General features: G+C 44.0%; 2 protein-coding genes across 2 annotated transcripts; both read left to right on the top strand.

The window, feature by feature from the left end:
• The first annotated feature begins 156 nt into the window (after nucleotides 1-156).
• LOC8037827 (cytochrome P450 4C1) lies at nucleotides 157-20,001 on the top strand. Its single transcript, XM_002405656.5, has 11 exons — nucleotides 157-397; nucleotides 4,307-4,416; nucleotides 4,579-4,667; nucleotides 10,377-10,576; nucleotides 12,647-12,716; nucleotides 13,858-13,984; nucleotides 14,523-14,708; nucleotides 16,324-16,497; nucleotides 16,608-16,674; nucleotides 18,255-18,434; nucleotides 19,820-20,001. Exons 1-11 carry the CDS (start codon nucleotides 157-159, stop codon nucleotides 19,999-20,001), a joined length of 1,626 nt encoding a protein of 541 aa, XP_002405700.3.
• A 17,593-nt stretch (nucleotides 20,002-37,594) lies between these two features.
• On the top strand, nucleotides 37,595-59,080 carry LOC8037829 (cytochrome P450 4V2). The gene is made up of 11 exons (XM_029976591.4): nucleotides 37,595-37,838; nucleotides 40,026-40,135; nucleotides 43,162-43,250; nucleotides 45,369-45,568; nucleotides 45,798-45,867; nucleotides 47,208-47,334; nucleotides 49,768-49,965; nucleotides 54,575-54,748; nucleotides 54,819-54,885; nucleotides 57,089-57,268; nucleotides 58,899-59,080. The coding sequence occupies exons 1-11, from the start codon at nucleotides 37,595-37,597 to the stop codon at nucleotides 59,078-59,080; spliced, it is 1,641 nt and encodes a 546-aa protein (XP_029832451.2).
• The last annotated feature ends 13,009 nt before the right edge of the window (nucleotides 59,081-72,089 follow it).

The following is a 72,089-nucleotide window of genomic DNA, read 5'->3' as shown; positions in this document are numbered from 1 at the left end:
CAGCTTGTTTTGTCTTAATTGCCGGACGCTGCTCCCGCCGTCCATTTAAGACTGCTTACAGTACCTTGAGAGGTTTAATCGTCGGCGGCGGCTGGTCTTGCTTGCACGTCAGGATCATTTGAGGTGTGAAGCCGTACTGCGCGAGTCGGCCAGAGAATGGGTGCACCTTCGCTGTCGGCGTCTTCGTACTTGGTCTCGCTGTTCGTGAGAAACGCGACATGGATTTTAGGAATCCTCTTGTGTGCCGGACTAACCGTTCCGTTCCTTCGGTGGTTTCGAGTCTGGAAGGCGCTGAGGCCCTTACCAGGACCATCGGACATTGTGCCTTTCTGGTTCAGTCTCAGCTGCATTAAGTCATTCCTACAAGAGAGAAGGGAGAACAAGTATGCTACAACACGTAAGTGCGCCCATTAAATGCGCGGAATTTATTTTTACATAAACGTGATTTCTCGCAAACGTGCTTTCGTAGCACGCTATCTTTTTTTTTTTAGGAAGCACGCGGAATTTTTATAATTTGTGTTCTCTAGAAAGAACGCAGAATTCATTCGTTTTTGCAGCATTCAAAATAGGTACCAATATTTTTTCCTGTCAAAGGGAAAAAAGTATATGAATAATGTGCCGATCGTGCATTCTAGACCGCAGGACAATGTTAGTCTAGCGCAGTAAAAAAAAAAAAAAAAAAAAAAAAAAACGAAATAACGAAAATGAGCAAATAATAAGCTGACGTCAGGAAACTTTAACTGCAGGCAAAAATGCTGTGTTCGCGAATATTCTGAATTATGCTAACCTGTACTCCAATTGATTATGCTACTTGGCTCTAACTGGTTATGTCAGTAAAAGTGGGTGTCTCAGAGAGCTTTAGCAGACGGTTCCGACAACTTGGTAACAATATCCGATACTCCGCCGGCGTTCTTCTTTATGCCTCGTATTGTCGTGGAATAATTCTTAACGGAGCTATCGGGATTGTCAACTAGACTCCATATTAAATTATATATTTTGCCCTTCAGACCTCTCCCAGTGCTCTACACCGTATACACCCTCATGTCGCGCTCTTTCGATCGGTCTGGTCGTATTACATTACGAAGAACTATGTTACTTCTCTCAAATGTTTTCACTATAAACTCCAAATGTACGGTTTCACCTAGGTTTGAGCGCAACCCAGTGCTACGAGCCGATGGCGACAATCAAGCTACACCCAAAATGCCACGTCAAAAAAAAAAAAAATTCGTTTGTCTATGTCTTTTGTTATCGCCAACTGATTCAATTGAGCATGAATAATCCTTCGTAATATCGTGCCTCTAGTGTGTGCGTTTGTGTTTGCGTTGCCATTAGCTTCTGGGCGCATTCGGGCGTGAGGTAGCATCGAGTATAGATAATTTTCTGCCACCTGTTCATTCGCGCTAGCCAGAATTTCTCCCCAAAAACCGAATACTCGCTTCTATTGACCGCCTCAAAATACTTAGCTGCTCTATTTTTGCGTCTAATTAAATAATTTTTTTCCGACCATTTTAATCTTCAAAAATAATCCTTTCTTGACCTAAGATACTCTCTTCACCTGTATTTGCGCCCACACAGAATGTGTTCACATGCATTTTAGCCCCCCGTTCCAACTGGGGGATAACAATTTTGTCCACCGATAATTTTCCACAGAATAATAAAAGAAAACAAAATCTTTCGTATTTTAGTACATACACACACAAAAAAAAAGGTACAGCGAGTGCCTGGCCCATCAAAATGTGGAAACCTTTATGAACGGCGTGCGCGAACTATAGGGGGGCACTCCTCTAGCTATCGTCATCATCCTCTTTTGTGACGTCACGGGTAGGGCACACTGCTACAGACCGCGCGAATCTTGGATCCCTCGGCTCGTCAGTCTCCTTCATGTGCTATTCCGGTAACGCGCGGCAAAGCCTGTTTCACGCGTTGTGTTTTGTTTGCGGAAGAGATATTTGTAGAACGGAACATTTTACCAAAGCTTGAATGCGTGGAACGCATAGTCGTGCTAACAAACACGTTCTGCGCTGAGGTGTTAAAGCGCTCAAATGATGGTGTGCTGTTTCCTACTCCAGTGCAAAAAAAAAGCTGTAGAATTAGAATGAAATATCTAGCGCTTTACCCCCCTACAACATCTACCACGGTGAATACGGTGTACTTCTTTTATTATTATGATTCGGACAAAATAAAAATGAGAACGGAAGGTCTCATTAAATTGAAAATACGAAAGTGAAATTCAAGAACCTTTCGCGTGTGTAATAAACAGATCAGTGAAAGCGACTCCGTGCATCCCGTTGGTTCCAATGTGCCCCGTGAGTCTCTTGTTAGTTTCGAGTTGATTCTTTTTTGAATTTCGTAAACCAGTAAGCAAACATCTCCGCAAAATAACTGGCAGGAATAAGCGGTGGCTGGCTCCCGGAGTCGCTTCAACTAAATCCCTGCTTATTCACCGGGTCGACGCGAAACGTTCGTTTGCGGTCTGTTGAATCCAGTTAGTCGGTGACACTTCAGCGTCCCAAAAATGAGCTACAAACATGCAATGAGTTACTACCGTTTGAATGTTTAATTTTACGAACCCAAAGAGTAGACTATGCTTTCGTAAATCCATCACCGTGCGCGTTGCATTCTCGAAACCTCTAGGCTAGGAGCGGAGCCCGTATGGATTTAGCTTCATCCTAATTCCCGCAATGCATAACGTGGCATTACGGCCGCGATGAGGTGCTTTGAGGTGTGGATTCGCGTAATGCATGATGCGCATTTGAAATTTGTAAACAATTTCCACAAAAAAAACTGGATATAACAAATTAATCAATCACTTTAATTTTCCAGGATATGGCCGACAATTTAAAATAAATTATGAAAATTTCTGCTTTCTTTTTTTTTTTTTTTTTGAGCAGAAGTCGCGATGTCACAAACTTCTTTGGCACGTATTCGATGCGGGAGGACCTAAGAGTCAGTTGCTGGTGAGCATTCGTTCGCCAGGAACTGCCTTACCACACTTGGAGAGAACCGTCGGTATCGGCAAGCTCATTGTAGCCAAAACAAGGGTGAGGCGCTCTGCGACACAACTGTGCGCGCGTGCACAGCTAATATGACAGCATGTGATTTACTCTGGTAAATGGAAAACTTTTTTTCTCAAAAGAAACTCTACAGATTTGAAAAAAAAAAGAAAACAAGATTCAGAAAGGCTGTGAGTAGCTCAGGCGCACACCGCGCAACTCGCTGTGAAGCGCTATGCTTGTTTTAAAACATTTTAATTTTTTTTAGTACCAAAAGCAAGTTGAGGTGCCGTTATTTCCTAGAGAGCCCACTCACAACAACATCATAAGCCTTTCTTTGTTTTTTGTTTTTAATAAAGCGTTTTTAATTGGCGTCGATGCGAATTAACATAGCCACTCCGTAGCGCGACGAGTGCCCGTGTCCTTCCCGCTCCGTCACAGGAGGGCGCCCCACCAGGTAGCGCCACAAAAAACATCTCATCGCCGAAATGAGAGCGGCAGGGAGCGCCTGTCGAACGCCTCTTCTCCGACGCGAACTCCATGCCCTCCACTGTACTTCTTTGGTGAGCGCGCGCTCGTGGTGAACGAGACGTCCAAGCGTTGTCGGAGGTAGGAATATCGCACGGGAGGCGGAGACAACACAAGCTGCTCCCGGCCGGCCTCGCCTTGTCAGTGACTATAGACACATTTAACTTTGTGAGAAATTACCTGGAGACTGTAGGCACAAAGAGAATAACACACATAGACGGAACGGCAGTGAGACCTTGTGTGTATGTGTGTGTGTGTGTGTGTGTTGTGCATTTTATGCCTGCAGACTATTTTTGTTTTTAGGGCGCAGCTCTTAGGCGTCCGTTTCCGTGTTTCGCGGAGTTGCCATTGGCGTAACCACCCTGCTAAGTTTGGTGAAAAATTGAATTTGTGTTGAGGTCACGTGACGTCAATTTTCCCGCTAAATCTAGAGGAGAAGCTGAATTTGTTCATGGGGGACGAGACACCAAGTCATGTGACGTCATTTTCCCCGCTACATTTAGCCGGGATATTTCCCTGTTACATTTAGCGGGAACAATTCTCCGTTAAGTTTAGCGGGATAAGGAGGAGGAGGGGTGGGTACGGAGGTGCTTACCCTCCCCTCCTCCTCGAGAGCTGAGCTCTAATTTCGCATTACAGATATTTGTAAACGTCTTTCGTTTTTGTGTTATGCTGTTTGTTGTTGGCTTGCTGGCGCCTACAAGCTTTGTTTACTTAAAAGTTGGTGCGTTGACTTGGTGCATATTCGGATTCATCATAGTTACCTTGCCGCCCATTTTTTTTAGGAATATTCAGCACAATTCGCGATCTGGGCAAGCAGTACACGGGCAAACTCTTCAAGGTGTACGTTGGAATGACTCCCATTGTCGTTCTGCACACCCCTGATGCCGTGGAGGTAATGGAAATAGTTATTTTGTTTTATAATTATTACTATTATTATTATTATTATTATTATTATTATTATTATTATTATTATTATTATTATTATTTGTTGTTGTTTTTGAAATATTAAGAGTGACTTTCAGTTTACCGCAACATCTATTTGATTAATCTACAGGCACTACTCACAAGCAACACCAACCAGAAAAAGCCATTTCTGTATCATTTCATCGCGCCATGGTTGGGAAACTTCAACATTCTGCTGTCGTGAGTACAATATAACAACGGACGTTTCCCAGGAAGGTTGAGCACTTCCACCTTTCAACTCCCAGCTATCGACGAAGACTTTTGCGTGCTTCGGAGGAATGTCAGACAGGGGAAATATCATTTCGGACTTGTTCGAAATTTAAGACACTTTTAAACAAAGTATTCCCAAGGCTGGGACACTTGAGCTCATGATACGCGTCTTCTCCTGCCACTCCGCTCAAGCACTCTAACTTTGACAGCTTAAAAAAAAAAAAAAAAAAAAACGCAGTGTATGGTATGCTATGCTTAGAATTCTTGCTTCGTGATTTTTTTTTTTGTGTGTTCTTATTGGTTAGCGCCACAGCCTTAACGTTTGAGGAGTAATAATAAAATGCGGGTGGCTTGCCAAGCCCTGCGTAGCTGTTAGTGACTGTCCACCTTAGGAACAATGTTCTCGCCATCTTTTTCTTTTTTAAAGAACAAAGCTCTTTCGAGCTGGGGAGTTGTGACCAAAAACTCAAAGGAGGTATTTCAGTCATCGCAATTCCAGTTCGAGCTTCCCACCCCTTGACGTCTAGTGGGCCTCGAGCGTGAGCGCATAACCGAAACACGTTGGAAGTCAACGAATGCCCAGCCGGGGGTGTTCAAAAACCATCTTTCATGCACGCTAGGTTGCGGAGGTCGATGACTTATGCAGTTTCCCTTTGCCACACTTTCCTAGACCACCTCCGTGGTATCGAGGTGCGGCCTCCGGGGTGTGGGGAGTAGGGTTCGAATCCTCGGTGGTCCCTTGCCCAAGGTGGCTTCGAGACGTCGCTCAGTGACCCCGTTGCATGGCAACGGGGACACTGAGCCACGCACTCGCTTGCACTGTAACATAAAGCTACAGTATCGCCTTTTTAACTAAGAAAAAATATTTTGTTTTATCCACCGAATTTTATGAAAAACCCGACACGTTAAGACGTGATGTTCCAGCGGTACATAAAATTTAATACCTTACGCAAAGTGTATAAGCCCATAAGGTTCATTAAGTCCGAGGACACTTAAGCATTTCTTTTAAGGTGTGAATGCGAAAGCATGCTGCCTGCGACGTATTGCTTCCGCCTCGCGTTATCGAAGGGCCTCTTCCTCTTGCGGCCTGAGAAGCTTTGAATCGTGATCCGTTTGCGCTCATGCTTTCGAAAGGCTTAGTTCTGTCTCCTAGCGCGTTGCGCCGCTGCTCGTTCCGCTCGCCGTGTATTCGGAGACTTGGCAACGACGGTGCATTTCGCTGCCTGCCTCCTCGCTTGTTGTGCTGCGTTAGTCCGCTTCCTTACTTCGTCTGCGGTGTACTTGAGTGGACGGGCAGCTTTCGCTACTGCCGAGGTTGCGGGCGCCGACGATGTTCGTCGGCATCGAGAGGAGCACAAGAGGCCGAGCGCGCGCCACCGTGTTATACGGCGCGGGGCCTGCAGAACCATGCGGTGGAGCTCCTTGAAACTATGACGCGCGCCAGCCAATGGGAGCCTATCCACCAAATCGCTGCGACAGAATGCAGGCTTCGTTCCATTGGGACAGGGGAAATTAGGTGCCATTTAGACTTAGACGTCATTCTTGGAACGGAAACGTGGTTAACTACCGATATGAAAAAAAAATGATGAGCTCATTTTAAACAGATCGTACAATATGTTTCGTAAAGATAGACTGCTGGCTAGAGGCGGTGGCGTAATCATCGCTGTCAAAAAACATTTGTCATGCTCGCAAGTCGAATGTTGTTCTGATCTCGAGATTTTGTGGATTCATATTGAACTGGATTTTCGCTGTGTCATAGTAGTGGTTTGTTATCGCCCACCCCATTTTAATCGCTTAGGTTTCAACATTTGATTATACCATGCCCTTGGATCTGTCACCAAAATATTTCCTAGTGATCACTTCTTTCTTAGTGGCAATTTTAACTATACCGAAATAAACTGGTCAAAACTAATGCCACTCCCTGACTATGCAAACTCTCGACAGTGTACGGAGTTCTTTTGTGTAACTGGTGTGTATGGTCTTCAACAAATTATCACCTCGGCAACCCGTCGTGACGCGATATTAGAACTGTTTTTCACTAATAAACCAGAATGTGTGACGTCCGTCACTATCATTGAGCATATAAGTGATCATGCTTTGATTCAAATCGAAACACCATTAGGAGTAACGCGCTCCGAAAATACGCCGAAAAACATATTCGCATTTTCACGAACCAATATTTAAGGACTGACAGTAGCCATAACGAACTTTGAAAGGTATTACATCTCATCAAAGTGTGACTGGCAAGTGAAAACTGGGTACTCATTAAAAATGTTTTCAGAAAACTACTCCAAACATTTGTTCCCAAAACTACAGTTTGATGTGATCGTACATCTCCCTGGTTTAATAACAATTTAAAACGTATTTTAAATAAAAACAAAAGATTATTCGCAAATGCAAAGAAAACAAATAATTTTGATGTTTGGTCATCATAGAATTGTGTAAAAGCGAATTAAAGAAAGCGAAAAAAGATTTCTTTTGGGTGACTTTGCCGCATATCTTATCTACAGACCCCAAGTGATGCTGGAAGATAATAAATCCAAAGAATCTAGAGAAAGCCCAGTGTTCATAAATGACCAAGGTGAAACACTCCGTGATGGCCAGGCTGCCGATTCGTTGAATTAATTCTTCGCCAGCATTTTTACGCACGAAATCTTTCCGCTCCCCTCATTGCCCACCTTATCTTGAAGACTTGATGCCTCCAATTATTTTCTCACTCCTGAAGGAATTCTTAAAACTATCTTACACTTGACCTCCAATAGCGCTCCTGGAAACGATAGGATATCGGCCAAATTTTTTGAACTAATTTATCATCCAGCATCCAACATACTCAGCATATTCTTTCAACAAAGTCTAAATTCTGGTGAGGTACCATACGACTGGCGTTTCTCCCAAGTTAGACCCACCTCTAAATCATGCAGCAAATCAAATATAACTAACTACCGACCCATCTCGTTGATTAGTGTACCCTGGAAGCTCATGAAACATGTACTTTACACCCACATCATTTCGTACCTGGACCATCGCGACTTTTTCCCCAACCAGCATGGTTTTAGGAAACATCACTCATGTATCAGCCAATTATTTGAATTTACCACAGATTTTCAGTTTAATAATCATTCCTCAGGAGAAACCGACGTTATTTTCATTGATTTTGCGAAAGCTTTTGATACCGCTCCGCACAAACGACTACTTCTTAAACTTTCTCTCCTCCACACTTATCCTTCAGTCATCAGTTGGATAGCATCGTTTCTAAGAGAGAGGTCAGTTTCAGACAACAGTCCTTCATCAGCATCAGTCTCAGTAACTTCCGGTGTTCCCCAAGGCAGCGTCCTCGGCACCCTTCTTTTCTTATCTATATTAATTATCGTCCTTCCTCAATTAACTCGACTATCCGGCTATTTGCCGATGACTGGGTTGTATACAGAAAAATTAGTGACCCCACAGATCATTACATTCTTCAAAACGATCTCGACACCATAAGCTCCTGGTAAACCCATTGGCAGATGAATATTAACCCCGGAAAATGCAAACAAATGACCGTTACCACCAACTCGACCAAATCATCTCGCGAATATTCATTACTGTCACGACAATTAGAAAGTGTCTCATCATGCAAATACTTGTTTACATTTCTGAAACATTATCGTGGAATGAACACACCGACTATACATAATCACCAGCTCAACGACATCATTAGCTTTTTTGAGGCTGAACTTTTATTTGGTCCCTGCTGTGAGAAAATAACACAAATATATACAATGATTCGACCAAAACCTGAATACGCAAGCTTTGTGTGAAATCCGCATTAAAATTATCTAATATCAAACCTAGAATCAATTCAAAACAAAGCCACCCGCTCATCCTAAACGATTATTCTCCAGAAAGTTGTGTCTCTGCCTTAAAATCAAGACTTGGTCTCGCTTCATTAGCCACACGACGCGAAATTAGCCGCATGTGTTTCTTCCATCAAGTTTACCATAGTAATTCACAGTTCAGAAATATTTATTGTCAAAGAACCCATTATATTTCTTCTCGAAACGACAACGCATTTAAATTCCTTCAATACCGTTCCAATAATAACTCATTCATGTTTTCTCCCTTAATATTGTGGGTTACAGAATGGAATAACTTGCCAGATCATTTTGTAACCAACTTAGATATTACAGCGTTTCAAGAAATGTGCGTGCTTTTTTTCGATGGGTAGGGAATGTCTGTTTGTGTATAAATATCTTGTTTTCTTTGTGGTTAGACGAGATGTGGTTGTGTTAGTGTTCTTACGTTCTTTTTTTTTTTTGTATTCCCATTTATTTCACCCTCCTCATGTAATGCGTCCTCAAAAGACGCCCTTGAGGTAAATAAATAAAAAAAATGAAATGAAATCTGGCGCGCGGCTTCACAAGATGATAATGCCGGTTCGCGCCTTGGGATCCAGTTAATGCTTTCGCATTAGAAGAACATAAGAAGGACACCCCGACGGGAATCAAACCCGCCACCAGGGAATTGCTAGCCCGATATTCGTACCAACTGACCTAAAAGTCTATTCACACGATGCATCTTGTTGGCGAATTTGTGCCGCGAAATTAGGTTTCGGGAAACAGATTCTCCGTCTGAACGCGACCGAAAAAGTGGCGCGCCCCCGAAAAAAGTGGCGCGTGTTCCTCGCTTCTGGAGCAATTTTTCGTTGGAACCTTACCGAGGCCTGTCAGTCACCCGAAGGAGAAACGCGGACGCTGCTAATGGCCGCTCGACTTCGCTGTGACGTCTGACATTCAAGAAGGAGCTAGCTTTTGGAGGAGTCTGATTTTTGGCCGATTCCGTATCCGAGCTAAAGACAAAAGAAAAAACAAAACAAAAAAAAACATGGCGAGCGACAAGGTGAGGAGCGGTGCGTACGGGCGATGAGATTTGGTACTACTCGGCGGCAGGTGTGTGAACGGCGCCGTACGGCTTGGTAGCGCGGTGCAGATTCAGTGGCGACGAGTGCAAGCACCGCATATAAACATGATGGCTGCGGATAACTTTCTTTATTAGAGGTGCAAAATTGTCCTAAATGCTTCGAGATCATCCGCCTGTTCTTTGACGTTCGCAGTCTATCTCGGGTTCGGCAGGACCACTAAATCCAGTGAGCCGAATTTGACGAAGTTGATTGAGTGGCATTAACAAAATAGACTGTCTCTTCACACTGTGCGTACATCATATCATTTTGATGCGAAACGCGTGGTATGCCCGGTGCAGATATCAAGGTTTGGCAAAATTCTCGTGAGTCAATACGCCGCAGGTTTCGCGCGTCAAACTCCATGTCTGAATAGGCCAATTTCGTGAAATCTCGGTTTCGCTAAACTGTGGCGCGTTGAAAATATGCATCGTGTGAATAAGCGTTAAGGGGCGCCTGTGTTCAGAGAGAAGCTGCGGAAAGTTCAGGTTGCGTGAGGAACGGGTGCTCTCCGAAGTGTGTGGCATCATTTCAACATATCCTGTGCTCCCCCCTCTTTGTCAGCCTGATCAACCTTGCATACATTTTATTTCGTATACTTTCCCTTTTTAATGTTCTCACATTATCAACTCTCTTATCAGAAGCAAAAGACGCGCACGCATAGTTTTGTTCATCGTTGCCTTTCTTTTTTTTTTTTTTGTCTTTCTGCACCGATACGATTCCGGCTTTCCTTCGTTGAGCAGAACCGGCGAGACCTGGCGAAACAGGAGGAAGCTCATGACGCCGGCGTTTCACGTTCGGGTCCTGGACAACTACATGAGCGTTTTCAACGAGAGCGCTGACTTGCTGGTGAAGCATATTTGCACGGTCGCCGACGAGGCGCCTGACGAGCCCATACGCCTCTTCAAGAGCATGCAGAAGTGTGCCATGGACATCATCGGAGGTAGGCGTGGATCTACCTAGAGTCACTGAGGTTGACTTCAGTTCTCCCTACCGCACATAGGAACATGCGCGTGTTTGAAGTAGCGCTGTACGTCTTGAAAACATTCGAAAGAAGGCATAACAAATCATTTTCTTATATAGAACACACCGCCTAAAGGCTGCTTCACGCAGTCGCAATTGCCAGTGACTGAGTGCGCTGTGATCTCTTCTAGCCGCTTAATGAATTGGCACGCTGGCGCCACATATCGGGTAGACATGGAATAGCTCCAACGTGTGTATAGCCAGCTAGACTGAAGGTTTTGCGATATGTTCGAGATCAGACGGGCCTACTCTATCTATGTGAAATATTCGCGTATAACTAGGGTTCCGTGTTTTCAGAGCTTATTTCTCCTGAAATTCGGATGGTGTTTTTCGGAGTTTATTTTTCGTTGAAACTTCCGGGTCTATCGGAGTTTATTTTTGGTATATTCCCGAGCCTCCGGAATTCGGAGCTAATTTACTGCGTTACCAATTTCTAGAAAATAAAAAAAAATATAAACAATAATGCAAACACCTTTTTTCATTGGTTCGGGATTTTAAGTGAAACTGAAGTTGCATCTCCTCAGGACCACTGACCTTGTGCTCTTTTAAGGATTAATTCTAAAACGCTTTTTATTTTTTTTTATTTTTTTGCCGTTTTGACCTCAGAATTTCAAGTTTTGGGGCATGAATTCGAATAGAGGAAAAACTTACCGGCAGATCTGTTTTGTGGATTCTTTTTTTTTTTTCAGATTTAATCAAAAACAGCATGCTTGTAATCGAAACATAAATAGTGGGAAGAACATGAAACACAAAGACGGACAAGATGGTTTTTAGTGTGGAGTACTCTCCCAACTGGAAATCGAGCCCGCAATGAAAGTGCGCTCCCTAAAATATATATATATTTTTTTAAAATATGAATTGGTGGAACAATGTTTATGAAAATCACATTAGAGGGGGCAGCGGCGCTATGGAAACACCCTTTTAGAGAGAGGGTGTACTACAAAAATATTTACGCAGGTCAAAAGTGTTCCGGGGCCACCCGATAGACGGCGCCAGTTTGTTAAGCGGTTACGAGAGATTATCATAATCTTGGTCACCATCAAACGCGAATATGTGAATCAGCCTTAACACAGACCATTCCAAGAATCATCTCTAGCCTTCTGCCATCTTTCACTTCAGGGCTCTGGAAGGCAATTCGAGCACGTGCAGTCGGTCTCTCATGCGAAATATTGGATGTCGCGCATGGGTCCATAGTCGAGTACCAGGACATTCTTCGTCTGGCTGATAAGCACTAGAAAGCTGTAGATATGGTATTCCGCAAACGCCATATTAAAAAAAAAAAAAAAAATGTCTTTCGGCGCGCATGCTCACAACTATGCGGGTAGAAATTTTGGGGACGTCGAATCACCGAGCTTTAGTGGGAATTAGTGGCTAGATCCAAAACTTGCTGTCTTTACCTCTACTCGGTGTTCGAACGCGTGTGAACGCGGACACAAAACGCCGAAGGTCGGCGTTCAAACGCGGTCGATGATTGAGTAAAGGCAAAGCAAACTCGCCTTGCCGCTACCCACTAATCCTTCCAACCAGAACTCGGCGTTCCGACGGAACCCGCGCGTTCTCGTCTTCTCCTCTCCCTGTTTCTTGGCGCACAGACTGTTGGTTGCAGGTTAAGAAGGCTGGACAAGTTTATCCTACAGAGCCCTCCACTCTTTCCAGTTTAGCAGAGCGAAAGCTGGAAAGAAGCTATCATTTGACAAAACTATTAGCCACGGGGTCCCGTGCACGTTTCCTGTATGGCCATGAGGTTACCTGATGATGTACGACGTTGATTGACGACATGAAATGCCACACCTGGCCACGTCAAATAACATCCCGCAGTAGTAACTTATTTGATCCCGTAATCTATAGTGAGTGGGTATTCACGTAACCTAGGGTGACTAGGTAATCGAACAATACACACGTGGTAAATTACTAACACAACGTTAATGCTGTTGTTTCGCTTTTAGCGTAATTAATCTTTCTCTTTTTTTGTTTTTGTTTTTACTTTCAGAAGTTACGATGGAAACCAAGTTTCGGCTGCAAGAAAACAAGAATATCTCCTTCATGAACGCCTTCAATCGGTATGCGTTGCACTCAGTCCTTAGAAACGCGCCGCATTGAAGCATGCCTTCGTTTTCCTAATACATCACGAAACTGCCCCTGTTGTCACTAAACTTAAAGGCCGACAACCAGACTCGAGATTCTGCAAGGCAGAAGATCCTCCTCACCATGGGGGGGAGGAAACAGGCAGCGGGGGACAGGGTAAAACGGGAGGGGAGGAAACGGCCGAAAAGTGGAAAGCGCGAACTGGTCGTCGGTCTTTAAGGAACGCAAGGCTAATATACGCCGAAAATGAACCCCTAAAGCCGGGGTCACAATGCTTATGCTTCAAACAAAGAACAGTCTGCATACAAATTCGAACGCGAGTCACCATGACATACGTGCTTCGAATGTCGCATGGCAATGAGTTCAAGGAGAAATCTTGGCACGAGGCATTCGAACCACGGACATTGCGGTGACTCTTGTTTGCAGACTGTATGATGTGTGAGGAGTGTGACTCCGGCTTTTATCAGTTTTCTTAAAATGAGAAAAGGGGGAGAGAGATCCCGAATTGTGGTGGTCCTTGAATAGTTAAAACCCACGGTGTACTGCAAGACAATCTTTATCTACAGACTTATTTTATGTTAGCCCCGAACAGATCACGCGCTGTATTGTCCGCTAGTCATGATTCTTTCTTAGTAACCACATATATCTAACGTCGTTTCCTTCTCTTAATGGTACCGGGACGTTTTCGAAGTTTTTTAGGTCATTATAATGTTCCCGAGAGGTTCAAAAAAACATTTCCGCGCAGTTTCTTTTTTTTTTTACATACTTTTTGGAAAACGTTGATGTTTTCTTTCACACCAAAGATATATTGTCTCTGGTGTTTGGGGTTCCACACCAAACACCAGAAAACACGGAATTTGTGGGGGAAATAACACCCCGAAAACATTCCTAATTATGACCGCGCGTCTTGATTGATTTTTTTTCATCATGTTTTATTGTTTAATGCCGTAATCGCATTAGCTGTGCAGTGATAATAACAGATTCACAGTGCTCGCTGCCATACCCTGCGTTTATTTTATTCTTTTTAAGCCGTCGGTGACTATACATGAAGCTTCTGCTTAACACGACGTGCATCAAGTGTTTAAAAGTGGCGTTCCTTTTGTTTTCTCTTTTCAGGGTGATGTTTTTGGTCTCTGTGAGAGCTTTCAGACCATGGCTGTGGATTCAGAAGCTCTATGACAACACGCTCGAGGGAAAATCTTATGAGGCGGACGTTCAGGAAATGATAACATTGTCTAACTCGGTGAGAAACCTCCACTTCGTTTTCTACCACAATCAACGTAAAACACGAAATATTCCTTTCTCGTGGCCAACTTTTGGTCTCTAAGTCTGTCTGTAGTCTGCTAGCGCTCGTAGGGGCGTATCGCAATTGATAACGAGAGTACTGAACAAAAGAAATCCTTCTTTTTTTATTGTTTTATTACAGCTCACTTTTTTACAGAAAACAAGCTCAAAAACAATGTGGATTCGTTAACCTTATTTGGATTTTCCCACTATATTTTCCAGGAGCACTTGTATCCTAGTGATAAGCGACGCATCCGCTGCATACTGCATAGCATATAACTTCGATGCATTTTTTCATGCTGGGTACAATCTATATTTTGGCTCTTATTGCTACCTATACGAACAACATGAATGTTGAAAAAATACTAAAATGAAACAAGCAACGTTTGCTGCCTCGCTGCTTAATATAATGCGTACGCACACGTAATACTATTTCATTGGTACAACCTTCATGGGTGTACTTGAGTGAATGCATCATGTTTGTTGTTTTCAAAAAGATTATGTACAAGCAAAAGGAGAAACTGCAATCTACAAAAGTCCTCCCTACAACTGGCTCCGAAGATGATGAACTCAATATTAAAAGAGAGACGATACTCATGAACATTCTCTTAAGAAGACATATGCAAGACAGCAGTTACACGTTGGATGACGTTAGGAACGACAACGACACTATCGTATCGGCGGTAAGTAAACTTTACGAGCTTGACTTCCTCTTCTAAAGCTGCGATCAAGCGTCGTAAGCAGTAAAACAGCTCCATACTTGGGTACATAATTTCCGCATTTAATTAGATTATAATTACATCAGCTTTCCTCCAAGTATATTTACCTACAGTTATAACAAGAAGCGCACAAAAAGTAATTATTACAATTACGTATACATTATTTTCCAGAATTAACTCAGTTACTTAGCAATTACTTACCTTCGATGTCTCCACGAGATCAGCGACGTCTATATGATATCCTTTTTCCGCGCTATGATAAATATGTACATTACTTCTCTGACCAGATTCAATCCCTCTAAGTCTGAAAAGTCTGTTTTCCTGCAAAGAACTTTGGAAAGTCAATCGGTGCTATTTACGGTATAAGCTTGGCGAATGACCCAGGTGATGATAGGTTTAGTCTTTAAAAAGACTGCCCACGCTGTGGAATTGAGCATGGTGAAATGTTATGCTCAGTGCCACAGCGCAAACTTTTCTTTTCTTTTTTAGTTTTAGACATTTTACCAGCACCGTCATTCCCCGAGCTCATTCCATAATTTTGCAGCAATTGGCATTCCTAAGTGTTTTGCATCTGTATTTCTCTATTTATTTGGCTAAGGACAGCCGCGACGCCGCAGGAAGGCCAGCTTCTTATGACGAGGAAGCCCTACGTCGCCGCGTATAGTAGGGTGAGGATGTGGTGAGTACAGACAGATGAGTAAATGGAGATGACGAAGATCCGCGATTGTAGATGAAGGTGTGAACGGGGGGACGATTTGCGAGAGAGCCGACGTTCCATGTTTTTTAGAGTGTTATACGGCGCGTTGAACATTCCTCCCATCTGGCACCCTTCGTTATTTCTTTTTTTATCTACGTCCCCAATGTTTGGTCAAATGAAATGGCATAAGCTAGGAGTTAATCTCGTTGCATTTCAACTACTGCTTTCACCGCGTCACTGCCAACAACATTTCAGAGTTCCACGACTGATGATTTGGACGGCGGGCCATGAAGAAGGTGCTCCGTGTACCTTTTAGTCACAGTATTGAACGGTGCTACAGCGGGACATTATTGCTAGGAAAAAAGCTAAAGCTGTAATTTAAGTATTGCAGTAACGGAATCTAAACAGTATTGAAACTACAATTATTTACACCTGATTCTAACCGGGTACAACGAACGACAAGGAGACAAGGGCATGATGTTGACTGTGTGAACGTGTGCAAACTCGGCGGAGGTCGTGAGAGAGGGTGGCGTATAAAACATCAATGTGTGAATGAAACCTCGTCAGCTGCGTTCTAGACGTGTGTGTTTGTCCGTTGTCCCCTTGTTGTCTTTGCTCAGATCCGCGTTTAACGTTAACCAGCTCGCCTGTTTATTAACCTTGGCTTCTGAACTACTTTGAGTTAAAAGTAATTAATTACAACTGCACATTTTTCAGAAAAGCAATTAGATAACCGCTTTGGCCTGGGCTCTTCATACTTGGTTAGTAATACCTAACCAAGTATGAAGAGCTCAGGCTCCTGCAGCCGTTTTCGGAGATTTTATGAGTCCTGCTGAATGCAAATTACGTTTGGTCGACAAAATGTAACCCTCGTCATTTCAGGGAACCGACACGATCACAACTTGCATGTGTTTTACACTGCACTACCTCGGACTTTACCCCGAAGCCCAGGCCAAAGCGCATCAGGAACTGGATGAAATATTTGGGAACGATACGGACTGCGAGATCACAGCGACCCACATCCGACAAATGAAGTACATTGAGTGTTGTCTAAAGGTATGGGCGGTTTTTTCTTGGTTGCTTGGTCGGGCTCTTGCCCTTTCGTCATACAGGTATTCAGACATTGTATTTTCGCTTCAATGAAAACTGCTATCACAACCTTGCAGGAGTCTCTGCGGTTATATCCGTCATTTCCTGTAATCGGAAGAGTACTTGATGAAGATGTGACGATGGGTAAGAAAAACAAGCACGTACAGATAATGAAACAGCCGAATCATGGTGTCAAGTTTATTCGACCAGTTGTGCTGGTAGATTGTCTAAGCTGAGCAGATATACTTCGTTTCAGCTTCGGTCCGAGCGCGGCCGATGTTATGAGCCGAAGGGCCAATCAAACACCGCAAAAAGCGCAGCGTCATTGCGTGCTCTTTGCGATTGATAGGACAAGCCGGCGGAGGAGCGCACACGGAGAGACGGTAAATACCGGCTGGTTCTACCAACTGCAGAGAGCACGCCATGACGTGCCTCTTTCGCTGTTTGATTGGCCCTTCGGCTCATAACATCGGCCGCGCTCGGAACGAAGCTGAAACGAAGTATAGAACAATGGCCTCATTAAAAAAATAGCATTGTTCAGATGTCACGTCACAACGCATCTGTGAGAGCGCGCATTTAGTTAAGAAATTTACAACATCAAAACTCACTCAGACATTAAACTAAAGAAGACAAAACCATAAAATTACAACAGAATTACACCAGATCTGATATTCCAACACTTCCATGAACACCGGTAAGTAAATATAAATAGACCGAAACACACTCAACAGTGTTCAGTTATCTGGCTCTAAGCATCCCAATCTACACATTCTGAAAAATCCAAAGAAAAATTTAATGTAGAAGATTGTATTTTTATTTAGAACAGATTCGCAAAAAGGGGGGGGGGGGGGGTATCGATACGTAGGTACCGTCTTTCATGGGTGTAAATTGGCAGGATAAACATCCCAAAACCTATAATCATCAACTAATGTTTGTTTATTCACCGCTAATTATTTGATCGGTATGTCATATTGCAAATGCAGTTTAAATTCCGTCATTATCGGAACATAAACCCATGTAAAGAATTTAGAAAAGTGCAATCAGTTTTGTGATATACGTAAAACAGATTTCGAGTTTTCGTCCCTTGATTCTGAGACTAGGCGGAAAGTACCACCGTAAGTCCATCTGATATTGACGCGTCGAAGAATAAAGCTGTTTTTATAGCATCTTGTCATTATCTGAGAAGCGTGTCTTTGGGGGGTGTGCCGATTCCACGCTGGCCAGGTTATGACGAGGTGCCCGAAACGAGTGCGTTCCCCCACGCAGTGTTGTTGACAGGGTTCGCGGCGATTTTTCTGCATCTAGTTTCGGGATCAAACTTCAAAAACTCAAAACCTGATTGATGAGCATCCTAAAGCACGTTGTATATGTTTAATGCCTAAATCAGCTTAGTTCTTATTAGCAAGTGTCAAGAATAGAAGTGCAAGATGAGTCATTCAAACATTAATTAAAAGGGAATCATCAAGTTTAGTCAATTAGCTAAGAGATTGTTACATTTGCCCTTTTACCTAACGTCTGTTGAGCCTGTCGAGCATGTAGTGAGGAGTGTAATGGTCTAACGGTCACTCCTTTTTAAATAATCTGCTTGAACAAAAAACAATCACCTCATATGGGTAAGCATGTAACCTCTAATAGAAGCTGAAATATTAGCCGAAGAGCATGTATTAGGGTTAAAACAATAAATCGTTAAACATACGGCTACTCATTTTTTTTTTTTTTTTCAGAGGGTCACGTTATACCGAAGGGTGTGATGTGCTTCATAAGCATTTATAGCCTGCACAGAAACCCGAAGTATTTCAAAGATCCCGAAGAGTTTATCCCCGAGAGATTCTTGTCTGAGGAGATCAAGACACGACACCCTTTCAGCTACATTCCCTTTTCTGGCGGCTCCAAGAACTGCCTTGGTACGCAAACACTTCTTTAAGTTTGCTCGGTTGAAACAGCCATTGTCAGGACTTGGTTAAATCATTTAATTCTGTCACAAGTTCAAAACAAATTGTGCGGATGATCATGCCACGTGATGCAAATGAACAGCGTCAGTTGATGTGTCATTTCGATGATACTGCGTCCTAATTGACTGGAAATTCCGATGATGTTGCGTCGCACAGTGTCTCACGTAGACCCCCACCAATCCCACACAAAACAGATAGCAGCAAACACGTTTTCCAAAATGCGCGGCGCAAATTGCTTGGTCGCACCAGCGTGTCCATTCTTCACTCTGTTACGTTCTCTTCTACGTGCCGCTTCACGTTCACGCACAGCATTATCTTGACGTCGAAGGCCTTCTATCCTAACGCCCAAGGCCGCGTCTGTTAGCGCCTGCACATCGACGAAGTCGAGCAGCCGTTGCTTTCTCCGGCGTATGCTTCGGCCGCCCCATTCTTGCGCGCAAAGACTTGGAACGCCGAGGGAACGGGCGTTCGAAGGCGAGAAGTAGCAGGTGGCGAATAGCGCGATCACATGAACCCCAGCGCATTCGCGATTGTTCAAACGCGCTGCGCCTCAGTCGCCACTGCTATCAGCAAAAGGGCGAGGGTATCACTGCCGTGCCAACATCTCCCGACAACAAAGCCATAGTGCTGATAGAGATGTCGTCATTAGCAAAGGCCAAGGCTGGTTTCAGATTGGACACGACGATTGCGTCAGCGTTCGGCTCAAATTTGGTTCGAAACCGAGCGTTGACGCAGCACTCGTTTCCAATCTGGGTCCAGCGAAGTCCTTCGCTGCTGACGCAAGAATGTCAGCAGAGCGGCCTTGTCCTCTCGGCGGTGTTGGATGTGCTCGTCCTCGCTTGGCGTCAAGGCTACCTTCCATAAACGCGAGCATGCGCCGTTCATTTTCGGCAACACGACACTCGCCCAATACGAAAAGCCCAGTACGGCTGACGCCATAAATTAAGTGACAATCGCGATAATACCTGACTGTAGACTGAGCTTAGTGGCGCTGTCACTATTCAATCCTCCTACAGGCGCCCCTCTCAGTAGACGTTTAAAAACAAAGGTACTAACACAGAAATATATATTTTTACTGAGTTTTTTTTCTATTTTATGTCATTTATTTTAGTAACTTAACCAGCCCGCTTTGTTGTTTCAATATCCCATCTGTCCAGTTCCCTACAATTAAATTGTAGGAAATTCGACCTACCAGCTCTCCCAATAGTCTCACGGCTTCGACTTTCGAGCAATATTTTACTCGGTTACCTCATTTCTTTATCTATAATACGTTTAAAAATTTTTCGAATCTTGAAATCTGCTGGCTGACCGTTCAATGCGCGTCCATTTGTTTTCAGGCCAGAAATTTGCCATGTTGGAGATGAAACTCCTGCTGGCGAAGATCCTTCTCAAGTGCAAAATCGTCTCCGCGGAACCTCTGGATCGACTCAACGTAGCGTACGAAGTTATTGTGAAGGATAAAAGAGGAAACAGGGTATGGCTACGAAGACGGACAGAGCTGGACTCAGCCGAGCGATGAACGCCCCCGTCACATACAGTCATTGACCGCCGGCAACTGAAGTTTTGTTTTCAAGTTTGATATATTTAAAATAAAACCTCCAGAGGGTCGAGTCACGGTTGATTCTTGATCATAAAATCTCCCTTTACCTTACTCACCTGCGTGCTACACTCTAAGGAATCTGCAGCGTTTACTTTTCAACGAAGCACCTGAAAGATCCTATTGCTGCAATCTACGGATGGTGCTCGGATAATGACGAGGCTGAAACAATGCTTGTACCTAGCAAAACGTTTCGCTCTGTGGCACTAGGCATGACTGTTTCACCATGATGATTGCCAAATAAAAGACTGGTTTGTTCTCTATGTCTAACTGTATTTTCAACATCGTCGTTCTCAAAGCTTCCTTCGGAAATTTCAAAATTCCTTTTTAATTATTTTATGAACTGGGTTTGAAAGTTGAGCAAGTGCAAAGGGCTGTCAAGCCTGAGGAGGCATTGGTCCCCTACAGCTCAATATACAAAACAGTGTTCCGCCGAACGCCACGGCAAAAGCAACATATGCTAAAGCAATGCTCAGAAGCAAGACGATATTACGAAGCACATAACAATGTATGGCTATACAATACGCGCCTGTAAGACACGGGAATCAGCACTGAAATGAAATATAACGTAGATTGCAAAATGAATGAGTTTATATATATATTCATAAAAGATATCTGTATACAATGTAAGGTAAGTTAGGTTTACTGAAAGTGTATATCGCTGCCCACCAGCAATGCTCTGCCCTTTTTTATTTTAGATATTGGAATAAATTGCTCGTAGTTCATATCCGGTCCATTTTTTAATAATGCATTTTTTATATATTAAACCTTGCCGTTTGTAATTTGTTCTGATATAGGGTTTCGTCATTTTAACATGATGCAAATGGTACGATGATGATTCTGTTTCGGCGGGCGTAACATATAGCTTTCTTTTGTAATTGAACTGCAATAATTTAAACTAATATATTTTCTTTGCTTTTAAGATATTGCATTTATAAAAGAGTAATGGAGTGCTTGGTTCGCTAAAGTTAAATCTATATCTTTTTTTAGTATGCGTCCCTCTCGAGTCTTTGTGCGGAAAAAGCTGACGCTCCGGATTTCTTAGAGTGTGCAGTCATGGCCCATCCTATGAACTGCTTTTTGAAGAATTACATTCTTCTACAAGTGTTAACCAAAGCATCGATGACACGAAGATATATTGTAACACAATATTTCGAGAATCAAACTATTATCGATGTGCACTCTTCATTTCTGCGCAATCGTTTATTTTTTTTTTTTTGAGTCCCTGGTTTTTCAATTGAGGACATCAGCGGATTGATAGTAAATATGACCTCTTAAGCTTGAACAATAGACAATCGCCGGTTTGGCGGCCGTTTAGTTCGCGCTTTACAACATTTTGTCGTTAAATGCCGTGGTGATAAAAGCGGAACCCGTTTTGTTTGTCTGCTATAGCTGCTGACAAGATTAGAACGACAGGGAAGAGCTTCGGTCATCCCGCCTCCAGCGCGAGCCTTCTACCTTCGGCAACTCTTTGGCGCGTGGTTATTGGTCACGTGCTGTCTCACAGGTTCATCCGCTGTGCAAAATAAACATCATTAAAGTTCGCCTTCACGAAAGTAAGCATCCTTACAGCGCAGTTTAATTATGATTTTCATTAGTTTAAATTAGAAATTATTCTACACGAAATATACGACTTTAATGTACCGCGGGATTCAAGGATCGGTTTGTAACCGTTGTCAGCCACAGAATGCCAGGTTACCAAAATGGTGGCTTCAACTGCTCCAAAGGCGATGTCGGTGTTCTCACACAAAGACCTTTACCCTCGGATCTACTTCAAGAAGCACGTCAGCGGAACTGTCCAGTATAGCCACGCCATATGGTCGAACGAGATTATGTATTCTAAATTAATTTAATGCCAATGCGTTAACGGTCCCATGGAGCGAAGCCGGCATTGTCTGTGACTGTCTGTAGCAGCGAAACGGCAGCTAAATTCCCATTAGCCAAAAGCACAGCAAAGCAGACGCTTCTTCACGGAAGCCGGCAGAAAGCTCAAGGTCAAAGCGGACGCGCCTCAGCAATAAAACACAAAGAAAAGCACAGCAACGCAGATGCATCGTCACGGAAGCCGTTATGAAGCCGGCAAGGTGCGCCGCGCCTGCGCAGCAGAGGAGCGTGATGTCCCCGCCGGAGCGTCGTGCGAAAAAGGAAGACGTGGCGCGCTGCTTCTAGGAATGCGCTGAGTGTAGGAATTATTTCGCATTCCTACTCGTAAGCTGTCTTCCCTGCCTTTAGCGTACGCTATACATTTTTCTTGGATACGCAGGCAATACCGAGAAGAAGACGTAGATAAAGTTGCTGCCAGTACGACAGGTGTTAGTGTTAGGGGGGATTAGGGTGCCTTCATGTGCGCTTTGCTTAGGGTGGTGGCATCTCGCCATTTTGTCTCATACGTTTATTTTTATTTTTTGTTCAGAAGCGCGTGAAAGAGCGTGGCCCTGCACGCGTTTGTGGCGTTGACTGTATTATGGCGACATTTTGTTTTCGTGGATTTCTTTGTATTTTCTCCGTGAGCGCGTGCTGTCGGCATCGGGTACTACAAAGGGTGGCATCACCCTAAACAGAAGGACATTGAGGCACCCTAGGGGGGTTCGGTAACCTAGTGGGCCAGCGCACACCAGCTCGGAGGACGTGGAGCGAAAGCTCGCGCTGCAGAACCCAGGTATCCTGGGCTCAATACGCACTGGCGTATGACCTGTGTCAGTACTGCGTGGTGCACGTCAAAGACCTCAGGCTAGCGGTTGTACCGCACTGGCTAAATTGCTCATCTTCAGCTGAGACACCAGACGCCCACTGAGGCAGACTAACTTTTGGCTGTGTGAACATACACTTAACAATTGGTCGGTGTAAGTGTTAGATCGGTTTACGTGAAAACGAAGCTATAAAAACGATTTTGAAAAAAAGCCCATGGTAGTGGTAAACAGAAAAGTATGCCTGACTACGACGTGTTCACACCGGGGGCTGTGAGAACCCGCACACACAACTTTCATCGAAGACAAATTTCAACGCTGAAGAAAATCTCTGCTGCCCTCGGAGTAGACGATGTGCTGCCGCCGTGCTCTGTGTGTTTCTGCTTGCCTGTTGACAAATTTTGGGCTTCGAAAAATTTAAACGGTACTGCATCCATTTTCCTAACTGTAAAAGACATACTAGAAGGTATACGACGGTTACTAAAAGCGATCACGAGGCACAGGGACAACAGCCGCAGAATTCATGAGCAAGATGAGGTATGACTCTACTCTGACTGTACAAATGACCAGGTGTTGACCGATAGCACCATAAAATCAGCAAGTCATGCGAGTCGATTTAGGTTGAGTACCAGGCTCGACGCCCCTTTGGGTGAACGGTGAAATGGTGATTGTTACTTATGCAGGCAGTGAAAGACGCTTTGTTCCGAAATGTCTGGACCACTTCAGCGGATAAAAAAATCAAGCATGCATGGGCAAATGAACTCAAACAAGTTTGAATCGTGGTTTAGCCGTCTGCTGGGCCAGATTGAGCCCAAAAGTGTTATTGTTGTGCACCATAGTGCAGCACGAGGCTGGCGTATGGTGCACTGCTGCGAACATGAACTGACGTTGGATTTCTTGAGTCATCCAACAACCTCGAGAACACCACCGAACCCACCATGGGTGAGTCGAATGAAGGTAACGGATGAACTCTCCAGCTAACGTGGAATATAATCTAATGCTTCAATTAAGGTGCAGTTACGACCACCACTCAACCATGCAGTAGTAAATCTCACCGTTATCGTCAAACCAACTCACCGAACAAATCTTACTGCTACGTAAATAAGTGGTGGGATGCCTCAGCACTGGATGTTTATATTACAAGCTGGACGACCATGTGTGAATAGAACAACTAGTGGTTATATAGAACAATAGAACAAGTGGTTATATAATATCCCAAATGTTTCGCAAATTGAATAAACTCTGAAATCAAATTCACTTCACTATGCCATCATTTCCTTTTTTCTTTCTTTTTTTTATTGCTGTAAACAACATGAATAAAACAAAGTCAGTCAAACATTTTGTCTACAAGGTTTCACCAGCTGCAAGCATTTTTGCCAAACAACTTAACTTATACATGCTTACGTCGTCGAGTTAGCGCTGATCCAAGCAATCGTGGGCAAAAAAAAAAAATGGAACTTACATGAGATGTTAGATGCAAAGAAATGTCTACACGAGAAACACTCTCAAGAAGTGTCTCCACTCAGTTATGTTCTCCTTCTCGATTAGGTTCCATTTCAATTTACAAAACAAATAGTGTCCTCTAAAAAAAATTTTAAAACAAATATTTACTTCATTTTGCGGTGTAATGTTGCAGCTTCTCAACTCTGGAGTGATGTATTGGTAGGCCTGATTTGGTGCTGGTATTAAAATGTACAACCCGCCACCGACCGTCGGAGAGTGGTGCAGTCCACGTGTCACGGCGCTCTCTCGTTGGCGAAAAGCAAAAACACGCCGCCAGCAGCCAGACTTCTTTTTTTTTCTACTTTGGTTTACGAGGTGACAGTTAGTATAGCTACCGAAAAAAGCAGCTGTCACGGCACGTCATACAAGATACAGTCTGGAAGTACTATCTGCATGAGCCGTATTTCTTTCTCGAATGAAGGTCCTGCAGCATTGGTCATGCAAACAAAGGCCTGCAGACATGTTCGTAACATTCATGTGCATAAAGCAAACGTGCTTCAAACATGCATGAAGGGAGTGCGCAGATACAGCTCTGTCATTATATCTGCATCGAACACCGTGTTCGTTTGCGCTATCTATGTGCAGTGTGACTGGAACATCATAAGGCCTACCGGACCACCACTCGGATCCGCACCCGAAACTGACTCCAGGGCAGAGCGCTCGCATTTTCTCCCCTCTTCCGCTACCCTTCGCTCGCCCGTGCACAACGGGGTCCAAGGCCTATCACGATCACACCTGTCGGTGCCTGTAGAATACGGCCCGGGCACGTGTGCACAGTCGCGGACTTGGATTCCCGCTCCCTCACAACACGGAATACACTGAACATTTAACTCCGAGAACATATCTCAACGGCGCAAACAACTCGAGACAACGATAATTAAAAAAGCCAACTGGCAACTGCCGGAACGCTTCGGACCAGAAGAGAACGCGCCGCCGGTGCAGAGAAGGCGCTGTAGGCAACACGGAGCAAGCATCGAACGCAGACAACGAGAGTCGCATTCCGCTCTAACAGTGTCGCATACCGCGACATTGGTAAAGCGAACAAGTGATCGCGGGTTTTTACTTGTTTGCTTTTAGAACTGAAAGGCTGTCCTCAGAACTACTGCTACGGTGGGAAGTGCCCATCTGGGGTAATAATCGAAGCCGTAAAACTTGGTGCCCGCTAATATTCTTTAAAAAATAAACGCAAAAAAAGCGCCGACATTGCGCTCGTGTGGACAGTGTCGAGCAATGTATAACCTCAGTGCATGGATCTCCATCGGCGGAAAGTCCACCTCTAAACTGCCTAAAGGCACGCCATGAGTACAAAGATGCAGTACGAACAAATTCATGGTAACAATTCGACAAAGGAGCGAGCAACTTCAACATCACAAAAATATCCAGGTGTGTCCTCAAAGCCCAACTGAAACAGGCAGCAGGGCACAAAATACTCCAGAACCAACTTATATTCCACATATCACCAACACCACATTCGTCGCCGTATTCAACCAGAGACATTCCCAGCGCCTCCTCAGCCTCACCCCGTTATATCCCGAGAAGGCACCATACAAATACGCAGCGCGACTCATTTAGCACGAACACGACTTAGAAGCATTTTTGTGTGTGTGTATGTTTTACTTCGAAAGGGTGCTGGCAGGCGTCAAACTTTACACCTTAAGTAACTACCCCAACACTTGTTTCCACCCCTATAGTAGTTTCAATGACAGTTCTTTAATACGAAAAAAAAATACCCGGCGATGGCTTGTTCGCGCTAACAGCGTCGCTGAGTATACTCGATCGCGTCTCAAATCCCCACAAAAGAAATGACGCGGGAAGTTATTTAGAGAATACGGAGAGAAGCTGAGAGGAAAGTAGGAGATGAGAACGTCTGCACGCCGAGCTCTGATTAGGGGGTAGACGCCAAGGTTAGCCATCCCTGACTGTGCACCCACTGTTTCCCTCCAGTCAAAGCAAACAAGAGCCTTGTCTGCTCCTACTGAAGTGTCTCGCGTTCGAACGCCGGGCGACGGCATTCTGCCTTCAAACGCGTTCGAACGGTGAGTGGAGACAAAGGCAGCCAGCCTTCGCGTCTGCCCGCTGTTCTCCCAATCAGGACTGGGTAACACTGACGCAACATGGCAATGCAAATTTCCACGAAGGAAGAAACACGCCTCAGTCAGAAGAGAGTTTTCGGAAATTGTTTTTGCACATCCGATACGGTACGCTGGGCCCTCCGGTACGCACTGCGCATGCGCTGCCACAGAAGACTCGCATATGCGCAGTTCGTACCGGAGGGCACATCGTACCGTATCGGATGAACAAGATCGGTTCCCTAAAACTTTCTTGTGACAGCAGACTGTCTTTTATCAGATGTATTAGCGTTTTGATCGCGGCTTAAGATGCAGACGACAACGCGTGCCCGCCTACACCTATACCACAACAACACCAGCACGACACCGGGTCTGGAACGATGTTCATACCTCTGATACAGGTGTTGCTGGGCCTTTCGATGGCCCTACTGCCCGTGCAACTGCGCCTGACGCGTTCAACGTCTTCTCTGGAACAAGCGCGCCTGGATTCGTTTCCCGTCTTCCCCCTGTTGCCGAATGTGATTACGCCGGGCGCGAACATTTCTGCACCGTCAACTTCAGATACTTCAACGTGGCTCGTCTGGCAACGGTGCAGTCCTGTGACGCACTCGAAACTATTTAAACAGCTGTCTTCGCTATGCCACTTGGGGCACATCACCGGGTCTGGAACGATGTTTATACGTGTACCTCTGATACAGGTTGGTTTCCGTTTACATACATGTTTTAAAAGTGGTGACCTGTTCTTGATTCTTGTGTCGTGACCAACCAATTCGCGTTTTTTTTTTGTTTTGTTTTTTTGCCACAGGCTGCGTATTTATGTTTGTTCCCTGTACATGCACCTCCTGCTTCTCGTATGCGGTGATATTAAATGCAATGTGGGTCCAATGACTAGAAAACAGAGGCAACAGTTGGCTTCCGTTTTCGCTATCGCGCAGCAGCTGCAAATAGGGCAAAGCACCGTACTGGTAGAAATAAAACCGCGTAAAAAATATTTGCAACGTGCAAATAAATCGGTTGCCAAGCTGTCCGCTGCAGTTACCGTTATTGAAACGCAAGCATCCGGTAGCGCTTCCACACTAAACGATATGCGTGGAAAGATCGTGACCCCTGGGACTGTGTTATCTGGTGTGACCGGGCGCCTTTTTGTTCTTGAGGCTCGTTGTAAAGATCCCGAAAATAGACTAAGTCGTAACAACTTGGTTATTCGCGGCTTACCTGATACAGATAGCAAAACGTGAGCGAACACCTAACAAGTGGTCTTAAAAATGTGTTCAGAGAAGCTTGGCCTCAGTTTGGATCAAAGCTGTATTGAACGTGCCCACAGATTGGGTCGTTTTAGTCCGAACAAAAACCGCCCAACAACAGTAAACATGTTGTCTACAAAACACAAGGACTTGATTCATAACGATGCCCGCATGTTAAAAGGGACGGGATATTCCGTAAATAAAAATTTTTCTCCAGGCGTTCGTGAAGCACGACGAATGCTGCTCACTTTTGCGAAAGTTTAAAGTGAAAGATTTAAGCTTCGTTATAATAAACATTCTATTGGTAACAACGGAATTCGTTTACGATCCTGCGAGCATGACTATTGTGCCTGTGATTGATGGACTATGCGTAGCACCTTCACGTGTCTCTGAAAAACCGATTTCTGTTTTATTTACAAACATAAGAAGCCTCATGCACAAGCGCGATGAATTACAAAGTTTCATTGATTTCGCCAGTGCTGTTATAATTGTTATCACAAACATATGGCTACATAATAGTACTGATGACAAAATTTGTTTATTGCGTTTCCTCTTTTAGCATTTATCGCTGCGAAAGGATTGGTCAGCGCGAAGGAGGCGTCATGATAGGAATCAGGAAGACCATTGCATTTTCTTTAGTTACCATAGCCACTAACCTAGAAATTCTCTTTGTCTGTAAAGGTGCCCAAGAGTCACACCCTCTTGTTGGAGTGTGTTACCGCCCACCGAATCGCAATGCATCTTTCGTTGATGCGCTGCATGCTACAATTGCCGGGCTCGTTGCAAATTATCCCAATGCATCCATCAAACATTTCGGTGACTTCAATTTTCTTACCATTGAGTGGGCTTTTCCTCCTCTGCTACAAAAATCAGTAGTGGGACGTTTTTTTCAGTTGTGCCTTGAATTTAATATTACCCAACTCATTAAAAGTCCTACCATTGTAGCGCTATTTTAGACCTTCTTTTCACTACCCTCCCCGACCTGTTTTCCGATATATCATGCCTCGATGGCCTAGCGACCATAAGCTTCCTTACCTTCATGCCATGTTCCCAGTGCGTACTAATGTCACTTTACGAAAAGTTATCACTCAAGATTCGCTCAAGATTTTCTTTTCGATTTTTCTTTTCGTACAGTGAACATAACTGACTGCTGCTTAAAAATGCACTGCTTGACCAAGTTGAAAAATTTGTTCCCATCATCTGTCTAAAAACAATTCCTTCTGCGCCCTGGTTTAACCGGGACCTGAAGCTAATACTAAATAAAAAGAAAAGCGTCGTTTTAGGAAAGCCAAACGTAGCCGCTGTGATTCTGACTGAGCGAACTATGAGGAGTGCCATCGTATGTACTAGGGGAAGAGTCGGAAGCTTGTAGAAAATACTTATTTTAATCAAGATTGGCCGTCACTTCTTTTGAATAACCCAAAAAAACATTTTGGAATGTGGTTAATCCAAAAGCCAATGCCGCGCTTCACTCAACTGATAACGGGGACATTGTTTCTGAGGAAGGGTGTGCTTCGCTGTTAAATCCGACTTTGGGTGCCGTGTTTACCCAGGAGCCACTGGGTGCATTGCCTCCCTTTCCTACGCATATAAACAATAGCATGCCTAATGTAAGCATTAAACCGGACGGTGTTTTTAACCTTATTAACAGCTCTAAGCTTTATACATCCGCTGATAAAGACAGCATTAGCTCGAAATTATTGACCTGTACTAAAGACATTATCTGTGTCTTACTATCCGAAATAATTTCACAGTCTTTATTAGAGGGTAGGCTGCCCAATGATTTAAAAATAAGGCGGGTCGTTCCTGTCTTCAAGGGTGATGATAAATGATCTGCTAATGACTGCAGGCCAATATCTTTAACCAGTGTATCATGTAAATTACTTGAGCACATAATCCATTCGAACCTTGTTACTTTTCTTGAGAACAATACTTTATTTTCACCTGATGAACATGGTTTTAGAAAAGGACTGTCCTGTGAGACACAGTGTTGTGTCTGGTATCGGTCGGAAAGGAGTGCTCGCAGGGGGTGAAGAAAGAAGACGAGAAGTAAATAAAAGACGAAGACAAAACAGCTGGTCTTTCGTCCAGCGGTCTTTGAGCTCCTATATTAAAATACAACAATTGGCGCAGTCGACAGTGCTCATCTTTGGGAGCAGGGGACCAGTGCTCATCTTTGGAACAACAAACAAGGAACATGACGTCCGACTGAGAGAAGTTCTTACCCGCCTACAAGAGGCGGGTCTGAAACTAAACAAAGACAAATGCATTTTCTCAGTGCCACAGCCTCAATTCCCGGGACATGAGATCACTCCGCAGGGGATAAAGCCATGTGAAGATAACGTCAGGGTGATCATGCAAGCCTCTACTCCCACAGACGTAACGTCACGATCTTTACTCGGTCTCCTAACGTACTCCATCAAGTTCGTTCCCGACTTTTCTACCATCGTAGAGCCTCTACATGCACTCATACGGAAGAATGTTTCATTCCAGTGGGGAAAGGAACAAGAGGAAGCATTCACCTCAGTCAAATACCTGATTCAGAGCTGTGTCCCACTCGCCGTTTTTGATGTGACACTTCCTACCGTCGTCACAACGGACGCATCCAGCTACGGGTTGGGCGCGGTATTGCAACAAGTACATCCAGATGGAATACACACTGTCTCATTCTTATCACGAACACTTTCTAGCGCAGAGGGCAACTACACTACGGGAGAGAAAGAAGCTTTATGATGTCTTTGGGCCATTGAAAAGTGACATGTTTTTCTTTTTGCCGTCATTTCGCGCTCGAGACGGACCAACAGGCTCTTGTGACCCTGCTTTCTACTCAAGGCTGGTTCAGACATGTACAACGAGCACGATGCGTCCGTTGCAACCGAAGCGACCGGAACGACCGCTCTGCGCCGCGCGTACACACACCTGCAACCACTGCAACAAGGGCAGCGGGTCGGCAGCACGACGACCGCCTCTCCGTTGCCGTCAGCTGTTTCAGCGGTGCCTCCAAAAAGAAGGGGACGCGCTGCCACTCACTTGCGTAACAGAAAATAGGCAGACCGTCTTCTATGACCTCAAGCTTTATTACTCTTTTCAGGATAAGCTTGCAGGGTAGTGCATTAAAAAAAAAAAAAAAAAAGAGATGCAGTACGCCGTCTTGCACGATCACGACTTTAATACACGACTTTGCCAACAGTACAAATCTCGCCACACGCCTTTTCTACGATTATAAAAGACGATGTTATCTTAGCAACGATATAGCAACGTAGAAATATAATTTGACAGACGATGCGAGCGTTCAGGATTGCTAACACTAATCACCTTTTTCGGGCAATGAAAACGAGTAAAAAATTCGCATCCTTTATACGGTACGCACCAGTAATACCTTGAACTTGGGCACACGCAAGGAATGCGCCAAATCAGAAATCCGGGCGATGTTCGAGGACACAAATGCTTAGAAAGCACCACTGTAGTCGAAGTAAACAAACACGACGGCACGGGCGTTTCTGCTGTCTTGAGAGTACAACCACGACATCGCCGCACGAGTAGGTGGATCTTCCCTTCTAATACGTGCTGGGTTATCATAGCGACACACGACGAAAATTCACAGTCAAGGCTAGCGCTTTTACGCGGAACGATGAACTTTCACCCCGACGTCGACGATCACCACCGACGCCATGTTTGCAGACAGAAGGAGTCGGCCCGCGACCGGCAGACCGGCATGCAACGCGCTCGACCCATTCTCCTCGACCTGTGATTGGTCTGTCGTTGCGGTCGCTTCGGTCGTTTCCAACGCATCGGGGAAAGTTGGGCTCGCTCCAACTCCTTGCGTCGTGAACGACACGTGCGTGCGCCCCTCCGTCGCTATGGCAACTGACGGTTGCAGTCCGTTGCAACGGTCGTTTCGGTTGTTCCGGTCGTTCCGGTCGCTACGGACGCATGTGTGTGAACGGGCCTTCAGGAAACCGGTCGACACCCGATGAGAATGGCCAGATGAGCCATGAGACTTCTAAAATGCGATTACGAGATTCACTATTAGAAGGGGAATGATAACGTCGTGGCAGACGCACTTTTTCGTCTGCCTGCACGGAATGGTTCCGACCACTCCGAGACATACGAAGGTGAAGCAGAATTCACTTGCCTGGTACACAACCTATGCTCGATAGACATACAAGAGGTCAAAAGTGCAACGACACAAGACCCTGATTTATCTCGAGTGATACAGTGCATCGGAGCGGGATGGGGTCTCGAACAACAACGAGAAACCAACACTGTCCTCGTACTACAAACTACGAGAAGAGCTCTCCTGGGTGGACGGCGTACTACTACGGGGAGAAGTGCTGGTACCTCCTACTTCAATCCGACGGAGACTCATTAACTTAGCACACGAGTCACATCCGGGTATTGTGAGAACAAAGCAGCGTCTACGTCAGTGCTTCTGGTGGCCCAGGATGGACATTGAAGTAGAATCTTGCATAAAAAACTGCAACACGTGTCAGGCAAACGACAAGACAGCGGTTGCAGCAGTACCACCTCTTCAACCAATGGCGCTTACATCAGGCGCATGAAAACAGCTAGGAATCGACATTGTTGGACCGTTTTACCGACTTCCTTCAAAATTTAGATTTGCGGTTACTTTGGTAGACTACTTCAGCAAGTAGCCAGAGGTCGCTTTTTGTACTCGAGTAACGGCTGAAGTTGTTTGCAACTTTCTAACTACGATTTTTAGCCGAGAAGGATACCCGGACGTGATTGTTCCAGATCATGGTCCGCAGTTTCTCTCTAGCACATTCCGAGAGTTCCTGGACACAAGAGGAATTTCTCACCGTCGGTCTGTCATCTACCACCCACAGGCAAACGGACAGGTGGAGAGATTCAACAGAGTTCTAAAAGGGTACGTCCAGACTACCATACAAGAACAAAGTAACATTCGTACCAGCCTGACTGAGTACTTTGGCGTCTACCAGAGTACACCACATGCAGCGACGAAACTCTCCCCGGCTGAACTGCTCCATGGACGTCGAATGCGGACGAAAATGGACATCGTCGGATTTCCCAAAATTTGAGAAACCGGCTGATATCGAGATGCAGCAGCTCCGTCAAAACATCGCCGATTACCAGCGACGGAGCAAGCAGTACACAGACGAGAGACGCAGAGCAATACCGTTTAAAGGGAGCGTGGGACATTATGTGCGCGTGAAACTTCCCACACACCAAGCGAAGGGAACACCAGCGTTTGGACAACCCGAACGAATTCAAAAAGCAGTCGGCCAAAACACGTTTGTTATATCTGGAGGAAAATGTTGGAATTCGTCGCGGTTATTGCGAGCATATGTTCCAGTCAGATCACAGTCACATGAGGACAACACAGGGTCCGGGGAAGATGCTGCAGATGCGGAACAACCACTTCACTTAACTCTACGAAGGTCCAACAGGTGCGGGAATCCACCGGACAGATTTTCCCCTCAAGGAATTTTTCTTAAAGGGGGAACTAGGTTGTGTCTGGTATCGGTTGGAAAGGAGTGCTCGCAGGGGCTGAAGAAAGAAGACGAGGAGTAAATAGAAGACAAAGGTGAAACAGCTGATCTTTTGTCCAGCGGTCTTTGAGCTCCGATATTAAAATACAACACACAGCTAGCTGGTTTTGGACAGCAACCAGGTTACTGATGCTATCTTTCTCGACTTCTTTAAGGCCTTTGATCGCGTTCCTTATCAGCGTTTCCTCTCAAAATTATCTGCACTAAATATTGACCCGCATGTATTAAAATGGATTAAAGACCTTTTACATAATCAGACCCGGTAGACTATTGCTAACAACCATCGTTCAAATCCTGTGCCCGTCGCCTCCGGTATTCCTCAAGGTAGTGTGCTGGGCCCGCTTCTTTTTTCTATGTATATAAACGATTTCGCTAACTCCGTGACCTCACTAATTCGTCTTTTCGATGATGACTGCGTTACTTATTGTCGGATTAGTAACCCATCAAATTCTACTACATTCAAGGTGACTTACTAAACATACGTTTATGGTGTTCTAACTGGCTCATGATTTTAAGCTCTACTAAATGCAAGCACATTCGATTCAGTCGCCCTTATAATTGTGGTTTTTGGTACCCTAGTCAATGTTATATTCAAAATACCTTGTTCAATATTAAAAATACCTTGGGGTTCACCTAACCTGTGATCTATCATGGAACATTCATGTTAATTACATTCTTTTAAAGAGCTAACCACAGTCTCGGGTATTTAAAACATAACCGTAATTCTGCCCCATCTTTTCTCAAACGACTAACATGCGTCACGCTTGTTCGACCGATCCTGAAATACGCTTGCAGTATTTGTCACCCTCATTATCATTACTTTTCTGCCTCACTGGAAGCATTTCAAAACGGAGTCGTTCGTTTCATTGTTTTCTGATTACTCACTTCATACCAGTGTAACTGACTTCAAAACTCGCGCTGACCTCCATTCACTTAAGATACGCCGCATGGTATCAAAGCTATGTCTTCTGCATAAAATTTACTAGTCGCCATCCGCATCACTCACCACTTCTCTTTCAACCGTTATATGTTACAGCACGCATCGATAGCTCATATAATATTAAACTTATCTCTTGTAACTCATCCTTGTTTTTCTGCTCGTTTTTGCCATCGGCCATTGCTTACTGGAACGACCTGCCCTATAACATTGTGTGTCAAAGTAATCAAGTTCTTTTTCGTCGCCAAGATGTAACTACTTCCTAGGGCCTTTGATGCATGTTCACTTAAGTGTGGTTGATATTTTTGCGTTTTTAGTGCTCAATATTTTCGATTTATTTTCGACTTAGTTTGCGTTGCGACCCCCCCCCCCCCCTTCCTTTACATAATTCCCCTTGAGGGTGTGTAACGTGTTTAAATAAATAAATAAATAATACAGTATATTTGCCTTCCGTCACCGGCGGTTTGATCACGTGATTCTTTGGAGCCGGTGCGGGGCGAGGTAGAGGTCACAGGCCGTCTTTGCCTGTTTCGCTTTGGTACCATATTGTAGGTGTTTCACTGTATTAATGACTTCAAACCTCTCCTGGGATACCCATATCGACTCCGTTCTGTGTTCTGCTGATTTCGAAGTTTAGGCTTTCTTCTTCGCAATTCAGGTCCGTCTCTCCTAACCCCAGATGGTTTATTTATCTTACATTGATGCGATCTAAGCTAGAACACGTATCTTCTATGTGGCGTCCAAAACCGTGCTACGCGTCTTATTTAATCTGGTAACCCCGTTTCTCCAGTGTGTTAAATTCAATCCTTTCCGTCTTCCTTTCTTCACATTAAGATTATTTTCTTTCTTAAACCCCGTTCCTTCAATCTCCACCTGCCTTTACTCCTTCTAGGGTTGATCTTTCTAATAAAAAAAACCTGGCTACAGCGTTTCTCTATAGCCTCTCAACGTGCCCTCCTCTCCGACACAATTATGGACTGGCCTTCCCGAAGACGTCGTGACAAGCGAAGATCCCATCAGTTAGTAAAGCAGTTCTGTTTTTTTTTTTGTTTTTTGTAACCAACATTCTCACTTTTCCGTAATGCCTTGCGAACATGAGTGTAGTGTCAATAAATAAATCAAAAATTAAATTATTTTTAGAAAATAAAAACGACGAGTTAATTAAAAATTTAGTTCATTAGCTTACTTATTAAGTCATTCGGTCCTTTTTTTCTACTACCCCCATGGCCACTAACTTAGCCCCAGCGCTAAAAAGACTTTAACGCAAGTTTTCCTTTTGTTGTTTCTTCGGGACCCACTAGAAAGTACCCTGTATGATAAATGATTTAACACCGGAAGTGTTAAATCATTTGCGTAGAAAGACAATTTAATATATGCAAATTTAAAAAAAAAAAACATTTTACAATTATTGTTTTACAAGTTTGAGATTTCAAAATTCCGCGTGATGTCCTCACGTGGCAGTTAGGAGCTGCGATTACGCTGACAATTAATGAGCGACCACCCGAGCAGTACAAACCCACTTAGCAACCTGTGTAAAGTCCCAGTGCATTTACACCTTTTACGTTCGTTGTTGGTCGGATATTCGCCAAATTAAAAAGCTATTTGAAAGCAGAAAACAAATTAGCTCTCGGGAGCAAGAACCAGGAAGAAAAGCATCCTGTGACAAGATCGTATCCCACTCGAGAGGCAAGAAAAACTAACCGTTAATTTTGCCGAGAAAGTTGAAGGCTATCTCCAAGGCTGGTGTTCTTTTCCCTCACAACACCACAAAGTACCGGGAAATTCAAGCGCCGCCGATGGCACCGAGACGCCAGTCACAGTCCCAGAAAGCCGCTATCATAGCTGCTAACGCATCGCACAAAAGAAAGCCTGCAGAGACTGCGGTGATGGTCGTACAAACACTGCCTGCAAACATGTTCGTAACATTCATGTGTATGGAGCACACATGCATCCAAGATTCTTGAGGCCTGTCCGCCAATGGATTTGTCATACTGGCTGCCGCGAACGCCGTGTCTTTTGTATGCTTTAGAGTGACTGTGGCTAAAGGCCCTGTCTGTCTGGCTTGAGACAAAGCGAAGGCAAAGCAACCGCAAACAAAATTGTTTCAGGGTATGGAGGGTGGTCTCTTCATTTCAGTGCCTTTGGATTTTGATTGAAACAACCCGATTTGCGAAGCGTTAAGTCATCTTTCTTTAGCACAACTAAAACTTTTAATTGGGCATCTCAATAATGCGGGCAAATCTCAATAAAGGGGGGGGGGAGTTCGTATTCTTAATTTTACTTCATTTTTACGTGTTTTTGTTGTTTTATTAAGTGTTTGTTTTAATAAACATACCTATCTCTCGGTTAACAGACGTTCCGCTTGGAATAACGTGCACAATGTACGATGGCTGTGAGAGGCATTGCTGCAGATAGAACGGTGACTTCATTGAGCAAATATTCGGGGTCAAACAAGAAATTTATACTCTAGCCGATTTCAAATGAAGTAGCCGTGTTAAGGGGTATGTAAACTGGCGCCGTGGTCCGTGAACGTTTTGTCACTCCCTCAAAAAAAAAAAAAAAAAACGTGGAGGCTTCACTTCTTGCCGCGAGAAGTGACGGCAAGCCACGGCAACCCGCCCCGCGAAGTGTTCCATGACAAAACCATCTAGATGCTACCAATCGCGGTCTCGAGCGGGGTGGAGGGGAGGTCACGGTTTTGTTCGGCAAAGCTTGCGTGGAGACGCACGGTCGCGACGGGCGACTGGTCTCGACTCCCGGACGCTGAGAAACGCACCGAGCACGTGGACAGAGGGTGTGCCAGTCCCATCGCTTCCACCTTTCCGGCTCAACACGTCTGGCAACGGCTCACTGTTGTGTACAAACTGAAAGACAAAACAAGAGTACAGCTTTTTTTTTTTGACAGAGTGGTCGAACTTTCACGGACCACGGCGCCAGTTTGCATACGCCTTTAACGCAGGAAGTACAATGTCGTCCTACACTGTGTATCAGATCAGCTGGCAATTTAGGTTCTTTCAGGAACTGCCAATATTTCTATTTACAAGAACCACCGACAATAATTGGGATGCGAGATCTATACAGGCATTGCATCATCCATCACGTCAAAAAAAAGAATATTAACAGCCCCCTCAGAATTTACCTTTATAAAAGCTTGTAGTAAAACAGCGTTGCAGACCTGCGCCAAAAGTAATCGCTTTCTCGGTAATTAAGGTGAAGAAACTCAAACAACATCGGCTAAAATTATCAGGGTATTTCCACACCCTCCTGCCCATTGTTCTCGCGCATCAAAAACAAAGTTATTGTACTGTACCAAGCGTGCGTGTCGTTCCCCCACATCACCCCCCTCCCCCCCCCCCCCCCTCCCCTCTCTTACACTTTTCAACGCAGAACCCGAAACACTCCCGTTAAAGAGGCCCCCACAGACTCGCAAGCGTCCAAATCACTGTCGTAGAAGCAGCAATTGCAACCTCCAACTGAACCGCTGTACGCGAGTCGGGTGTGCTCTCAGTATCCAAAAAAGTGAGATCGGTCGCTCCGCCTCGGGATGGGACTTAATTTTCTGCAGGCGTCTTCGCTTTATGGTTGGCCGCTCGTCAGGCTGCTGGCCCCGTGGCTGTTGGCTTCAATAGCGTGCGCCTACGTCGCTCCTCGTGTCCTTGGCTGGTTCAGGATGTGGAAGACGCTGAGACCCATGCCCGGTCCTTGGGACCTCATACCCTTCTGGTTTCTGCTCGTCGCTATAAAGGAGAGGTTCAAGTTCAAGCTGGAATATAAGGGCGCGACTGCGAGTGAGTACTGTATGCTGTTTATTTTCCATTAACGTGTTTGCTTCGCGGTTTACTGCTTATCAACTTAACCTACTGCCAAACACTAATTTTAATTAAACGTACTTTAAAACAAAAATCAGCAACTAACCTTTTCTTCTTTTTTTTTTTGCAGCGCATAGTTACGGATATTTATCTACTGATTACCCCTTTTCTGTCATTTAAATTGAGAAAAATTTCAGAAATTTGCGTTATTACTTTATTTAGGGAAAATATCCAATATTTTACAAAAAATGTTAAAAGATTAAAATTGAGAATTTTTGTTTAATAATAATAATCTTTATTTTTCCGGGTGCCCTAAAACGGCCGAGCGGCCTTCTCTTAGGTACACCAACTCGTACAATAAAAACTCTTAAACAAAAATCCTACTCATTAAAAAGAAATAGATATGCATATACACTGACGCGCTATGAAGTGACGAAAAGTTCGTCCAACTGACAGCGAAATGTAGGCAGGGGTGTTGTGATGTCAATTTGAGGTGGCACAATGCTGTTATACAATGTCTGTAAACGAGAAAGAGGTGACACACGGCATGGTGAGCAAATATCAAAACAGGTGAGCTGTCTCGTCGCACGGAAAGGAACATGGAAATGGATTTTACTAATAAGCCATGAAGAATCAATGGCACCATTAATGATCTTATGCAGGAATACCAAGTCAAGGACTGTTCTTCTGTGTGATAAAGCTTCAGCGAAAATCTATTCAGTAAGCATTCATAGTCATAATACACGCGTCGTCCAATCCATCTATCATAAACAATTCGAACAAATCATTTTTTGCACATGTTCTGTGATCAAAGCCTGTGTTACAGAAATTGAATTCCAAATCACAGAAGCAAACTCAAGCCTTGAAACCATTAAGGAAAAAAAAAGATGTATTGAACAATGGGGCTTTTTAAAATGCTTGGTCAAACGCGATATAACTCCTAGAACTTTCATTGCAGAGCTGACAACAAAGGGACATGATTTTTAAAAGTTAATCCGCAGTCAATGAACACACCAAGATCCCTTACAATTGACACTCGTTCAATCGGATTTAAAAAAACATACTAGAGCATTCATCTCGTTTCAATTTTAAAAATAAGGCAGTTACATCATGAACGGAGACGACATGTGACTTGAACGTTTCCCATGCAGAAAGCATTTGCATCCGCCAGCTGGTTGAATACTAATAGCCCTTGCATTCAACTGAGCACTTGACGATCCAATATTTCTGTCGATTGAAGTAATAATGCATTTTTAGTGGTCATTAAAAGTAATAGAGACTTCGGATTGCCCTAAATACCGCACAGCGACTTTTTTTTTTTTTTTTATGGCAGCTTTTTTTTTTTTTCGGGGGGGAGGGATACATTTTTTTGTTGCAAAAAGATTTGAGCTTTTGGTGCACTCTTGAGTGGTTCGGTTAGGTTTAAAAATGTCGTATTCAATGTAAGTTATTTATATTCTACTCATATTCCACCCGGAACATTCGAGTTTAGTCGTGATGTAAAATAATTCCGTGCTTGGAGATTTATGTTTGTCATTTGTCCCCCTTGTTCCCCTTCTCGAGGGATTATTTTCGTCATACCTGTACAGCTCGCTTGCACCTTTGCATTGAATTGCATTGTAATCATAACCCTTAATTGCAAGTCTTTCACCCTTGTTGGTGTTAGGCTGGTGGCAGCTGATAAAACATGTTTGCTCTACTGACGTCTAACCCCTGGTGAGCTCAGGTGGTAGAGCGCTCCACTGGAAATGGAGAGGTCCCGGTCCGGACCAGGCGGATTTTTTCGGTCACGCACCAGTCACCTAGCTGTGTTTGGAGATTTGTGTTCGTCCTTTGTCCACCTTGTTCCCCTTCTCCAGGGATTATTTTCGTCATTGGTATAATGCTGATAGTCTTTATATATCAAAACATGCACAAAGCTTTCTGCGTTTCCCCCGTTACCAGGATGATGCTTATAGTTGTGGTGTTTCTTACACAAACCTGAAGCAATTATGTGCAGTTAAAAATAATAAAAATAGTCTGATCATAAGTAAAGGGAGACTGAAAACACTTAATAGTCTTCCTTAAAATCATCATATCAAAGCTTTACCTATCAAATTAATTATAAGAGAAAATATGAAAGCCGATTTGTTCATCCCAACGTTTTTTTTTTTCCTTTTTCCTTAGAAATATTCAACCAGATGCGTGACATATGCCAGGAGTATACAGACAAAACCTTCAAGGTTTACATCGGATTTACACCATTAGTAGTGATACACACTCCAGATGCAGCCGAGGTACGTGCGTACATTCTGTCTTGTTCGGCGAGCATGCTCCATAACACAGGGATGTTTTGAAGGTTTAACATCATGATTTGTTGGCGGAAACATTTCGATACAGCTTGCCATTGTAGGCTGGAACGCGTTTTCCCCGAATGTACAGGGCGATTCAAGGAGACGCCAGGCTCTTTAAATCGACCGCAAAATTCGTTTTCTTAAACGATCGCACTACGACTTTGTGCAGCGTTGCCCAAAGGTGGTGGGTTTTTTTGGGTTTTTTTTTTGTAAAATTTGCAAAGAGCGAACTTACCTGAGGAACAAGTAAAGAAAGAAAAAGGCTTAGCTCCTATGGAAACGCAGCGACGCCACCGGTCTTCAAACAACACGGCGCCGTTTCGCACGGGAGATAAGAGATGGCGCAACGAACGCCGCCAACGTAAGCTCCCTACGTCAACGCGCGCCAACGAACGAGCATACGACGCCGAGAACCGCCGTCTTTAGCAGACAATCTTTTCGACTCATAAGCGGCGCGCGTTCCGCGGGCGGCGACAGTCGCAGAAACAAAAACAGGCGCTGTAACAACAAGGAACTGCAGTTCCTTGTCTGCTAAAGACGCCTGCTCTCGGCGTCGTATGCTTGTTCGTTGGCGGCAGTTGGCGTCGCGACCGCTTGCGCCATCTCTTGTCTCCCGTGCGAAACGCTGCCGTGTTGTTTGAAGACCGGTGGCGTCGCTGCGTTTCCATAGGAGCTAAGCCTTTTTCTTTCTTTACTTTTTTCTCAGGTAAGTTCGCTCTTTGCAAATTTCACAAAAACAAAACTGCACCATCTGTGGGCAACGCTGCACAAAGTCGTAGCGCGATAGGTTAAGAAACCGAATTTCGCGGTCGATTTAAAGAGCCTGGCGTCTCCTTGAATCACCCTGTTGACAAAACCGCAGATAAAAAAGTTTTCATCAGTATGTGAACGGCTGTTTTCCTGCCCTCTGAGCTGAAGCATATGTGTGCTGATTGTTTTTTATGCTTCCTGATATTGCCACTTTTTTGTATGTGGAAATAGGATACGTTTATGAGTGTTACGTCGGGAACTTTCTGCACATATGTAAATGGTGTCCTTTCCTTATTGTGTTCGATTGCTTTTTTTATATATATACATTTTCTTATGTGCATCGAGTGCGTCCTTTCCTGCTTCTCGTTTTTTCTAGCCTCGGAAAATTTTTATTTTTATTTTTATACACTGCCCTATTAGAACGCTTTGAGGTATGTCAAATGAATAAATAAAACAAAGATATACCGCACTGGCTGAGGGAAGTTAATTTTTATGGATGAAGCTCTGGGCTTGACCCTTCAAAGAGTTTTAACATATTTTACTGTAACACTGAAAAGAACGCAGAAGTATATTGTAGAGTGAATTGAACGAAACTAGACATTTATACGACCTGGATGGGCAAGGACAATACGACAGGTACGGGGGCCACTAACGATGACGTCATCCACGGGCATCGTCCTCTGGGTGGTATCGTACGAACGCGGGGACATACAAAAAATATATGTATCAGCGACTTTTACACTCTAATTTCTAAAATGCTCGTGGAATACGCTAATATCAGAAGCGATTGTTTAAATGTATTTAAAGTGCATTATGCAATCATTTCGAGTAGCGATCAACCATTTCATTTATTTTTGTAACTTTCCCTGCTAAATTTAGCGGGCAAATTGACCTGACGTCACGTGGCGTCGTAGTATCACGCGACACAAAGATTTCGACTTCCTGTCCCACTATGTCACGGCGTCGTACGTGACATAAAGTCACATGACGTTAGGTCACGTGACTTCAATATCCCCGCTACGTTTGTATGGAAATGCACGGACGCGCAGACAAATATTTGGGCAAGTTTCGTTAAAACATTCTATGCTTTACACATCGAGTGTCCTGTCTGTCCGCTAGCGGTGTCGAATGTCTTTCGTTGTTGCTTTCTAAGCAGTACTTTGAAGCCATATCTGAGCGGAGCTTTTAGAAATGCATGATTTTATAAACGTCCGTTTACAGCACAAATTCTAGAGACAATTACTTAAATATGATCAAAGGATGAGCTCCATGCAAAATGTTAAGGTCGTAGTCGAACGGCGTCATTAAATGCACTTACCTGTTTATATACTCTAACCTTGGCATACCAAATAACCCCCAAACTAGGGTATGTTAAAAAAAGCGTGAATCAAGAACAATTTTTGTGCTTGCGATCTTTGGTTATCTATGGAACATTTTTTTCTAGTCGTCGGACAAACTAGTCTACTTTGTCTACAGTTTGTTAACCAGTGTGTGTTTTTTTTTTCTGCATTTTCTTCTTAAACTTTAGTCCGTGTCTGATTTAAGATGGCAAAGCACCGATGATAACATTTAAATGCTCCCAGTTTCCAAAGCTCTTTTTTTTCTTTTTCTTTTTTTTGCAGGCGCGGCATATGGCGTTTTATTAAACATTACGTAAGGGAGCACCTGACCTTCGTCAAAATTATAAGTTGTCCTTGTCCATGCTGAACAATCTGCAGAATTTGTTTCCAAACTTTTCAAAACAAAACTACTTTTGTACGGTGGGAGCACTATCTGATATCGCCCTCTTACATCAAGAAATATTAGACAGTAAACATAAAAAATATTAGACAGTAAAAGGCGGAGTTTTCATAGCAAAGACACTCTGAGCTTGGGAAACGCAGTGCGTGGCGAGACGTCAGCATCTTATCAACCCTCAGCACCCAATCAACTTCCGGAATTAGGCGACAAGATTACGCCGTAGAACGAATTACGAATCAAGCTACGTGAACGTAAAAAGTGCCTTTATGCGTTTTTAAAGTTGTCAACGACTATAGCACGAAGATTCGAAGAAGCTTTTAGCAAAGACAGGAAATTTTTTCTTATTATTTCTTTTTAATTGATTTAATATAAAAATAATTTATACGCAGAATGTACCGCATCGAGGAGACTGTGTCATCCAGGCACTTGGAGTTATTACTGAAAAAGAATAACAGGCGTGATGTTTTCTTCACTTTCAGACACTTCTAACGAGCACCAGAAACCACAAAAAGCCGTTTCTGTACCACTTTATCGACTCGTGGTTGGGGACATTCAGCCTTCTTGTTTCGTAAGTACGGACTCGAGAGTCACTGTACAAGTTTCGAGCAAAGAGCGGGTTGCCTACGCGCCAAGAGCTTCTGCGGAGCGCAAGTTTGTCTGCTCCTTTTGCAGGGGTTGTGGTGACGTCAGAACGCTGAGCTCTGATTGGCTCTGTTTGAAGGATAGTGGGTAGACCTTAAAGCAAGCTGCCCTTGAGGTCTCTCCCCTATCCTTTCAATCAGAGCTAATCAAAGCTCGGCGTCGTTCTGGCGTCACCACAACTGCAAAAGAAGCAGACGCTCTCCGCATAACCACCAACGTAGCGTTAAAAAAAACATCAGTGCGAGGCGAATAAGGAGCATCTTAGTCTCGCTCCACCAGTCTTGTACACGTTACTAAAAAAAAGTATTCCATTAGATTACTTAATTACTCGACGGCAAAAGTAATTGGACATTACTTAAAGAAGTAATCGTTACTTTTCCGATTAGTTTATTGTGCGAAGACACATCTTTAGAGCCCATAACACTGAACTACTTCCAACCTATATTTCACATTTGCACAAGTATTGAAGAAGAAAAACTGGCTCCCTCTTCGTGGTCGTTGCACCTTCACAATGCGGACACAAGCATAGAATTCGTTTGAAGACATTTAATCATTTGGGCGTTCACCAGTGTGTGTGTGTGGGGGGGGGGGGGGGGGGGGAGCGGAGGGGTTTCTAGATCTTGCCAGGGTTGTCGCTCAAAGTTTGCATCGCTCATTTTATTATTCACATGTGGATGAGCTCGCATGTTATACAAAAGAGCAGCAGCTCCAGGATTTGAAACGGATCATGTGTAGTATCCATTAGCGGAAGAGATCGCCCCGACCACTTCTCAACTCGAAACATTGCTTGTCACAAAGAGCACGTAGGGGAAATGAGGAAATATTTCAACTGCCTTTGTTATATTTTGCATCCGCTTTAGGCATTCTTCGGTTCTGGTTCTCCTACGGGCTGCGAGTAGGTACCCTAAACAAGATTTTTTATTTTTTTTTTATTTCTGTGTGTGTGTGCATGAGGGGGCTAGTTTGAACGAAGGACTCACAAAGCTGCATTCTGCTTCCTCAAACTTCGCCCTGAACGGCCTTTGTCACGCACTGTGGCTTCCCTGGGGCTTCCCACTCCCAGTCCCAGCTCGAAAATAAAAAAAAAAAAACTGACATTCCACAGAAACTTTACATAGAAAGATATTGACCTCGTTTCCTACAGCTCCGCAAAAATCTTTCGTTTTTCCGTTCGAAAAAAAAAAAAGCAAATTTTATTTTTCTCATTTCATAAAAAAAAGGCGTGTGCCCGGGGGGGGGGGGGGGGGGGGGGGGGGTCCCGTGGACAAATTGTAACGGTTACAAGTAATTTTATTACCTCAAAAAGTAATCAGATTACTCTTGTGATTACTGCCTAATAAAAGTAATCAACTGATTACAAAATTACTCCGAAAAGTAATCAATTACCAGTAATTTGATTACTTGTAATGCGTACGGTACAAGTCTGCGCTCCACAGAGAAAGGAAATTGCGGCATTTGACGATAATAACACCGAAGAACTAGATGAAGCAAAAAAGCGTGAATATAATTAGCCACATTCTGCGTTGTTTTAGCTGTGAGTGACTACAGGACCCCGCTACTACGAATCGTGCCCAGTAAATACGGCGTGATCGTGCTCTTTTTTTTAGCGTTTGTTTGCGTGATTGGTTTAGCTTGTGATAGCAGGCGCACAGAGACGATGCGCGTTCGTCACAATGCACTTTCGGTGCTGACTAATTGACCCCAACGGATCGTCGCGTGTGGCCTGCTGTCAAACTTAACATGAAACGCAGTATCGAGTGCCTTGATTTCCGAGTGTTTCCAACTGCTCAATCGGGGGTAACGTGGTTTATAGACGGCGTTCGCAATATAAGCCGCGATGGATGAGTAAAAAGGCGCCGACCTCGTCCGGAAGCGTTTCCGCCTTGCTCCGCTCTCCACCCCCCTGCTTTCCCCTATCGCCACTCGACAACGCGCGCAATGGAACACGCATCCAACCTGCGCAGAAATCGTCCGCCATTAAATTGCAAACGCTCTCCATCGTTCGAGTCGCTCCCTCCGTTAAAGCCAGGCTCTCTCTCTACAGAACCGACGAGATCTGGCGTCTCAAGCGTAAGCTGATGACTCCCGCCTTTCACTTCCGCGTCCTGGATAACTACCTGCGGATCTTCAACGAGAACGGCGACAGGCTGGTGCGCACCATCGGCGAAGCGATTGACGAAGCGCCCGAGGACCCCGTCCGTCTGTTTAAGACCACCCAGAAATGTGCCATGGACATCATCGGAGGTGCGCGTAAGCTTCCAGCGGAGGTAGCGATGCTGATTACTACGAGTTGGTTGTCGAAATGATAATGCAGAGCTTACGAGTGTCCCCTCTACATTAGGCAAAACAAAACAAACAAAAAAAAACGCGCGACTTTCTTAATTTTTTTTCATTCATGGCTCTAATTATTGTGATATTTTTCCTAATGAAGGTTTCACTGTCTGTCTTATTTTCAATTTTTTTCTTTTTTCAGAGGTCACGATGGGAGAGAAATTGGGACTCCAGGACGACAAAAACTTGAACTTCATGTCGTCTTTTAACCGGTATGGTTTTCACAAAAAGGACCGAGACAGTTTACGCAAACAAGCGTTGGCCTAAACCTAAAGCCTTCATCTAATTTCAGGGGCATAATAACGGATATAACGCATTTTGAGCTTTAAAAAGAGGAATTTTTTATGCGAATTGGCAACATTGCTGAGCATTTACACTACTCAGAATAGAAGTGTAACATATCAAGTGCTATCTTGACTTTGAAAGAGAAAAACGTACAGATACATTTATGATTAATGAGTAAGTCAGCCTATACTCTCAGGACATGACTGCTCAAAAGATTTTTTTTCTTATACATTACACAGAATGTTTTGTAGGGTTGGTTCATAGCCATGTCGTGTCAAGCAAATTTCTTAAGTGTTATCACAATGCCGCGAGCGCGCAGCAAATGCGATGAAAGGCGGCAGGAGACGCAGGAGAAAAGAACAATCGCGTGATCCGGAGGAAACGGGCAAAGGCGAAATAGCAGGGTCAAAACTGGAGTGTGCCACCGCAAGAGACGTGAACTTTGCGTTCCACTCCCGCTGGAGCGCTAGATTTAGCAGGGCTTTCTTCTGGAGACGCGATTTTGAACAAGCTGATGACAGGAGCCCACGAAAGTACCAAGTTTCGAAACATGCACCAAGAGCTCATCTGTGCAACACTGCCGCGAAGCCACAAAACAATACATGACTGCTTTTTCCCGCACTATTCTGGAGAAGGCAGTTACCACTATGTTTGCCGCAAAAACTTAAAAAAAAAGATCTTTTGTTTACAAATTACACAAATTTTTAGTTGCTTCCTTAGCTTGAATTAGTTTAGTAACCATATTTTTATCGTCTCGCAATTTTAAGGCCATGCCTGAATGCTAATTAAACTACAAGTTATCCACTCATTCCTGAAATATTCATGGACAGGATAAATATGTGTCATAGACTTATAGCCAACGTTAACAAAAACGTTCAAAAGCTAACATAAAAAATATCAATTTATAACTAATAACAGCTGCATTAAATAACGAGTCAATACTTTTGTACTGCGACGTACTGTTCATATACTGAAAGTAAGTAGCAAGGCGTGCTATTTATGTACTGAAGTTTTGAAGATAAGTAGGGCGGTAAGCTGGACGGGTTTGTAATCGTTAAACGTAAGAAAACAGCGGACAAAACTCCTGGACGAAAAGAACAAAAAGCGCCTGCTTGTCCTGTTATTTTTTTCTCTTCGTTCAATCCTTTTGTACGATGTTTTTTCTTGTGTCTGAAGCTAAATTTTCCCGAAACAAAAGTCAGATAAAAACACGAATATAGGTGCCAAAATATCTTGCTTGTTCAGTAATCTGTTGCTTATTTTTCAGCGTGATGTTCCTAGTTTCCGTGCGATTCTTCAGACCGTGGTTCTGGAATCAAAAAATTTATGACAGCTCAAGCGAAGGAAAACTGTACAACCGTGACCTCGAAGAAATGATGGAATTCATACATTCGGTAAGAAAATTCTACGCAAAATTTCAGTCATATAGAAGTTTTCTTTTTTTTTTTTCCTTTTTTTTATCAGAATACGTACAAACTTCAATACAAATTTGGACAGATTTCTTTTTAGAAGGGTGGGGCTCAGGCCGTGCCGTTTTCAACACGTATTTAAGACAGACTTGGCGGACATTAGATGAGGGGGTAATCGCCATGGTAAGTTCGCTAATTAACTTGTTCATTATTGGTTTAAGGGTCCAAATGAGAGAATTAAGGATTATCCCCCCAAAGGCAATTACTATTAGAGTCCAAACCTACTAAAAGAATTTGCGAAAATGTGGTGCATAGCTTTATATTCATCGATCAATTTTCGACTTTTTTTCGCACGATTTAAAAGTTACGCGCATAGGAGCGCCACGAGCCCTGCCCAGAATGACGCGTAGAAGAGTGGCGCAGACGTTCCAGTCCCATCGTCACTCGTGTCGACTGTGCTACCGCCAATGCCCGAGGACACGCTGCCGAGATAAGACTCGATTAAAACGTCAGTGTGGGTGGGCTTGTGGCGCTATCTTCTCAGCGTGACATTTAATACTGGTGAAGAAACCCGAAAATACATTTGATTAATATCTAAAAAAGAAACATTTCTCTTTCGCAAAATTTTGTTTAATTTGATCTGACCTCTGATAGTTATTATCATCAAATCTGCAATTGCAACATGACCCTCAAAATCAATAATGAAAAACTTAATGAACACACCTCAGTTAGTTCGTCACCTTATCATGAATTGTACTCGTCATCTAATACCCGCCGCGCCTTAAAAATACATGGTGAAGACGGCACTCGACTAACTTTTACTCCCTTCCTTAAACAAAAAAAAATGTTCGAATTAAAAGTAAACTCTCTGTACATCGCATTTTAGAAGTCCCGATCACCTAAGAAAATTGCTGCTATAAAAAGAACAAATATAACGTGTTTTCTCGTTTATGTAAGCTATGTATCATTCTAAAAAACAATCTACACATTAATTATTAACGGTTTGCAAAAGTCGTTGCTTTTTTATTTTTTAAGCTGTCGGTGATTACAGGTTTTTGCAAAGATCGCATATTTGCGCACTGCCAACTTTTGTCATGCTGGGCTGTGGAACGCCTTTTGACCATGCGCCGTAGCTCTCCTGTGCTGTATGTCGGACGCTGCCCATGCATCCACAGCTCAGTGACCCAGCATTTTTCGCCCGGGTGATAAGCACTGGAAAGGCCAAAAGTGAACTAAAGAAAAACTTTGCTTGAGAAAATAATCCCATTGCATTACAATCTAACCGTGCCCCGCACGTCTGCTTCAGATGACGCATTCAAGCCTCCTTTGCCAGCAGTCAGATCAATTTGTTTTTGTAATGTAGGTAAAGACAGGGTGGGGGTTAGTCAACCTAAAAAAAAAATTAGTCCGGTGTCTCCGCAGTTAACCAATTTTTTCGCCAGTATAGTGCCACTGCTAACCAGGTATTTTAACTTTCAGCGTTAATTAAACTCATGCGGAACACGCCAACTTTCTCACGTGAACGCTCTCCCGGAGGTAGCTGAGCAACGGCTCGGAGGCGTAGTACTTTGATATGTTGTCTTGAGAGCTGCCTGAAAAAGCAGTCACTTGGCTACTTCCAGGATAGCACTCCGATGACAAAACAGACTTCCCGTGCTCCGCGCATCAGCTTGGCGAGCACAGTACCTTTAAGACTAGTTTACACAATTGAGTTTGTGCATGAGCAAATACGTTGCGATCTTTTGTGGTCGCTTAAAACCAGATACCACACTTCCGCCATTTATCGGGTATACCTGATACACTCGCAATATCCGTTTCTTTCTCATAATACTTTAAACACCGTTCTTTCGCTGCGGGCCTCCAATAATTTTGACAACGGTATAAGCGACCATATGTTATAGATGGTGCGTAGAATTCGATCTCGCGAATTAAGCCAACCCTTCAGTCTGGTTACACCAAGTTCTGCGGCTACGCGACAGTTAGCGCCACTGTGCCAGAGTGTTCCACTGATGTGTGGTGCCATCACAGTCAGATGATATCTAGCATGCAGTCCTGTTTGTATACGCACTGATAAAACCTTCACTCGCTCACTTCGATTTGTGGTGCGTTGTTTCGCTGTAAACGATCGCAAGAGATCACGACGTCTTCGGTCACAGTCAAAATCAAATTTGTGAACCATGCCTTTACGAAGCGGGGGTTACACGATTGCATGCTGGGACAGTGATTTTTCAGACCGAAACTGACTGAGGCGGCCATACTCGCCGGATTCCGCTACGGGACTTCCTTGGTTAGAAGTGATAATTATTTACTTTCGGGCATTATTAAGGTACGCTTACACTGTTTCGCTTACTGGTCATCGAGCCTTTAAAGCTGATTGATTGCATTGTTCTTGTTGATGTCTTATTGTTCTTGTTTTAGATTATACAACGAAGATCACAAGCGTCGCAAAGCGAGAAATCTTTTCCGAAATATTCACCGGACGATCAACACGACGATGAGACTGACTGTTCCGAGAATAAGAACACGCTGATGAATCTACTGCTGAAGAAACATCGCGAGGACGACCGCTACACTCTAGACGACGTCAGAAGGGACATTGACACCATTATCGCCGCGGTGAGTACCCTGCAAAGTCGCTTCGATTATTAGCTCACATGGTCAAAAGTGAGTCTGGCTCACATGAGTGGAACAAAAGCAAAATATTGGGCTGCGTTTTTTAAAATATTTTATAACGAAAACATAGACGTAATGTACAAGTGTGATTCCGAAATTATCCAGCCTCTGCTTATCTTAGAATTTCTGTTTCCTCACTGTCTTATCGGCACTTTTTGTACGAGGTCGCTAAGTCGCTGTTCCTTGTCACTGGTGTGCAGGTTTGAACCTGTTAAGTCAGTTAAATCGCGTCTAAAGTTCGAGAAACAATGACTACTCCGCTTCCGAATTGCGTAAGTGGGGGAGTTTTGTTTTTGTTTTCTGGGGCCACGTGTCTGGAGCTGATATTTATCGAAGACTTTGTGCAGAGTATTAGGAAGTGTTTCGTCACATAAATAGTGTGTATGAATGAATAGAGAAATTAATAAAAGGATGGACAAGTGTCAGCTATAAAGAAGGAGCCGTTCGCACGTCCGTGATTGCAACTTACATTGAGCGTGCGCGCGAACTGAATCTGTCTGATAAACGGGTAACTGTGGAGGATGTGACAAAGCATCTGAAAATAAGTAAAGGCTTTGTGTATGCTAGTGGTTGCCAAACCGTGGGTCGCGATTCCCTAGTTCGCAGTAGATGCAAAGAGGGAAGGGGGGGGGGGGGGGGGTAAAGCACGGTTCGAATTTGTCTTCTCTGCCGTGACGTTCATGAAGACAAAATACAGGTAACAAGTATACACGGAGTCGGAACTGATACCTGTGGTGTCTAAAGTTTGCCCTCGTTTTGGGAAACATGCGCTCTAATGCTTTAGTCCCACCAGAGTGATAAAACACAAACAACCGACATTGACAACCCGCAAGCACGTGTAAGTTTCTTAACTTACTTTATGCATCAGAACACCGTTCCAAATCAGACTGCATCTCCGACTCCGTGTTCGGTTACATTTTACCGCAGCGGCAGCTGTAAGTCAGGAATAAAGAAAGAATAAACATGTAATACAAGGTCGACAAAACCCCATCCTTCATTGATCCTGACCCACACGAGCACGCTCATCGTTCTTCAATACCTGTTATACAAATCCGTCTGGCCGTCACTCGGCAAATAGGCGAAAGCTACGGTCCATTTGAGCCAATCAGTGCGTTGGAGGGAGATATGAGACGCCGCGCAAGCGCCGAATGCTGTTCGCGATTGAAACGACAAGCGCCGTCGAATATACGGGAACGGTGCACCCAGTCAAACATCTGCTATTTAGCCGGCCAATTTTTTTTTTTTTTTAACTGGGGTGTTTTTGTTTGTAAACGATAGTAGCGGTGAGGAAAAGGGTCGCAGTGGAATATTGAACTCATTACTTCAATCAAAGTATCCCGGCGGATTTACCGGAGTCGACTTAACGCGAATCCGGCGAACCTGCCAAGCGGCTAGCTTCGACGGACGCGATATTCCAATTTTTATTTTTTTCCGGCGACGTTTGTGCAACGTTTTGAGAAACTAAACGCTGGTGTGCACTCGTATTTCCCCTAGTTTCTTCTTTTCAAACTGCTAACCACTGCCCCCAATCGCTGCTTGGAAGCACGATCACACCGATCCCATGATTTGTACTGACCAGGAAAGGAAAATCTGCTGCGCGAGACGACGCTATTACCACGTCGTTTTTGCGCCGGCTCGCGTTGTGTTCCTTGACGTTGGAGTATATTTAAACAGCCTTGACCGGCGAAGGATTTCTCATTCTAACGGCGTCAGATTGTGAATCATCAGATGCACGCACAAACAGCTGCTAAAACGTATAGTTCGTCCGAGACAGCGGCAGCTTCGGACTACTTGGGATCCGGAATTACTCCGCTGATCCGCCCGCGCGTGCGATCCACCGCTTCACGCAGGGAATTTGCCCTGAAAAAGGGCATTTCCGCAAACTTCGGACATTTGTTTTTTTTTTTTTTTTTTTTAGCAGGAAAATAGGCCACGCATGACTGTAATTGTTAGACTTTTTGGATGCATTCAGCGGGCAGATCGCGTTACCACCATAAAATGAGGATCTCGGAAACCACTTTAGTGCATCTCAAATTGCGATCGCAGGGGACGTCATGGTCCGATGGGCTAGGTGGCGCAAACTACCGCCCGTTTCAAAGAGTCAGTAACATCCATCCATCCATTTAGCCAATCGAGCAGCGTCGAAAGTGTAGCGTCACGGCGCTCATCTGTACGTTTGCCCTCACCATCTTAAACCAATCACGCGGAGTGAATGCGCCTTGACCCTGCGTTATTTTTAGAACATGATTGTTTCAACCGGTGATGGCGTACCTGCCGTGACGATGCACTTTTCGCGCGGCTTAATTAGCTCCCACTGGGTCACGTAACGTCGACTGCGGTTGGACCTCGGGTACGCATACCTGTCGAAGCCAGGTCGGGAGAGAGAGAGGGGACAGCCACCTTTGGTAAACATTTATAGCCCCTTCCCCTGGAAAATGCCGAGCGCTGCGCGCTAGCGGTCGTCGAGCGGTCGGCCTCCGTGAGCGATCGGTCACGTGGTCCATCCTAGTGGCACGCGCTGCGGAGCAAATCGAGCGTAACGCTCCCAGCGCCACCGCCTCCAAAGCGTCTGCTCTCGCTTTTGAACAGTTGCGGTGGTTGCGGTTCCCCATTGCTATCTTGCTGAAAGCATGAAGTTCTGATCGGAACTTTATGCTTTGACGAAAAATTGATTGTTTACTACTTGATTAACGGTGACCCCGACGTTTTTCCTTACAGTTCATTTTTCCTTACAATTATATAAGCCCGATGAAGACAACTAGAAGTACTTGTACGAGCCGTAGGATGCTATTAATACCAAACACGTATGCCGTAAAGCGATCGTCATCTCCGAAGGCGACTTCCATCCGCGGAGTACTTGGCGTGTCGTCTTCTAATTATTCCAATTGCATTACAGAGACCACAAAACGAATAAACGACATACCTAGCTCTTCGTCCAAATAGGCGCGCACAACGCCTTCAACGTAACGCGGTATCTTGGGCCTCTTCTCAGGCCAGCCAAACGACTCGGCAAACACTTCGCCGAGAACGGCTGCCTCGTAGTCACTCGAGCTGGAGCTATAGCTGGTATCTTCGTCGCTGTCACTGCGTTTTATTAGACCTCCTGAAATTAGCTGCAACGATGTCATCGCCGCAGTAGGCTCGGGCGAGTCGGTCATGAGGAGGGGAACGAAAACAAGCACAACAAGGGAGCCCACCCAGCATTCGAAACAAAAAAGCCGCGAAACTCCTTCACTCCCCCGCGGGAATGTCGATAACGAAACTGAAACGTTGCGAGAAACGACCACAGATCGCACTCCTCCGAAAAAGGCTGCGCGCAGAACTACTCCGGACCGCTCGACGCGCTCCGCCACTTTTCCACGGAGCGGTTGGAGCCGCTCGGCGAGCGCCCCACTGGCTCCAGATCTACAAGCGGCACACGCGGAGAGATTGCTCTCATCTCGCGAGGGAAACAAGAATCCGCTCGGCGAGCGCGCGCCGAGCGCTCGCTATTTGCCAGGGGAAGGGGCTAGAGTGACACACTAATATCCGTAAGGGGACAAAAGTGACGTCTGGGGCACAAGAAGAAAAGTAAAAGGGGAGTTCCTACTCCTTCCCCCTTCTCCAACGGCGCGTTTACACTTGCGGATTCGCGCGGCGGTTCTGCGCGGACGGTACGTGGATTTTGGAGCAGGGTGGCGAAATCGACTCGTCGCTGGCGGAAATTCTGGGATACGGGTCCCGGACTTATCCAAATTTTCCACCAGTGACGAGTCAATTTCACCACCCGTCTCCAACATCCGCTTTCCTCCTGCGCCCCGCGAATCCGAAGTGTAAACGCGCCATAAACCAGTCACGGAGTTATCATTTCACGTACTTTCGGAAGGGGGGTCTCGAGGGCTCCGTCTAACACTTTTTTTTTTTTTTCACCCGATACCACTGGGCAGTAGACTGATTGCATTCATTAAATGACACGTTTTAAATAGGTAGCCATAAGGAGCTAGTGTCGCAAAAAAGCCTTGGTGGCGTTGTGACGGAAAAATCCTGATTGGTCGATAAGGTCATGACGTCAGAGCAACGTGACCACGCGAGGGAATTTCGAACCCACAAAAGCTCACGTGAGAGGTGACGACACGCGTGTAAAGAAAGTGAATAACAAAAGATGTCACCTAATGTGCATTAAAGGTCGCCGTGTGTCTCAAAAGATTTTGCTTTAGAAATTAATTCATTTGACTTAAAGCAAAAGTTTGAAGAATTTTAGGCAGGATTCGAAGCTACAACTCTTCGGTGGCGAGCAAGACACGCTACCGACTATAGGCCATGTCCGCCACACTTCCTGATCACCGGCAATAATAGCATGAGAGGTGAATAAGAAGGCGATGTGATCGGGGCCCGATAACGCTATTCCGTTTCACTCTTAAGGGCGAAGCTTCAGCGTCCTTTAAGTTTTCACTCACTTACCTTAATTATAACTATTTATGATTGGTGTGCGAGTGTTTGATGAATGTTTGGCGATGTCAACTATATACCAAAATATATGTGTTTTTCTCTTTTTTTTTTCTTTTTCTTTTAGGGAAACGATACTCTCACGACGTCAACGTGCTGGACGTTGAACCTGCTCGCCCACAACAGAGACGCTCAAAGGAAGGTTCATGTGGAGCTTGACGGAATATTCGGCGGCAACCTCGACGGCGAGATCACCGCAGACGACCTCAGAAAAATGAAGTATCTGGAATGCTGTTTGAAGGTTCGAACTCGTCCTGGACATGCTGCCTGAGCTACGTAACGACATGATCTCTTTACTCGCCCTGTTTTAGGAGTCCTTGAGGCTGTATCCTGCTTTCCCCCTGATCGGAAGGGTACTCGATGAAGATCTCATCTTGGGTGAGCATTAATGCACTATCTAGCTGACACCTATGCTGGTAATACTTTTTCAATCGTCAATACTCCTTGTAGGTGCAGGGGGGCACGAGGCCGACGCCTAAACTTTATTGAAACATTAACTTTTTTTTGTTTTTGTTTCTTGTTTGCACCCCGCTGTTTTTCGTGCACAATACCAGATGGAGCATGTATGCGTTCATCCGTGTACAAAGGAACGGTTATTCGAACGGTTACATCATGAAATTTGTTCAAAACACGTGTGACTGACTTCCTCAAACGTGGTAGCATAAAAATCAAGATGATTTCAATACTGATTTAAATTGCGGTTAGAACATAATTTCTATAAGAGCAGTTTTATTATAATGCTTTAAATCAAAACTTTCTTACAAAAATAATTCCCCAATATTACTTTTTATTCGCCGTGTATCCACTAAGTGATGTTTTATACGTGAATTGGTTTTATTTAGATGAAAAAATCAGTAGGGAATAAATATTTATATCAGGCTGAAAACGAGAAAAACGCGATTCCGTTATGAGCAATCCGAGCGTTGAGCTTTCTTTTCTTCCTTCCACTTTATACGTAAGTTACGTCAAGCAAACGACAATGCGAGAAAAATGAAAACTAGGAGAGTAACGTCATATTGCAAGCAGATAAGAAAGCGAAACAGAGAGCAGATAGAGATTTATAACTAACCAAAACTCTAGCAGCGTTTGTCCTCATCAGGCGGGTTTACATAAAGAAAACATTCATTGAAGTACTTTATACTTAGAGTAATTCTTGCTTCCGCTTTAATATGAGTCATTGGAAAGGTTGGCGAATTTATTGAGGCAGAAATAAGAGGAGGCGACATACTGGCTCAAACCTGCGAAAAATAAAAAAATTCCAAGTAAAGCCGGAAGTAGAGGTCGCGATCGGTGAGCACACGCCTGAGGGCGCCCAAGTCCGTCCAATAGCGCCCGAGGGTTCCCAAGTCCAATAGCGTCTTTTGGTTTTGATCGTCGTTGAGGGCGTGCCCCTCCAACCGGAAGTTTCCCCCGGCTTCACAACTCGAGCGTCTTGCCGCCTCAAGAAGATTCCTACCTCCATTGGTAGGAATATTTTGTGTTATGTCAAGTCGGTGTTTTTATTTTAATTATGACGTCTCCTGGCTTTTGGAGTATTTTTGCCTCCATTGGTTAATTAATCTGCCATATTTAAAGAAACATATCCTAATAAAAAAATACTGTTTTGGAGCTATAGTAATCTAAAACAAATTAATATGATTTAAATCAATCAAACATATTTATTTATTTTCAAAAAATCGTGATTTTTTGTGTTTTTAGCATATTTTATTATGACAGACTGAAAAAAAAAATCCTTATCTAGCCTTAAAGGGGCCACGAAATAATTTTTCAACGCAGTCGTGACGTGCTTCGGCACCGATACGAGGACGCCAAGCTTCCACCGCCCTTCTTAAGTACATTAGAGAACATGTCAATCGCAAGCGATGACAAGTGCCGCCACGGCACTCATTTCCCACGAACGCGAATTCAAATATTCGTCGACGGATTGATTGTTGACGAGCATGTACATACGTTCGAGTGACGAAGTGCTCGTGTGCAATGCCTGAGCTGGGCTCGGCTGACATGCTTTGGGTACCGCAGATGTTCACAGTGAAAAGGCGGAAACCTTTTAATAGAAAGGTGGTACGAAATAGTCCGCTATAGTTTCGAATTTTCGTACCGAAAATTATTTTGACCCCCTGAATTATATGCGATTAGTAAAATTCTAATCTAAAATTATTCATCCCACCCCAAAATTTATTTGAAAACCACTTTAAAGAAACAAAAAACGTTTCGCAAAACACAAATTTACCTTTTCAATTTACATATTTTTATTTATTTTTCTCTTTTTGCGAAACATCAGTTGTCTATTGGCACCCTTGATATTCCTTTAGATTTTTTCTGTCAGGTCCGACTACCGTCCTGTTTTCTTATAGTAAATATGTGTTTGGCACATTATGGCCTTAGTTACCGCTGTGCCATTAAACACTTAATTTTCTTCCTCTTAAAGCAAAAAGTAAGCCCATTAGAGTGCAAGCAGTTTGAAGAGATATGGCTCGAGCGCTTGATAGTTAGCGCGAGAGCGATGGCGCGCTTGTTGAAAGAAGTCTTGCAACGTCACGACATACGTCTATTGCTTTTTTTTTCTGTTGCTGTTCTTTAGGTGGCTACAAGGTACCAGAAGGCGTGATGTGCTTTATAAGCCTATACAGCCTCCACCGCAATCCCAAATACTTCAAAGATCCCGAATCCTTTATCCCGGAAAGGTTCATGTCCGAAGAGATCAAAGCCCGGCACCCGTTCAGCTACATTCCCTTCTCTGGGGGCTCCAAGAACTGCATCGGTACGCTTAGAGGTTTAATTTGAGATTTCAAAGAAATGCATCCCTGTGGTCACGGACATCTTAAGAAGCGCAAGGCGTTGCATATTATGTTCACGCGTCTCACTTCGTGATTCTTTCTTTGGCGTTCTATTGGCCAATAGCGCAGACTCATTGGCTGCGGAGTGATAACGAGGTGTTCAAGTCTCGGTATACGCCCTGCGTTTCTTACGCAGTCACTGACTATATAGGGTGTCTGAAATGCCAAGGCTCGGTCTAAAATTACCCGTAAAAATCGACGCCTGCCTGTAGCAATCTAAATATTTTGGCGAAGCTGTATTGGACGGGTTGGTTTTACCTTGTAAATTTACAAGACGCATCTCTTTTTATGCAAAAGGATTGGGCCAAAAAAATTGCTTGGGTCAACGGCGGGCGGCGACACAGGCGACCGAGTCGAGTGGCGGACCGCGTTTACGCATATTTTGATAGATGGCCTAGGGAGCAGCGTTGGGAGGTGTAGTCGACCAGCTAATTAAACTGACGACACGCAGACGAAATCCGTCGGCAGCAAAACCGGCATCATGCAATCGCGTTTTTTTTTTTTTGTTGTTACTTTAAGTTTTGCTGTCATTACCCGCATTTTTTTGTTTAAACCAAAGGTATGTTACAAAAATACTACGCTAATTTTAATAGACCACGGTCTTGGAGGGTGGTCTGGATATATTTTTTTTTAAAGCAAGCCGGAACAAGAAAGTATAGTGCCATCTATCAATAGGTGCGCCGAACGCGCCCCGACACTAAACTCCGTCCTCTGCGTCGAAGTTCTCCGTCAACCCTGGATAGATTTTTGGACTTATAGTTTGCAGAAAGGAAACTGGGCCTTATAATTTTGCAAGGTAAAACCCTCTTGTGAAATACACCTCTGACGAAAAGTTTAGATCGCTCTGTGCAAGAGCCGATATTGTCAACCTATTTTAGTTCGAGCCTCAGCATTTCAAACGCCCTATATATAACTGTGCGTAAAATAATTATAACGAAAGTTTTGTTGAACCAAATAGTGTTACTCTCGTCTGCCATCGCTGAGCTAAAGAGAGGTTACCATTGTATAAACCGCGGGCGTCTTTCTCTGTTCGTTTCATAAAGATGTGCTAGAAAAAAAACGTTTAATTATATAGAAGAAAACAAATTTCACTAAGATTCGTAATGTTTTAGCATATGAGTAACCTCTCAGCGTTTTAGAAAACAAATAAATATTATCCTCCAGTGTTTGGTGTGCCAAGCAGAAACACCTTACCGCTCATTCACACTGGAAGCGGATCCGCGTTCGCAAAGCGGTTGCGAACGCGGTTGTATAAAGATCCAGTACAATTGCACGCGCACTCGATGACATCAAGGGCGCGTGCAATTGTACTGGATCTTTATACAACCGCGTTCACAACCACTTTGCGAACGCGGATCCGCTTCCAGTGTGAATGAACGGTTATGGTGTTTCAGCTTCGAATGAGCCAGCCAAATTGGGAACAGTCGTTACCCCCCCCCCCCCTCCCCCCGCCTTCTTCTTTTCATTTCTTTGTACTTTCGTAATTCGCCAAAAGAAGACACCTTTTGACTGCAATAGTTGTAAAGAAAACCTTTCTTTTTTTTCTGCTTTCAGGGCAGAAATTTGCAATGATGGAGATGAAACTAATACTGGCGAAGGTGCTTCGTAAGTACCAAGTCGAATGCAAAATTCCAATGGATCAACTCAATGTTGCCTACGAAGTGATCGTGAAAGACAAGGGCGGCAACAAAGTCTGGTTCCGAAGACGACCAGAACTCTGCCTGACTCTGCAATGACACTAGCTCATCGACGAAACGTTTGAATCATAGCATTGGACCGAACGGTTACACGGGAAGGGCGGGTAGGGCATCCTATGTAAATTAAAGTTCTGATTACTGTTTTTAATGGTTGTGTCATTCTTTCACAACGTCGTTAGAGTGACCTCGAGGATTTATATGCAAGATTTATTCCAATTACTCGTGAGCTTGCGCAGCCGTGCACCATGGGTGTGTAACGGTGTTGACTATAGTGCTCTGGCAAACTGTATAAATCGATGGCAGAGCCACTGTTTCATCACAGGGTATACGACGTGCAAGTTCGTCTGCTACTTGCGAAAATTACGTGTTTGTTCATCCGCCAAGTTCACCCACGTGTTTTTTTTTTCACCCCAATAACGCCGCGTGCTTGGCTGCCCCATCATCACGCCTTTCCCTCACGTCCAGCCTGTAAACTAACGCATGTAGGGCAATTCAGACTGCCCGTAAAAATGGGTTTCTCAGCGAATCGTGCTGTAATTTACTACAGAGGAGCAAGCAGGTAGTGGATGTTTACAGTGAAAAAATAAAAATGAATAAACTCGTTAAAAATAAAAATAAAATAAAAAAAATTATTGGCAGGTGACGCACGGGTAGTGAGAAATGCTGCCAACAGATAGCGCACGCCGCGACGAGGGAGCACCTTCCGATTCGGGTTCTTTTGTGGGGTCGTCTGCTATCATTACCCGAATCTGCCGGCGCTCCCTCGCAGAGCCGTTTATACTGAAAGAGTTTGGCCAAAGGGCGGAGCTTGTTGCCCGCCAGAACCAGCGGATTTCGCGATCACACAAAATGGCGTTAGTTCTTTGTCTTCTTTATTCCCGAGAAATCACATAATGACACTTTGTCCAAACTGGGGGTGTGGGCAAAAGATAACTGCTTAAAAATAATACTGATAAAACTAAAGCTATCATTTTTCGACCCAAAAATAAGTGCGTAAATCTAAGGAGAAGCATTGTGCTTGACAATACGCCAATTGGAATTGTCAGTAATTTTAAAAGCCTTGGAGTCATATTTTCGGAACATATGTTGTGGGACAGTCACATTAACCACTCACTTGCAAAATTATCTACCATCATAGGTCTGACATTCCGTAACGGCAAAACACTCCCAGTCAGTGTGAAGCTTTTAATTTACAATTCCTTATTATATATTCACATCTCAGCTACTGCAACCTCGTCTGGGGTAACACCACATTCACAAACCTGCAAAAATTATTTTTACTGCAGAAAAAAAATGGTTAGAATAATATGCAACGTGCCTTATGATTTCCATACCGGCAGTTTGTTTAAGAAGTTTAGCTTATGAAAAATTCATAGCCTTTATAAATATAGATTGGTTCTGAGTTTAAAATCAGAAAAAAAGAAACATTATAAATTGTTGTCAACTCTAGTGGGCATTGACACCAAATCTACACGTTCACTTAACTAGACACATGGAGTATTGGAAGGTTGTTTACTGTTCTACTAACTATGGTAGGCAAATGTTGCGACATACCATACCAAAACTGTTAAATTTCCTTCTAGAAAAAGAAATTTGCATTGACTCTATCTCCTTCAAGGCTTTGCGTTCTCTTTATATGTAGCAGTGATTTACCTCCCCCTCTCAAATGATTCATTAATTTGTTTATGCTATACAGAATGCACTCTTTTTGTGTTTTTTTTTTTTTTATTTCTGTCTGCAATGACTGTGCTCGCCATCTCTTTAGGTGACTAATGCTGTTTTGTAATCTGGTGCATATACTATACATATATATATGTGTGTGTATATATATATGTATATATATATATATATATATATATATATATATATACGGTAAGAAGGTTCAACGGGCCGGTTGGACGTAAAACGAAAGTGGAGGAGATCCAGGAAAGGCCTTTCTTTACTGCACCGACGTTTCAAGCGGGGACCGCTTTTCTTCAGGGTGAATGGTTGTGAAATGTCCTCTTCTTCTTGTTGATGTTCGTGTGGAAGAGGAAGAGTTACTATGAAGGGTATTAAAAATATTCAGAACAGGAGCAAAAAAATTATCGTAAATCTTTGAAATTAGTAGTTATAAACAATGTTAATACAATTCAATAAAACGAAATAAATTGATTTGTAGTATTTGGCACAGTCTTTGTTACAGCTCCTGAGCACAATCACCCCCGAGCAACCGGAGCGCACACAAAAGTAGCAATGAGAATGTGTTCGGGATTAGCACCGCTTCGGGAGCGGAGATCTAGACCACGCAAGGGTGCCGTGGCGGTTTTTTATGAAGTATTTATGTCATATTTGAATTATGGTTACGCGCCCAAGAATTTAACGCAGCGGAAGGATTACCACGGGACGCACGCTCACGAGGATGTTCACGAGAGGCGTGGAACGAGCTCACGATGGCAGGCGCCTTTGGTGCAACAATGTCATCGACACGCTCGGCTAGTACAGTCCGTGCAAAACCAAAATAATTGTGTGGCCTCGGCCCTACACACAGCGTGGCAGCCAAGTGAGCACGCCTGGACTTGCATTAATACCACAAGCAACCGAATTGAATTTGTGAATGAAAAAAGCCTCCTTCAACTCTCTGTCGTGATCAGAGCTAAATCCAGATTCCAGAAGGATGACACGTATTTTTTCAATGCTATGCTCTTTAAGATGCATGTGTTTTGAGAAGCGGAGCGTGGGTAAGGACTTGATATGAGACTTGTGATTGTTGAAGCGCAACCGAAATGAAGTACTGGTTTGTCCTATATAATCCATGTTACATAGTTTACAGCGTAAAAGATAAATAACGTTACGCGTACCGCAGTTGAGGTTTCCAGTGATTTTGAAAGAAAAGCCAGAGTTCGCGCTAGTGACAAGATTGGTGGTTTCGACATATTCACAAATTTCACACCTGGGCGTCTGGCAAGGTCTACAACCAGAAACGTCAGAAGTTCTATTTTTCGAGTGCACCAATATGTCCTTAAGGTTTCTACCTCGTCGATATACCACGCGTGGTGATACCGGAAAAAGGGTGCGTAATTTATCGCTTTGCTGCAAAATACTGTGATGTTTTCTGAGAATATTGTTTAAATTTGGAAGGCGGGCTGAATATGTAATTACCAGGTTGGCGTGCTCGTTTTGTGACATTTTGGGTTGGGGTTGATTGATAACTTGCTCTCGGTCGAGAGCACGTGCTTTTTCAATGGCTTTATCGACAATGGCTGGTGGATAATTCTGCTTGGATAGCACGAGTTTCAGATTGCTGGCGTTGCGTTCGAATTCATCTAAACTGGAGCATATTCTCCGGAATCTCCGGAGAGCAAGTTATCAATCAACCCCAACCCAAAATGTCACAAAACGAGCACGCCAACCTGGTGGTTACATATTCAGCCCGCCTTCCAAATTTAAACAATATTCTCAGGAAACATCACAGTATTTTGCAGCAAAGCGATAAATTACGCACCCTTTTTCCGGTATCACCACGCGTGGTATATCGACGAGGTAGAAACCTTAAGGACATATTGGTGCACTCGAAAAATAGAACTTCTGACGTTTCTGGTTGTAGACCTTGCCAGACGCCCAGGTGTGAAATTTGTGAATATGTCGAAACCACCAATCTTGTCACTAGCGCGAACTCTGGCTTTTCTTTCAAAATCACTGGTAACCTCAACTGCGGTACGCGTAACGTTATTTATCTTTTACGCTGTAAACTATGTAACATGGATTATATAGGACAAACCAGTACTTCATTTCGGTTGCGCTTCAACAATCACAAGTCTCATATCAAGTCCTTACCCACGCTCCCCTTCTCAAAACACATGCATCTTAAAGAGCATAGCATTGAAAAAATACGTGTCATCCTTCTGGAATCTGGATTTAGCTCTGATCACGACAGAGAGTTGAAGGAGGCTTTTTTCATTCACAAATTCAATTCGGTTGCTTGTGGTATTAATGCAAGTCCAGGCGTGCTCACTTGGCTGCCACGCTGTGTGTAGGGCCGAGGCCACACAATTATTTTGGTTTTGCACGGACTGTACTAGCCGAGCGTGTCGATGACATTGTTGCACCAAAGGCGCCTGCCATCGTGAGCTCGTTCCACGCCTCTCGTGAACATCCTCGTGAGCGTGCGTCCCGTGGTAATCCTTCCGCTGCGTTAAATTCTTGGGCGCGTAACCATAATTCAAATATGACATAAATACTTCATAAAAAACCGCCACGGCACCCTTGCGTGGTCTAGATCTCCGCTCCCGAAGCGGTGCTAATCCCGAACACATCCTCATTGCTACTTTTGTGTGCGCTCCGGTTGCTCGGGGGTGATTGTGCTCAGGAGCTGTAACAAAGACTGTGCCAAATACTACAAATCAATTTATTTCGTTTTATTGAATTGTATTAACATTGTTTATAATTACTAATTTCAAAGATTTACGATAATTTTTTTGCTCCTGTTCTGAATATTTTTAATACCCTTCATAGTAACTCTTCCTCTTCCACACGAACATCAACAAAAAGAAGAGGACATTTCACAACCATTCACCCTGAAGAAAAGCGGTCCCCGCTTGAAACGTCGGTGCAGTAAAGAAAGGCCTTTCCTGAATCTCCTCCACTTTCGTTATATATATATATATATATATATATATATATATATATATAATTTTTTTTTTTTCGCTGCAATGCCAATGTACGGGGCCGAGAGCTGGTCAAGCCTCCTTTGAGGCTTTTACCCTTTGCTCCACCATGCTTCATGGAAATAAACTAAACTATTAAGTATTAAGTTTCTATGAGTCAGGGACCCAAAATGCTGGACGGAAGGAGTCATCCCCCGGTTGTCAGACTACGCTGCTGTGGTTGCCAGGCTGTCAAAATCTCCTTAAGAAGGCCAAAATCTCTCAGTATGCTCCCTCGACGCCGGGTACGCCATCTGTCGGCAGCACTTCTCAGTACACTTGGACCGTCTGCGAAGTGGTGGCGTAAACTATCCAAATCAAGTTTCTTTTTCTCTTTTTTTTTCTTTTTTTTTTTCAAGGAGGTTTTCTTTTTCCTTTTTTTTTTTTTACTGTAAATTTTTACCAACTGCTTGCACCTTAGTAAATTACTGCACGATACGTCGAAAAACCGATTTCTTGCGGGCCGTCTAAAGTGTCTTAAAAGCGTCAGTTTAGACGCTGTATAAGGGGATTGGCAGCTCGGAGCGCGTGGAACAAAAGCTCGCGCTGCAGAACCAAGAGAAAACAGAGTTTGTTGTTGGGCTAGTTGGTTGGTCGTGTCGAAAAGGTATTAAGGGGATACTTCAACAAAATTTGAAATATTCCCGTCGCGTTCGAATATAGGTTCAATATGATCCACAATATCCGTAGATGACAATCGCACGTTTGTACTTTGAGCCTGGTGGCTGTATTTTTCGTTATAAACGGCCCACTCTGGCAAGCGCTCAGAGAAGGCCCAGTGGAGACCACGTGACATCCAACGCAATCGTGACGTAGGTCGTCTCAGGACGAGCAAAGCTACGGCGAGGCTGACATCGAGAGGATGGCCTAGTCGTTCCAGCCACCGAAGCGGCTGCTTTTGTACGAATTTTGAGTGACGGGTTAATCTTCTATAATCTTCTAGGGGGACAATAGCGACTTCTGCGACACACAAAAGGGATTCTCGGGAAGAGGGGAGTTCCTCCTTCCCCCCTTCTCTCGTCGTGGCCGGAGACGAGACAACCTCCGTCACTAGCTGTCAAGCTTCCTACACGGGCATTACAAACGAGGCGTTAGCGACATCCACCAGGTGCTCTTTGCTAATCGTTTAATTCGTTTTAAAATTCCTTTTCGAGACTTTTTTAACAAGATATTGGTATGTTCCATGTGATACTGCTCTTTTGAACACATATAGACCAAAAAAATGAGCGCCGAAATTTTGTTGTAGTATCTTTTTAAAGCAGAGCAAAAGAAGACAAAGCACCAGTCGACGGAGAACACAGACACAGCGTTGTCACCACCTCGCAGTGCACTGTGATAGGTGTAAATGTGCTCCGCTATTTAATGACATTAGGATTTTAGCGCGACAGAAAAGCAAGTCTGCAAAGCAAATTGACGAGGCCTTTTTTACAAGAATAGAGAGTAGGGCTATTCGGTAAATGTTCATGATGAAAAACAGCGCGAAACACAAGGACGCAGAGGAGAGAAATACATACAGGACAAGGTGCTGACTATCAACTTTCTTGTTTCGAAAACACGCAAGTATGAATTCTTTTTTTTTTTTTTTTTCGCTGTAGTGTCGCTTCTTTTTCGTTTTCTTCGATGGACAAGTTTTCCAAAGTCCAAAAAGCCAATCGCACTGCCCCTGAGGTTCACTGATGGTTGCCTCACGCACGTTTTTTTACAGCGGAGCTGTTAAGGGCTAGTTTCCTTAGGATCGCGTCCGCCAGCAAGTAAAGGTCGACACAACACTTCGGACAGCTACCACCATCTGTGAACGATGGCGGCAGCCAGGCAACCGGCTTGCCGGTTGTCTGGTTGCCGCCATCGCTCATAGATGGTGGCAACCTTTCCAGCCTTTCCATTCTGGCTTGCCAACTTGCGGCCGACCATTACTTCATTTCCACCATAGTACAGCTTCACCGGTCTTCCTTCTTCACCAAAGTAAAAAAGCTAAAGGATTTTGTTTTGTTTTTATGGTAGGTTTTCATAATTCTCTAGATAACTGAGTTTTGTGTTTGTACAGTATATTTGTGTCACTGAACCGTGGTTCACTGCTGAAGTCCCGGCAATGTATTGCTAAATGAGAGTATGCTCCATCTAATAACGAACTGTGATGGTCGCGAAGTCTTATGTTTAAGCATGTCCCCGTTTGACCAATGTATGATTGTCAACAGGAGAATTGGATTTCATAGACTGCCCCCTTTTTACAAGGAACGAGCTTCGTGTTATGCTTAGTGTCGCAATCGTTGTTTTCTGTTTGACTGCTTATGTCTCCGCGTTGTTTTTTTTTTTACCGCTTTTACAATTTTGCTTTGTTTCTTGAAGGCTGAGAATACGAGATTGACCCCGTATCTCGAGGCGATACCTTTTATCCCATAAGAGAGGCGGTGAATGACTGCTACGTTATTTTTATTTTTTTTAGCTGTTCTTTGTGGGGATCCACCTTTATGTTACGAATTAGTTTGTCATAGGCCGATAAGGTAACTGTGTTTGGAACGTTTGAGCCCCTGTGCATGGCAATTTGGGCGGAGAAGCTTACTTTCATTTTGTGGATGCAGGATTTTGTTAGCGCTGATCGCAATCATATAAAAACGATATCGTTCTTAACGAGTTGAACCCTTAACTCTTAACTTAACTTAACATAGTTCTTAACTCGTTTTTTTTTATCATAAGGCCTTTTTATTGCTAGCTATGACGCGGGTATGTGTGTGAGCGCACCGTCCATAGCCCTAGCGAGTAACGAGGTTGATTTTATTAGGAATTTAAGCAAGTACGTGTAGGCGTGTGTCGGCATGATGGGGGAGGGGTGCGTTATCGAGTTGGTTGTTTTTGTGTCCATCTTGTTCTATTTATGTTTACTTGCTGTACAGTGCAAAAGTAAAATCTTTAGTTGCATGCGCTGTGTCTGTGTTCTCCTTCCACTGGTCCTTCGTCTTTTTTTTTTTTTTTTTTGCACTGTTTTAATACTTTTTTGACATAACCCAAAGACATAGACAACACCAGAGATTATGGGTTCAATCTACACCCTTCCCCGTCTCGATCGGGATGAACATCATACCGGCGCGCAATCGTGTATCACACGGGAAGTGAACGGTAAAGACCCTAGGCTAGCGGTTGCACTGCAGTGGCTAAATCTTCCACCTAAAGCTGAGAGGCAAGTCGCCCATTGAGGCTGAATAACTTCTGACTGTCCAATCATACGTACAACAGAATTACTTCACTAACACGTTCTCAATGTTGCCCTTCAATGGGGATTTCTGCTCCTTTGTTCGGGACGCACCAAGGACGCATTTTGGAACGCTTGCTCCCTGTATTTAAGCAAGAGCACCATAAAACTTCTTCCACTTTCTTTGATCCTACACCATGGCTTTTTTCGTTATTGGAGAGTTAATGGCAGAAAACTCCTTAGCTTCAGCGATTACACACCACGGACAACTTTATACTCTATTAGATTATTTCTACAGGATGTGAGCTGCAGACGGTGTGTTATGTCTCATCGGGTTTCACAAAGCCAAATCAAATACTGAAAGGGGGGCTTCGACAGAAGTACTTTCATTAATATTTGTTTCATACCATTCCGTCACTATGTGCGCTTAAATTCAAACACATTGGGAACGTCCTAACATATTAGACAGTTTCAGAAGATTCCTGGGCTAAGTTTGCCTCTTCCGCAGAATTAGGACACCTTCAAGGTAGAGTCACTAAATGGGTTTCCGTGGTCTCAAAATTCCAACCTTTGGAGTAGAACGAATAAGTTGTCCAGTTGGTACATATTTAACTGAAAAACCGCCTCAGAAATACGTGGACACGAGAAAGGAGGGGAATGGCCAAGCGATTGGTCCTGTCCCTTTTTTCTCGTGTGCATGTATTTTATAGGCGATTTTTCGATCCAATCTTGGGGCAGTTACCGCTATTTTAAGGTCAGTGGTCAGCGTAGTTCGGTTTATGGCTACTCTACTTTGAATGAGTCAGTCGATGTTCGCGGTTAGAGGTTGCTTTATATGACCAATTTCTCGTGCACTGAACTTCCTTACTCCGGCAACTCATCGCTTTACTCAAATATCGATCATTCTGTACTGATTCTTAACAATAAAACTAACATATAAATCAGTGTTTTATTTGTTTTAAAACAAAATTTTGATTGTTTTCCAACGAGAAAAGGCTAGACAAATAAGCGCTCGGGTTCGCACGTACTGCCTCCACAAGATGCCACTGCTTACGGCGCAAATTTTGGGCGGTTATACCGGTGTTAGTAGGTCATCTTTGATACAAGAAGGTGGAATGAAAGCTGATGGCGTGTTTAGATATTGTAGCTAAAATCAAAAATGGCGTAGTCCACAGCTTGTGCAGATCCAGAGACGCTGACACTAGCGAGAACTGCTTTCAGTACGATGTCCCGTCACCGCGATCTAGAAGGGGGGTCTGGAATTCAGACTGAACCAGAATTTACTGTGGCTTGTATGATGACGGCGCTGCCAACCTTGACAAAACGTGAACTGAAATAATTGTCGCCAAAGTGGTATGCTGTAAACCTATCCAGTGACAATAATGACTCCAGTTCAAGGCACAGCGAAAAGGCGAGGAAGAACATACATGCCCAACATCCTGAGAAAAAGGTGTAATCTTCTAATGGCCACGTTACAAATTGTATACAATCTCCCAACACGTGTGCGAATTTGTGTTTATGAGACACGTGGTCACAATGCCCCCGGCCATCAGTGGCGACATCCATTGTCAACTGAGCCAAAAATAGAAGACATAAAGCTGTTTGCTGTAACTAGACATACGTGAAACTTCTTCCGCTTTTTTGTGTTTTCTCTTTTGCATCATGAGGTAATTTAGAAGCGTCTCCGTGACTTTTCCTTGTATATATTGTAATACAGAGCTGTTGCAAACGGTCAGGGGGCGGAAGCGCGTTCCTAACACGTGACCATGTAATGCTTGCATCGAGCATCGAGCATATCGGCACTGCGGTGTTCGAACATGCACGAGTCACGGTAGTTTACAAGTCTATGCCAGCCTGTGTCTACGCGCGGTAAGAAAGCATATGAATCACCTATAAAAAAATCTTTAAATAAACAAATTAAAATTAAGCTTCAGGTGAACCCTTGGCGGACTTGAAGTAAAAAGTTCGAACAACTGCAACCTGGTGGAAATCGAACCTTGGCGGGTTCGCGACATCCCTAGTTCGAACCGATCAAACCTAGGGTCTAAAGAAATATCCCTAGAGTAGAAAGAAGTAGTCGCTTTAAGAAACAAACGGAAAAAAGGACTGAAATTATGCCATTTATTATGCCGGCGAGTCTTCCGGTGAAGACTCCAGAAGTCAACCCAACTGTCATTGTTGGTAAAAGGCGGCCCGTGTCAGTCGTTTGCAAAGCGACGTAGATGAAAACAAATCGCCGCGGCGTTTTTCACGGCCTCGGAGATGCAGGAGCGAGCCGACGTTAAAAACGATACGTTTGAACTACGACAGTGTCAGCAAGAGCCACGTAAATACCTGTTCACACTCGGAGCGGACGCGCGCGTTTGATGGAAGTGCTTTACTCGCGCTGTTGGTGAGCGCTTCGGGACCGATCTTTTACGATTGCAACTCGATACTGACGTGGCACTCGGCAAAAGAAGGTTGGCCCGGCATTGCACGTAGCTCCCACGAACTTTTATAGCTCGACAGTGACGTGCAGTCGTGTCAAAATAAAAATGCCATACTAATAACAAAGTGTACATACCGTGTTACTAAGGTAATCCATACGGCGTTTATTCGAGCTCTATATCACACAAAACAAGAAGATAGAATCGACAAGAGTCCCTTTTCGACGACAGTGTTCGTCAACACTGCCTCGGAAAACAAGGAGATCACAAGGGGAAGAGACTGACCTCACCTGGTAATCTACAATTGAGGTCAGCGATCAAACTATAATACGGGAAGGGTCCACAAGGGTCGCGTGGGCATATTCCATTCAGCACGCCAGCCGGTCGTGGGCAGACTGGGCAGACTGCCATGGCCAAGTACCGTCGAAGCAACGCTGCGCCGAGTCGGAGTGCCTGCTAGGCCTATATTCTGCGCAGCTCGCTTGGTCGGCGTCGGTGGATTCGTGACCGTCGTAGCTTTTCTCAGGTGTTTGTGGATCCAGCGTTCTTGTTCGTCGCGGTCTGTTTCAAGTACTTTTTTTCTTGCTGCTTGAAGTCGGGACGCGCGAGAAGAGCATGTAAAAAAATAAACGTTCGTTGGTCGTCGCGACCAAGCGACGCTGTCGGCCATGCTGATTTGATCGTAAAAAGTGCGTAAGACACAAGGAGGATAGAAGGGTAGGAGAGGGCATGACGCCAGCCGCGTAGCCTCCACAAGCCATGCTCCCTCAACGCCTCGCCTCTTTCTCACATTCCTCCTTACTCTCCTCACTTACCAGGGTAACGTGACCAGATCCCGTGCCCGTAGCTAGCCTTCGGTCTAGCCATGAGGTACTGTCTAGCTTTCGATCTGATAAAACCTACCAGACGGTGCGCGCGCAAGCCTGAAAGGAGTTCTTCTACAATCAACCATCCATCTCACACGTGACATGTCACGCGCACCAATTGCCAGAGAGATCTACGGTCACGTTGGCCACAACATCGTTCAAACTTTTTATGACTAGGCTTCACCACTATTGCAACGTGCCCTCTCCTAGTACTTCTAACCTCCTTGGTAAGACACAAGGAGCTGGCTCTCAGCTTCGTTTACCACACGATAGATGGTGCTTGGCTCTCAGCATTATCAAATTCGGCAATTTTCGCCACACATCTCTAATTATGCTACAAAATGTGGATCTGAATATTGCCGCGCGCAGGGCTGAGAAAGCAACGCTCGGTCACGGACCTCCAGAAAGTTCCCGTTTATTCATGTAGCGCACGTAACTTCTATTATTTATATCCATGTATCTTCTGCTTTTGTTTTCTAGAAAGTGCGTGTTCATTCTCGCCCCGATCACGCGACGCTCGAGCCGCTTTCGCCGAATCTTCGAGATAGCGACGCACTCTAGATAAGAGGCCGCCCGCGACCTTGTCGAGTCAGTCTCGCCTCAGCGTTTGATCGTGCTGCTTCGCCGACTTCAACGCCCGCGACGCTCTGCTTTCTTCTGTTTCCTTTATTTTTGGCACAAGTTCGCCACATTAAACGTTTATTTATTTCTGTTTGTTTCCTGTTTCGACATCATTGGTCACCACCCGTGACGACATCATTGGTCACCACCCGTGACAATATTATTTAACAAAACTTTTAGGAAACATTTTCCGGCTAATTATTGTTTATGATCGCGGTGCTTGTGAAATAGGCGCTTACCCAATAGGCGACGTGGATTCGGCTGACGTGCTGCAGTTCCGCGGATGCATAGCAGTGAAAAGACAGAGAGCTTTCGAAGGAAAGAAGGCGCAAAAGAGTCCAGTTTTCTTTTAAAAGTTCTAAAGCAAAGAATTTTTTTTTTGGCTCCCTTTTTTTGTGTTTTTGTGTTTCGTTTCACAACTTTTACGACGTCCGGTGGATGAAATTCGATTTCAGAATCGTTTCATGGTCCCTTTAATGTTCTAGAGACGTCTATGTTCAACGTTGTCAATGTTGTTACGATAATTAACCTTGCGTTAACAATACAATACAATACAATACAAAAACCATCTTTATTTACTTTGTTTGCAAATAATACAATATAAAGCCCACGTAAGCCAATGATGGCTTGTGTGTGGGACGCGACAGGAGCCTCTGCATTTTTATTGCACACATAACTAAAAATAACAAAACATACCAATATTAGTACCTATTACTGCAGTTCCACCTCCTTCTACAGCTTATATTAGTTCGCCTACTTTGATGAGTACATGTGTAAACCCATCGAATCATATTGAATTAACATTTACATACTGTAAAGAAGAATAGAATTCACGACTTACGAGACAATTCTAATAATAGAACACAATAACAACCTTTTATATCCTGCGTTTTCGGGGATACTCATCGGTTATACCTATTACCTTTTAAGAATCTTTTTTTCCCTGTTCAATTATCCACTTTTTTGCTATTTTTTTTATTCTAGGGGATTTTATTTCAAGTAGCTCATCGGGTAATGTATTATAAAGCTTAGGTATGTAATATTTCCTTGTGGCCTCTCCATATCTTGTTCTTACAAATGGTTCAACAAATTTTTATTAGGTCTTAATGTCCTTTCTTTTTTATTTTCGCGCCTATATTTATTGTTGAAAAAATGCTTTATTATAATGTCATACTTCATTTGATCTCTGAAACGTAATATTCCTAATTCTTTATGCATATAATCTGAGAGATTTGTTTCTTCGCGCCGGTACCCAATATTCCT

Source organism: Ixodes scapularis, unplaced genomic scaffold, assembly GCF_016920785.2.
Source record: "Ixodes scapularis isolate PalLabHiFi unplaced genomic scaffold, ASM1692078v2 PGA_scaffold3__209_contigs__length_174095766, whole genome shotgun sequence".
Lineage (NCBI taxonomy): Eukaryota > Metazoa > Arthropoda > Arachnida > Ixodida > Ixodidae > Ixodes > Ixodes scapularis.
This window is presented reverse-complemented; position numbering and strand designations above follow the sequence as displayed.

Bases quoted from the DNA above. Each gene is read 5' to 3' on its own strand.
- LOC8037829 (XM_029976591.4), top strand. From the start codon at position 37,595: ATGGGACTTAATTTTCTGCAGGCGTCTTCGCTTTATGGTTGGCCGCTC. The intron at 47,335-49,767 runs GTAAGAAAATTC...TTCTTGTTTTAG, and splicing joins TGATGGAATTCATACATTCG to ATTATACAACGAAGATCACA. The intron at 54,749-54,818 runs GTTCGAACTCGT...GCCCTGTTTTAG, and splicing joins ATCTGGAATGCTGTTTGAAG to GAGTCCTTGAGGCTGTATCC.
- LOC8037827 (XM_002405656.5), top strand. From the start codon at position 157: ATGGGTGCACCTTCGCTGTCGGCGTCTTCGTACTTGGTCTCGCTGTTC. The intron at 13,985-14,522 runs GTGAGAAACCTC...GTTTTCAAAAAG, and splicing joins TGATAACATTGTCTAACTCG to ATTATGTACAAGCAAAAGGA. The intron at 14,709-16,323 runs GTAAGTAAACTT...TCGTCATTTCAG, and splicing joins ACGACACTATCGTATCGGCG to GGAACCGACACGATCACAAC.